At 32.9% G+C, this 72,089-nt stretch overlaps 5 protein-coding genes across 9 annotated transcripts in view; 3 read left to right on the forward strand and 2 right to left on the reverse strand.

The window, feature by feature from the left end:
* Positions 1-10,525: 10,525 nt before the first annotated feature.
* On the reverse strand, positions 10,526-13,932 carry LOC127252305 (psbP-like protein 1, chloroplastic). 5 transcript variants are annotated; one of them, XM_051276414.1, is made up of 9 exons: positions 13,809-13,932; positions 12,792-12,856; positions 12,616-12,711; positions 12,127-12,210; positions 11,642-11,724; positions 11,418-11,540; positions 11,173-11,244; positions 10,970-11,066; positions 10,526-10,859 (listed from the first exon to the last, which is right to left on the reverse strand). In XM_051276414.1, the coding sequence occupies exons 2-9, from the start codon at positions 12,814-12,816 to the stop codon at positions 10,759-10,761; spliced, it is 681 nt and encodes a 226-aa protein (XP_051132371.1). In that variant the 5' UTR covers positions 12,817-12,856; positions 13,809-13,932; the 3' UTR covers positions 10,526-10,758. The 5 variants fall into 5 exon arrangements, with proteins under 5 accessions (XP_051132371.1, XP_051132368.1, XP_051132372.1 ...); XM_051276411.1 differs by having other exon boundaries at positions 12,616-12,715; XM_051276415.1 differs by having other exon boundaries at positions 12,792-12,865.
* Positions 13,933-28,619: 14,687 nt separating this feature from the next.
* LOC127252574 (uncharacterized) lies at positions 28,620-30,991 on the forward strand. Its single transcript, XM_051276803.1, has 4 exons — positions 28,620-28,931; positions 29,067-29,127; positions 29,220-29,364; positions 30,502-30,991. Exons 1-4 carry the CDS (start codon positions 28,703-28,705, stop codon positions 30,751-30,753), a joined length of 687 nt encoding a protein of 228 aa, XP_051132760.1. The 5' UTR covers positions 28,620-28,702; the 3' UTR covers positions 30,754-30,991.
* Positions 30,992-39,886: 8,895 nt separating this feature from the next.
* On the forward strand, positions 39,887-41,349 carry LOC127252373 (probable inactive receptor kinase At2g26730). The gene is made up of 2 exons (XM_051276527.1): positions 39,887-40,559; positions 40,658-41,349. The coding sequence occupies exons 1-2, from the start codon at positions 39,887-39,889 to the stop codon at positions 41,335-41,337; spliced, it is 1,353 nt and encodes a 450-aa protein (XP_051132484.1). The 3' UTR covers positions 41,338-41,349.
* Positions 41,350-43,819: 2,470 nt separating this feature from the next.
* LOC127252374 (uncharacterized) lies at positions 43,820-45,841 on the forward strand. Its single transcript, XM_051276528.1, has one exon. The coding sequence runs from the start codon at positions 43,820-43,822 to the stop codon at positions 45,839-45,841; it is 2,022 nt and encodes a 673-aa protein (XP_051132485.1).
* A 17,900-nt stretch (positions 45,842-63,741) lies between these two features.
* LOC127252720 (protein LNK1-like) overlaps positions 63,742-72,089 on the reverse strand; it is a 13,507-nt gene continuing 5,159 nt past the window's right edge. The window contains exon 8 of the transcript XR_007839128.1: positions 63,742-64,005. The gene's annotated coding sequence lies outside the window, so the exon portion shown is untranslated. The remainder of the gene's footprint in view (positions 64,006-72,089) is intronic.

Raw genomic sequence — 72,089 nt, forward strand, 5'->3', positions numbered from 1 at the left:
CAGGAGATGGATTGATGTTGATCCGTTCACAATGTTGGCATCGAAAACCTCTAATTATTTCATCTGCCATTCCTTTATTTTTCCCTTGTCCCGACGAACTTCCTTTGGTATAGTCGGAAGCGTCTAATCCGTCATTCGGTTGCTTTCCTGACCAGACCCGACTGGACCGACTTTTTGGAGACTGAATGGCTGCTCCCTGCTCGTTGGTTGTTTGTTCTGTAAAGACCCGAATGGACTGATCTCCTGCCAAGTGGTCGGCTGCTTTTTGTTCGTCGGTTCGTTGTTTTGGTGAAGGAACTCGTTTCCCATACTTTGCAGCATACCTGCGTTTGGCATTGCGAATCTGTGTACGATTCATACCTGGGAAACGAGGATCTATATCAACGGGTAAAGGCTTTTTATTTCGAGCCCAATTGTGCCCGACCGAACCTGTTTTTCTGGTCGGGTGGTCGCGCACTAAAACCTTTTCCTTCACCTCCACATTAAAAGAACCGTCTGGACGGTCCCATTTTTCAGCGACTGGCCTTTCAACAACTTTGAGTCGTTCTTCCGGTCGGCTGCTGTTTGGCTGATTTCCTTTCTTTGTTCCGGGGCTTGCTTGAGTGCGTTCCCCTGTTTGTCCATCATTGGCCGAACTTTTCCTTGTTTCCGAACTTGGTTGAATGCCAACCATTGCCGTTGTTACTTTCGGAAACGGTTGCTGGTCTACACCTAGAGTGATGTATTTGAGCCGACCTGTCTTGATGGCTTTTTGAATTTCCTTCCTGAAATGAGTACACTGACTTGTATTGTGTGTGAAAGAATTATGCCACTTACAATATGGTCTCCCTTTGATTTCTTCTTTAGTGGCCAATCTTTGCCCCTTTGGAATACGGATCTGCCCATCAGTCAGTAGGATATCAAAGATTTCATCAGCTTTCGAACTATTAAAGGTCGGTTGCTCCTTTCCTTCAGATCCTGGTACTGGCTTCAATTTAGGGCATACATAAGGTTTTCCAGAAAGGATTTCGGCTGCCATCTCTTCTGATTGATTAAAATCAAAGTCACATGTTTCTGTTCCCATACTCGCCATATGTTGGCCTCTATTACGCCTGTTATGCTGATCTTCCTCTCTGAACAAAGACTCTAAACGTCCTGCCTTGGATGCAAGACTTGCCAAATCCTCAACATCCAGGGCAGTGAGTGCCTTTCGTAAACGAGTATGCATATTCCGGACCACTAAATTGGTCATCTCTTTCTCACTGATTACCGTAGGACATCGTCCCTTCATCAATCGCACCATTTCTATAAACTGTGAAGCAGTTTCTTCTGGATACTGTCTCAATTCTAGTAGATCAGTTAAAGAAACAACTGGTAAAGGATTGAAGAATCTAGCGTGAAATGCCATCTCCAGTCCTTCCCATGTCTGAATTTGTCCAGGAGGTAGACTTACAAACCACGAAAACGCCGTTCTGGTAAGAGATAAACCAAACAGCTGTAACTTATAAAAAGGGTTATTGCCAACTTCTCCTAATTGTGCTGTGAACCGACCAACATGTTCTATGGTGGAAGATCCGTCCTCCCCTGAGAATGCATGAAAGTCGGGTGGTCGAAAATTCCTTGGGAGAGGGTATTCATTAATGATCCTTTCTGGGAAAGGTCTCTGATATGCAGGGCGGTTAGCCATCTGAGGAGTTAATCCATACTGATCCCTTAATATATGTGCAATCTCCTCAGGATCTACATGGAAGCGTTGATGATCAGGAACATGGAACGGATCCTGCACAGGAATATGAATAGGATCATGTATATATCCTTCAGGCCTGTCCTCCCTTGTATTGTTCGGCTGCGGATTGGTAACCCTTGGTCCCAGTGGAACATTGTTGGGAAAAGTCAAAGGAGATTTTCCCCTATCCATTCGGTTGGGATTTGTGGCACTTGGGAATGTACTATCCACGAATGATGGCCCTGCAAAATTTGCCTGTGGTCTGGACGGTGACACTCCTGGTGGCGTTTGAGTGGTTTGAAGACTAACCCTTGATAGTGCTTGATCTATCATGTTCTGCATCAGACTCTGTTGCTCACGCAACATGTTCGTTTGTTGCTCACGCAACATATTCTGCATAACCAGAGTATGCTGGTTGTTCATTTGCTGAACATAAGACCACCAATCAGTTGGTGGTTGTGGGATTTCCCCGGCATTTGGCACAATAGGTGGTGGAACGGATTCTCCCACCGGTGCCGAAGATGATTGTGGTTGTGAACCTGCCATATGGACCCTTCCGATGATTCGGCCGGATCTAAGACGTATGAAATTATCGCCGGAATTGGAATGAGCAATTTTGTCTTGCTCCCACTGTGGTCGCCAATTTGTTGATGTAATTTTTTCAACAAAAATAAAGTAAAATTCAAAGATATAGAAAATATCCTTAAACTTGATTAATTAGTGCCTGAGATTAGGAATCTCTAAACACTGTATGGTACAGAAAATAAACTGGAAAATAAAAGACTGAAATTTAAAGTGGTGATCCCCAAATCTGACTTTGCTTTGCTGAAGTTGATTGAAGATCCCTTGCCAAATGATAATCCAAATCCTTAAATATTCTCTGGGAAACCGTACTGAAAACCGTCACCCGAACGGTTACAACGTCTCATTTCCAACCGTCTTCCAATCCTTCTCCTGCTGACACGTGTCCTCAGCAGACCAAAATTATCCCTATATTCCACTCTTTGAGCTGGCCACAGACCTTCCGCCTTTTAGGCCCGACTGCCAAACTACAACAGTATGGGTCCGATTGCCAATCCTCCCGACTTGCAAACCATCTGACTTGTTTGGTCTAGCTACAGACATCCCGACCAACAAACCACCCGATTTGTTGGTTCTGCCGCAGAATTCCGTCCTGATAACTTCCCGACCTGAGGGCCCCCCGACTTGCGGACTTCCCGTCCTGAAGGCCTCCCGACCTGCAGACTTCCCGTCCCGATGACTTTCCATCTTGAGGACCTCCCGACCTGAAAACCTTCCGACCTGAGGTCTTTCCGTCTTGAGGACCTCCCGACCTGAAGACCTTCCGACCTGAGGTCTTTCCGTCTCGAGGACCTACCGACCTGAGATCCTTCCGTCCTGATGGCTTTCCGTCTTGAGGACCTCCCGACTCGAAGACCTTCCGACCTGAGGTCTTTCCGTCTTGAGGACCTACCGACCTGAGGTCCTTCCGTCCTGATGGCTTTCCGTCTTGAGGACCTCCCGACTCGAAGACCTTCCGACCTGAGGTCTTTCCGTCTTGAGGACCTACCGACCTGAGGTCCTTCCGTCCTGAATTTTCCTTAGAAATAAACCTATTTTCCTTGATTTCCTCACGGTGTCCTTCAGCCAGTTCAAATCAACCCTATTGCCAGGCCCATTCTTCTTTTTACCTTGGGCTTTTAACCTAGTTCTAAATTTCGTACGTAACAATATGTTTTGATAAAGTTGAAGATTATAATTTTAATATCATTTTATATCATTCTTTAAATGCAGTTGTGGAAAAATGTTGGGCCTACTCTATTTTTGAGGAAAAAATCGGTAGGGTATGATTAAGAATAATATTACCCAATGTTGGAATAATTTGGTTAGAGAAGCACAATTCATGCCTATAGTTGGAATGGTTAAAAATATTTGTAGAAAAATCATAATAATGATGCAAAAAGTAAGAGAAGAATTACTAAGCCTGGCAGGTACCTTGTGTCCCAAAAAAAGAGAAGTGGCACAAATATCTTTGACATCTCGTAAACTTCATATTGACATATCAACTACATAGAGCTTTGAGGTTGTCGGTGATGATGAGTCGTGCGCAGTTGATTTGCAAATGAGAACTTGTACTTGCAAAGAATGACAATTATATAAAATTTATTGCAAGCATGCATGTGCTTGTATACATCATAAAGAGCTATCTTAGTATGATTTTTGTGATGAACACTGTAAAGTAGGCATGTACCAAGAAGCCTATCGAGTGACGATAAGTCTTATTCCGACATGTGAGTTTAATAGCTCTCAAGTTGAGCTTGAAGATGCGACTCATCCCTAAAATGTTCGTCCTCAACCTGGGGGTCACATAAGCAAAAAAAATATCATCATAAGTAGATATTCAACCTCAAAAGTACAAAAATTGTGGAAGGTCTGTTCATAATAAAAGAACATGCAAACATCCCCCACTACATTACTAATATGGTATTTTTATTAAGGGTATTTTCTGAAAGTTGTTTTGTGGAAGAACCAATTGAAGTTGTCGATTCTTTTTTAAACTTATATATTAGAGCAACATTATTGATTTTTTTTTATATGCTATTTGTTATATGTATAGGTGATGTTTTCTATTTAATATTTTTACTCGTATAAAAATTAATTTAAAAAGGACATAGTGTTGTTTTCAACAATACCTTATAGATAGCATGTATTGCCAACATCTTATAGAAGTATTGGTTGCACTACAATAAAGTAATAAAATAAAATAAAAATGTACAAAGCCTTGTCTTATAAAGTATATTTTCTCCCTTAAAAAGTACAAACAACACCGCAACTCTTTTCGACATGATTTCATTGTTGCGATAGTATATCTTTTCAACTCAACCCATTTAATGTTATTTGTGTTTATTGTCGATGTAAACCTACAAAGTTCAATTCCTCAATTAGGGTATGTTTAGGTCAAAATAGTAGAAGGTTACTATCTAGTGAACATGAATATATTTGAAGCAAAATATTGTGCAGTGTTCAATCATAAAATCATCGCTCGAAAATAAATCGTTTGATTCGATATACTGATAATAGTAATAATTTGAAAAAAACAAAAATAGCAACAACTCTTAAAAAAATGCAAAATATTTATAAAAGGATTAGTCTCAAGCAAATAAAGTTTTTTTTTTTTTTTTTAAAAAAAAAGTATCTCGAATACTTTGTAGAAGTACTTGTTACTTTACAATAAAGTATTAAAAATGAAATGAAAAAGTACAAACCTTTTTATCTTAAAAAAGTATATTTTCTCTGATAAAAGTACAAACAACACACCTAGTTGTAGAAATATTGGTTGCACTACAATAAATATTAAAAATACAATGAAAAAGTACAAACCTTTGTTTTAATAAATCATTACTCTGACAATAAGTTGTTTGATTCCATATAATAATAATAATAATAATAATTCATTTATAAGGGTTTAAATCACAATAGTAGAATATAACAATCTAGTGAACATGAACAAAGTATGAACAAGTACACGAGATATCCGGTAAGGGTACTAACAGCGGAGTCTAAAAGTACCAATCACATCACAAGACAAAACTTGATTGATAATAAATTTGGTTTATGCCAACATCTAACGGATTAATAGATCTCTAAAAATAATAATAATAATAATGTATATCAATATTTTCATTTAGAAACGCACAAACAAGCTTCATTCTGTCCATCAATAGAATTTTTTTTTCATTCAATTCGAGCATCATTCAGCAAAGAAGCAGCAACAATAGCTCAATAGTATTAAATATTCACTATGTTCTCATAGTCCCACCAAGTAGATGTATTCATGGACATAACATTGAGACTATAGACACACAAAGATCCCACAATCAAGCTTTTTTGGATCTTGTTTCCGACAAAACTGGATACTTGACTTTCCGTGATTCCTTGGCTTCCAATTAAAACCATGAACCTTTAGTTAAAGAAAATGGAGTAAAAACTTTTCATTCATTATATAAATAAAATAAGGTATATTAGTTATATAAGTTGTATATTTAAAGTGAAATAGTACTCATATTAAAATAAAATTCTATCAGAGTATTTGCATCGCCCCTAAATTTTGGAGAAGGCATAGAGTCGCAGTGTGTGATATGTTTTTCTTTAGAATCAATAACAAGAAGGTATCAATGGAAGCCAGTTAAGACTGAAATAAGGATACCATGACACATGTTGATGCTATTTTATTGAAACCATTTTTTACAATCCCACAAATAACCAAGAAAGTCATCAAAATTTACTTATAGGTACATAACCAGTTTTAAATCTCTTGGTGCGCAACTTATTCATAAGACTTTTTTTTAAACACCCAATAAGCATTACTAATAAATATTTTATATAATAATACTAATAGTAAATAAATAAAATAGACCTTACCGCAATATATATATATATATAAACATATCTCACACTATGATCCAAATTATGATGGCGTTTGTGTGCTTCCCTACAATAATCTTGTTAAATCCATCAATAACCTCACCATCAGTAGAACGGTTGAACAAAACATCAACAATAGATGTTCCAACTATATGTTGATCTTCAGAATGCCAAATAGTGATCCTAAGAAATTAAAAAAAAAAAAAAAACAATAATAAATGTATTTGAAAATATAATTAAAATTACACCAAAACTAAAATAATATTACTTACCTAAAATTTGCATTGCAAAGAAAGTTATTAATAATCTCATATGCATTTTCAGAAATGACTTCTCTCCCGTTGAAGTTAATATTCTTGTGATACTCATCATATTTTTAAGGAGAATAACCGCTCTCATTCTCGCTCTCGCTCTTGACTTCATTATTGATAGTTTGAAAATAGTTTAATGCATCAATTTCTTATTTACTTGCAATATAATAATAATAATAATAATAATAATAATAATAATAATAATAATTAAACAATGATTCATACTTACCAAATATGGAGGTCAACTATTATTTTATATTATTTTCTCTTGTTGATTTGGCAGAGGAGAGGCAGATGAAGTCATAAATTGACTATCTTTTTTTTTTTTCTTTTTCTATCATTTCGACCACGCACATCTTGGACAATGGACAATATCAAGTGTTCTAAGTTGCATATATTATCGAAGTCCTCTCCAATCAAGTTGTCCCCCTCTTATTTTTCTCAAGCCTTTCAATTATCTCCTCTTTATTAGGAGCTTCGATGTCATCCCCATCTCTATTGAATTTTTCTTCATCCTCATGCATTTCTTCATAGTCACCGTCCTCTATAACTTTGACATCATCAATAGTCATTTTCGTTGTATTTTCATGTCCAACAACTTTCATTTCATCACTAGGCATTTCCTTTGAATCATGATCCCAACAATTTTATTTTACCGATTAAATGTTTTCCAACTCGCTCATCTTCACTTCCCTCATTCGATTTACTGCAGCAACATATCTCTTCGAATTCATGTAGTAGCGTGCATAGCTTCTCAGTCAATGACTTATTTTCTATTACTTTGTTTCTTAGTCTCATGCATTCCTCATAAACATTCTAAAGAAATATACATATTAGACATTGCATTGAAATTAAATAAATTTAAAATTTGCAATGGTAATCAAAGACTCCTCCACTTTTCTGACTGTGAATTCAATGACATTCCATTGTTTAATTTGTTCGGGTAACTTCAAACTTCTTTCACCATCTCCAATAGATTTTGTCTCGATCACAACAGGGAATTCTTTCATAAATCTATTCCTACAATATCAATTTTTAAAGTGTTACCTAGTTGTGAAATTTAAATTATGAATTTATAAGATATTAGAACAAATAAAACATATACCATTAGCCCAACTATGCTACCATCCAAGTAGACTATTTCTCTGGATTTGAAGTTTGTCATTGACTTTACTAAAAAATCATATACAACTCTATCCCAAGCATACTCTCCAATAGAATCCAAATTGTCAATATGGTGAAATAAAAATGAAGGAATGGAGTAATTTCCAGTTGGAAATAAAATACAACAAAACACAAACAAAATAAATAAATAATTTTTTTTTTGAATGTTTCCTCCAGTACTTTCTTCTTTCAAAGCACTCCTTGTATGTTCAACAATGATTTTGTGTTTGACATTACTTACATTTCCATTGAACAAGTTTGTAAGTAATTCAGATGTTGATAGGATGTTATCAGCTTTAAAATGAAGTCTCATTGTAACAAAAAACTCTTCATATGAAAATGGTATAACAACATTTATTTGTTTGGAGGTTTGGATTTTAGATTGAGATTTGAATAGTAAAAATTTTGAATTTGAATAGTTATATGATGTGATATAAATAGGTGTTGATGCGATGTTTTAAATGTAAAATTGATTTTTAGTATAATATAAAAAAATAAAAAATAGGTGTTTGATTTGATATTTTTGGGGGGAAAATTTTGGATGAATAGTAGGATTTTGACAAAATCCTACAAACGAACACACCCTAAATGTGAACTTTCGTGTTGACCCATCAAATTGAGCCACTAGCGTCTCAACATGATCCCACGGAATAATGTCTTTTGGCATGTCGAAAAAATGCTTAAATAAGGTTGGCGCATGGCAGTAAAATGCACTTCTTTCATAATTTTTTTTTTCGAAAAATTTATTTATTTCCAAACAAAAATAGTAGAACAACGAAAAATGTATCTTTGTTATAAATCAATAACAAAATTTATAAGTAAGGATCTTAATATATTTTTTCTACAACATATAATTGTATTACATCAAAATAATAAAAGTAACACCAAAAAGTAAAAGTAAAGAGAAATAAAATGTAGTAAAATTTGTGTAAAAGCAACACTTAAAATTATAATAGAATTCCAATTTATTCAAAACTTTAATTTGAAAATCAAACATAAATATGATTATATTAAAAAAATAAATTTAAATTCAGTCAACCAACACGAGGACGAAGATACACAATTTATTGTTGACTCGGAAATGAATCACTTTATCCTCTGTGTCTCCTAATTACATATAAGTTTTCTAGAAATAACGAAAGAACATACTAACATTAAGCCTAAATGAAAGCAATTAAAAATAATTTTTTATTAAACTTGCGATGTAGTCCACTATGGAATAATGTTTTTATATGTATTTTATGAAAAATAATTATATGATTTTGCTATTATTCACTTAGAGAGTTAGTTTTGTCATCAGCTAAAACATCAAGAATAATTTTCTAATAGACTAATTATATGTGAACCTCCAAACACATCACCACTTACTTGACTAAAATTTTTCGTACTTCCTCGGTTGTTTTAACTAAGGCAGTAAATATTGAGCTCAAATACATCTATCCACAGTAGAACCATATATATTTAGGCTTAAGTTCAAAAAATATCAAGTGACTCAGCAAGTTATCGAACTTAAATAGAAGTTAGAAATAGCTTAAATTCAGTTCCAAATCAATGTTGGTTGACCTCAAATTGGGTTTTAAGTCACATGAACCACTTCCTACTCATCATTAGAAACTAAAACAACATATCGAACAAGGAATATAAAGTAAGTAATATGCATTGCAATGCCGAACAATAACACTTCCATAAAAAAATAAGAACAATAAAACTATTTTAGACAAAGTTAGTTGAACAATGAACAATGTGAACACAATGTACTTCATCCACCGCAAACAAATATGCTCTCCGTCTCAACATCTCTATTACTTTTTGAAATCTCATGCTATCCATTTCTACTCTCTTTATTTATATGTCGACTTATCGTACATTTTTAGGATATTAAGATTCATCATCCATCGTTGCTAAAAGTAAAATATAAATAAGTTGAGATGAAGTTCAAACCTCTTGGGCACTTTCAATTTCCGTTCACCGTGGTCGTCTTCGCCGTCGGAGAGAATTGAGAAATCAATTTCTTCTTGTCGCGTTGCTGGGGTGGAAGGTTTAGGGTAAATTAATTTGGGATTTTTTTTTTTTTTTTTTTTTTAATCTAGGGTAAGATAATAAAATAAATAAAAAAGGTATAAATAGGGTATAAAAGTAAATTTTTGAATTAAATTTATAAATATGGAGTAATTAAGGATTTGTAGAAAGTTATATGGAACAAATTATAATTGGAGATTGAATAGGAAAATATAATGAGAGAGAGAGATTTTAAGAAAAATCACCCATTTTTTAATGTAACTTTTATTTTTTTCAAAGATTTTTCTTTAACACGTTTTTTTCAAAAAAATTAATACATTACGGGTGTGTTTGTTTTGGATTTTGAGTTAGGATTTGAATAGTAAAAAATTTTGAATTTGAATAGTTGTACGATGTGATATAAATAGGTGTTGATGGAATATTTTGAATATAAAATTGATTTTTAGTATAATATAAAAAATAAAAAAAAGAGTTTGATTTTATATTTTTTGGGGAAAAAAATAGGATGAATAGTATAAATCCACCAAAATACTTCAAACAAACACACCCTACATATATTTATTATTTTTATATTTCATACACAATTTCCTGTACTTCACATAATTTTTTTTTTTTTTTTTTTTTTCCAAAAATCTCACAAAACAAACACACATAATTCAATAACTAAAACTAAAAATAGATCATAAAAGTTTTTCGAGGGATAAAAGCCGAAAGTATTAAAAGAAATTTTTATATTCAATTTTTTTCTACAAAAATTGAAACATTCTCTTTTCATTTTATTTCTCTGTTGATGGATGTCCGAATACAAAAAGGAATAAGAAAAAGATAAAATAAGCATGATGGGAACCGAACCCTCAACTGAGGATCAAGGTCAAGGTCGAGGTCGAGGGCTTTGCCATGATTATTACATAATAAAACTATTATATACCAAAACTGTAACTATCACAAAAGTGTAATACTCTGAGCACCACAAAAAATTACAATTATAAATTTCCAAGGAGTAAAACATTCGCATACAACACCACAGATTATTCATGAGAGAAATGCTCCAAAGTCAGATCAATCATCATGGACATATGCAAGCGTGGAGAAGAAGAGGAAGAAAAAGAACCCGGATAATCGACCAACTCGTAATCAGACATTAACTTGGAAGGATTCGACCACTGTCTTCAGTCGATCTTTCATCTTCTCCCACCTTCGCTCATTCGCGCCCGTTGTTAATGTATAGAACTTTCCTGCAACCAAATAAGTTTGTGAGTACGCTCACTTTGCGTTTTTGCCAAATTGGGAAAAAAATGAGCACAAAAATAGATCATGGTGTCGGATTCGATGCTCATTGTCTTACCGTTGCCAATGCAGACGGTGCTGAGAGCATGACGGGTGTAGTTTGGCGCTTTTGCGATGAATTCGAATGTGTAATAAGCTTTACCATCGACATCGTGCTGTGAGATCACCAGGGGAGGATAAGGGGTTAGGAATGGATCCATAATTATCAAATGAGTACGGAAAAGTAGTGTTTGTGGTAAATGAGTTTTGCATTAATTGTACCTCTGTGGCCTCGATTAGCTTTGTCTTTTGAGTGGGAGAAGCCAATACCTTATTGATTAAGGTTTCGCCAACCTTGAAACAAGAAGAAATAAACAGAGTCGGGATTGTCAGAGGCGTCTGGGAGATGATTGAGATGGACGAATGAGATCATGGAATAATCTAGCAGGCACATCCGGGATACAATCGATGATGAAATGATAGCACATTATTTCAATGCTTTTTAAAGATAACGATCATTTGGATACCTCTTGTGGTGGCCCGAAATCGCGGATGTCTTGTTTGCTTGTAGGGATCAAATTTACGCTGACGCTTTCCAGAGGTTCGATCACATCTTTGAAGACCTTGTCTTGTCCTTCCACAACTACCTCCTGGTTTGCCAAGAAAGATCAGACCTTCATAGTTAGATTGTAATAAGAGACAGAAATAAAAATAAAAGATAAAAAGAAAGAAATGCCACGAGAATGAAGACCTGCCAACCGAAAGGATACAGAAAAGTGTAGCCATCTTTCTTATCTGTGACCAGAAGAAATCCCTTCTTTGTTTCTGCAGCTACTGAAACATATAAAACGATATTCTATTAGCGAATCAGGCGTAAATTCACCACAAAACAACCGAAGGGCACATTCTTTTAACTAAAAGGAAATTATACTTATCAAAACTACTTTTTTCCATTCACCACATGATGGTAAAGTTTATTCATGAATATGGAAATGAGTATGACTATATCGGAGGGCCATGTCATTAGCTTCCATGAAAATGAGGAACTTAACTATTATGTCAGTACAGAATCGTGGTATATGGAATGTTTTTCTCATGAAATGATGATAAGAACATGAAAATCAAAAAATACATGAATGCAGAAAGTAAATGATAAAACAAAGAGAATCTAAAATTCCGTAACACAGATAAGATACTACAAGCAGATCCTAAGTTCCTAACAGGAAAATGACCTACATGCTGTTATAGCCGGCCGAGAAAGGAATAACCAAGGGGCAGTCGTTGCCCCCATAGAAAGGAGTTCACGTCTTCCCGGTCTATCTGTCGTAAACATGAAAAATTGGTCAGTAGATGGTTCAATTTGAATTAAATTATACTGAGAAGATGACACACATAAATTATTTTGGAAGTCTAATTTCTCTCTTTATGTTCCTAAGTCATTCATAGTTGGAATAGCATTTCGATATAAGGATATCTAATAAAGAAGGTTGACTATGGGCAACGATTGAAGAGTTAAACCAATTGTACCAGCTTTTTGTGCTTATAGTGATTCTAAAATGGCTACAATAAACCCGCAGATAGACAAAGACAAAAACAACACAACTAAATATTTCTAAAAAATGCCGTTTAGTGGTGGAAGGTGTACTTCCATGGTGCATTGCATATTGATCCAAGTCTTAAATAAGACCAAAAAGGAAAAACAAAAAAGACTATAGCACAAAATACCTCTGCAAGGGGAAGTTGATGTCGAAGTTGAAGGCTCATGCTCAGATTTCACAACAAAGGATATACTTCTTCGCAATTGACCATGACTATATGGACCTAACTGATGAGCTGGAAAATATAAGGCCGAAGAACTTTAAGCATATAAGTTTCCATAGGTAAATAATGAAAACTAGAACCTGTAGTGATGCATTTAGCAGACATTTGTGGTGAATAGACGCTGATGTAAGCAAAGTCACCATATCTGATTCAACTAAAGGGAAAGTATCAGATCACAAAATTTCGAATACAAATATCATGAGTTCCAATCAATTAATGAATGGAATAAAATTATTCGATTTGTATACAACCCTAACGTAATATATATAATTATTCAAAACCTTCTGAAATGTTGAAACTGAAATGCATGCATTCACGCGAGCTCCTGAGTAATCATTTATGCATCACTTGCTCATCCAGTGTGAAAAAGATAATGATGGAAATCAAATTTGATGCAGTTACCATGTTTTTTAATCTTTTGAGCTAACATCTTCAATTCGCTAGAAACTTACAACTTGTCCAGTCACTCGCGAGGATTCAAAGTATTAACCTTTTCCTTGTGATCGAAAGATCATTACAAAGAAGGCAATCAAAAACATTATTAGACATTTAAATTTATAAGATTTCAAGTTGTGTAGTTCCAATAAAATAGCACAAAATTTGGCTCCTTTCCATATTTCTGTCCTAAAACATGTTTGTTCATAATCCAATATGCCAGAGTTCTGTTATTTTTTTTCTACCTCAGGAATGCAGGTTTTGCTATTTCAAGTTTCAAATATCTTCACTTCGATTCTAACCCAACATTTCAACCAAAAAAAAAAAAAGCCTCCAAATTCTTAGAAACAATCTACGCACAAATCCAGTTACTAACTTGTTCAACTAAAAACTTGAGTGCTGTCAACTCGCATTTCCGTGAATTTCTTCAAACTTTGATAGGACAGTTCTTCAAGTTCAACGAAAGTATCAATTCGGGCATTCTATGCATCTAAAAAAATGCAATCTAACAATTCCTGATGCAAAACCTAGAAAACTTAACCCTAACCAATTACAGAGGAAGGTCACACCCCCCTAAACTAAAGTCGGAAAGGCAAAAAGAATTCGATTGTAACTGCAACAGAAGACACTTTCACACATTGTCGTTAAAATCAAAACCTTACCCCTCAGGTCAGGTGGGAGAACTTTCCGGCGAAACAGGGACGTCCGCTGAGCGCCACGCGTGTCCACAAGAAAAAGGAACTGCTTATCGCTTCCAAATCAGCCTCCTATTTACATCTCCTTCAATTTGTAAGAAGTCAGAAAGCCCCTTCTACACCATGAACCATGCAAACAAAAAGGTGCAGATAGTTGTGCCCCTTTTCGTCTTTTCAACAGGTACCCAGCCTGCACAAACTATTGGCCGAAGGCTAATTTCCTGCATGATAAAATTAAATAGTTATTCGACTTTATATTTTATTAGAAAAATTAGAAAATAATTCCTATGTCCAGATTTTTTTTTATATAGTAAATTAGAAAAAAAAAAATTTATTGATTAATAAAAATGTTGAAATTTGTTTTTATTTTATGCTTTTAAAAGTGTAAATAAAATAAATATTTTCATAAAATTTATGAGTATTTTAATATTTAAATACGAATAGTTTCACTACAACACGATACTTTTAAATAAAATAGACGAAAAAAAATTAATAAATAGATATATTGAGTTAGATAGAGAAAGTATATAAATTAATAGTAAATTTTTTTATTTAAAATGAGAAAACAAATTATATTGTTATTTTTTTAAAAGTCTTTTGAAATTACGAAGTATTCTTTAAAAAATTCTAAAAAAAAATTAAGTATTGAACAATAACTCATTGAATTTTATTAGATTCTACGTGGCTCAGGCTGCATTGAGTTCCAAGACCATGGACGCATGGATGGATATGTTTATCTATTTTGCTCAAATTTGTCGATGTATTTCAAACGGCCTTTGATAATTGTTGAGGAGTTGCAATTGGTCTATTTTTTCTCTATCGCGACGAGGCTATTAGATTTACTTTTTCTACTTCGTGCTAAGTTTTTCGATATGACAATAATAAATTGTAATGAAATTGTAGGATTATACTAAATATTACATTACAAAACAAAGTTTGAGTCATATTTATATATATATATATATCACTGAAACATGTGTGAACAATAGGAAATTTAAAAAATGTGCCTAGAATACATGCAAATAATATAAGTTGTTTGAATAGTAGAAGATTGCATTAGTGTTAGTATAATCGTTTATAATTCTACTTCTTTTACAAAAAAGACAATTAATTTTTAACCTCACAACAGAGTTATCCTTAAGAATGCATAGATAACTCTATTGTATATCAATTTCTAATCAACAAAAGCATTGCGTAGTCTTCTTTTTCTTTATCCATAAGGTATGTGAAATAATCAATCACCAAATATTTTGTTACATTCAAGTGTCTAAGTAGAACATTATGTTTAATTAGTACATCACTCTTCATGTGCGAAATGTTGTACATGTTGTGTCCTCTAATCAATAATCTCAATCATGCAACTTTTCAAGTTTAAAAAATCCTTTTTTAGTATTTATGATGTTAATTCTTCAAACAATAACAATATTGTATTCACTAGCTTATCCACATCGGTCCAATCTTTCTCAATTTAAATACTTTGTATAGCCGAAATCATCCAAGGTCATTCACATTCAATCTAGAGAATTGGGGATTGTGCACTAAATCATGTCAAATACATCACTTGCAGCAGCTTGTTTGAAATCAACACATCATTTTTTATGTGTGATCTAATGTTATCTGGTTGAATATAAATTTTTTTCATCATGTGGGCTAATAATTTCTTATTTACATCTAGGATAACCCGTCATAATATTACAACATAAGTTATTTATACATTCAACATTCCAAAGTTAGTGAATGCATAATTGCATATAGTGAAATAGAATTAGTTAGATTGTACTAGTTTAAATAAGTACTAGTACAAACTAACATTATTTATTCTAAAATTCGATGAATTCAAGCACTCAAATACTTACTTTGTTGATTAAGTAAGTCTTAATCACATCTTTTGTAATTGTTTCAATAAGTCTTGTGACTAGTTGTCCGCTGCACGATTTTTACTACTCCTTTTAGTAGTCGTCTTGTATGAAAATGGGAAGATATCAATTTTTCTATAAAAAAATTAATAAACTAATCATCTCGATACAATGATCTTGAGACTGCACACATGAATATAGTTTTCGTAGTAAATTTTTTATGTTGACATATTCTATGTGTATCTTCCTTACCATGAGTTATATAGAATCTCTGTGTTCCTGTAGTAATATAAGACCACTTCCCATTCATATGTATGTCATTATTCATATATTTAAATCAAATATCTTCTTCTATTGAAACATGAACAAATTTTCAAAAGCAAATTGAAGGTTCGGAAACTTATTTGGAGTTATCAAATCGGGTTAAGAGCACTTGTGTGGAGTCTTAAAGCTTCATTTGAAAATCAACTCCAAACATTGCTTTTAAAACAATTGATTTATGTAGCCATCATTCTAATATATTTGTTTTTAGAGGAATCATAGCTATCAACTCATAAATTGGAATTACAATTTTGAGCCTGATAGCAGTATTTTTCTTACTACTTAGGTGAATTAAATTATATATCATTATTCAATTTTTTTTATCATTCTAATATCAGCTAATAGTTCTTCTAGAGTATGAAAAAATTTTTGCGCCTCCAACATTTTACCGAGAAAAGGTTTGTCATTTTTAAGTTTAATAAACAAAAATTGTACTATAGCATTACGTTCTTTATTAGTAAAGTTTTTTCTTTCCTATTATTGTAGGCTAAAGAGGAAAGAAATGTTTGGATTGACTAATCACAAAAAAACTAAAAATATAAGAAAAGATACAAAAATAAAAATCATTAATAAAAATAGTTTACTTAGTTGAATGATTTTAAGCTAAGTTAATGTAGCAATTTTCTTTTCAAAATTCTAATTGAGTCTGTCCTCTTTATTGCATATGATATTGATTTTTTCTCATTGATTTTGTGAATAGCAGTTATAAACGGTGGTTTATGATGCCAAATACTTTTGTACATCTCCAACAACACATAAAAATTTTTTATGGGAAAATATTATAGGGGAAACCAAAATTTTGGGAGCATTATGGCTTTAATTTTCTATTTTGTTTGCTATCTAATATTGGCTATTTTATTTTTTATTTTATTGTAGATGTTGTTGGAATAGGAGTATTATAACTAAGGCGCGGATCATGTGTTAATTGGTTCAAATTAATATCGTGTTGATTTGATCGATCAAAATATATTATCAAGACATATAATATATATTTTTACATAATACAATATATGTTCTATTATAAGATATTATAGATTGTATTATAAATATGATATGATAGAATATAATTTATGTTGATTATTTTTTTATGATATACTGATCGATCAAATCAGCACTATGCTAATTTGATCGGGTCAACACCAGATCAGCAGTCTTATGATTCATTTATTATGTGATCACAAATTAATTTTATAGATATGGGAAAGAGGGAGTAGTAAATATATTAAAAAATAGTTATTTTTCTCATGTTTTAAAATTTTATTTTTACTACTTTTTAAGCTAAATATAAGAAAAATAAATATATTTGTAATTTTAGAGGTTTAAAAATTGAGATTTTAAAATTTATTCACAGTTTGGGCACATTTAAGTCAAATACCGTTAAATAAGGACCACCGAGGAGTTAGACGCAAAGTTTATAAAACCACAATGGGGTTTAACGCAGTTTTAGAAGCACGGGGAATTTTGTACAATTTCGTGAAACCACATATGGATTTTGTGCAATTTAGCCTAAATTTTTTACTATTAAAATTAATTATTAGGACTGAAATTAATATAATCAAGTGAAATTTATAATAGAACATAATTTTTTACTATTAAAATTAGCAACTGCTAAGTATTTTAAATTAGTAAATTTAGATATTCAATAAAATTATTGTCAACTATCGGTCAATCAAATCATTCATTTATTCTGTGATCACAAATTAATATAATACAAAGAAAAGATGTCTCTACATAATTGTGTGATTCGCTTTTTCATTTTCTAATGCAATAAATTAAAAATGATTTTTTTTATTTATCTAAAGAAAATAAAATGAAATAACTGAACGATTACATTAATAAAAGACTCACTATCGATGGGATGTCTCACTCAAATGATGATGCAATTATGGTATTTGTATTTTATCATCGATTTAATAAAGTTAATTCTGGTTGAACTATCAATAAATTGGTTATAATTATTAACAAGCTCTAACAATCAATTATTTCTTACGATAATTAAGTTATGCTCGTTAACTACTACTAATTAAGTTAATAAATCTATGTATGTTCATTGAAAATATTGTCTAACCGCAATCCAATATAGAAAAATCCAATTCAAAACCACTAGTATCTAAAAAAAGCAATTAAATTTGATTGTCTAACCCCGGAAGAAACTATTCAATCTAGTTGTCACATCTTCAAATACAAATACAATTGCAGATATTTTACTTGAATTGGTTGTAGATTATTATATTGAATTAAAGACCGGCATGAAAATATCTAATTAATCTAACAATCATAAATGCTATTTTCAGAATTAGACAAATACGATAATAGAAAAAAACTTTTATAAAGGTAATTAAGAAATCTTCAAAATACTAGCACCAAAACATTATTATTCCTCAAATCAAAAAGATATTTACTTCATAATCAAATAACATATTATAAAAAATAAAAATAAAAAAAGATAAAATCATAGTTAGAGGGGAAATATTTTTTAAATATTTGCTCCGGCGCGATCTATCAATCTATTAAATTTAACAAAATTTATAATAATAGTTATAAACATTATCATAATATCTTAATATTTATGATTAATATAGATCAATAATATAAATTCAAGTTAATAAGAATCCAAAATATCTGTTTTAGAAGAGATTTTCTATACTATATTTTCTTCGTGATTTTAAGTGGGAATCCAATAAAATCTATGGAGTTTTAACTTTTTAAAATTTTTTAAATACCTTTAATTCTTTTAAAAAAAAAATTTAAAATTTTGAATTGAATATTTTTAAAATATTTAAAATTTGTATTTGATACATTCGGATTTTAAGAATCCAATGATATTCTATAAATTTAGATTGAATACACCTGGATAAGATTAATAAGTATCAAATATGTATATATTGATATTATTTATATTATGTTATGTTCTAGCAAACTTATCAACAAATTTAAATAAATTGGAAACCCCAAATCCTGTTATTTAGGGTGGCAATAATTGTATGATCCCACAACTTTAATATTGTCACGTACGTAATCCATCAACTCCAACAATATTCTTCCTATCCATCTTTCATATATGTATCTCCAATTTTTATTCCTTACATAACAATTAAGGGTATGTTACTTTTGATAAGTTTAGTAAAATTTTGGTTTGAGTTTGGTATTAAAATAATATTTGATGAGATGTTTTGTGAGATATTTTTTTCGGAAAACGCAGAGTCCAAATAGTAAAATTTGGAAATGATGGAAAAAAAAAAAAAAAGCATTATAAGGATGGAGAAATAATTCTCCTTTTGTCCTAACTCAAATAATATTTTTTATCATTTTCGTGTGTCCCATTTCAAAGTATCTCTTTTCTATTTTAGTAAAAGTAATCGTACGTCAATACCAAAATACTTTTAATTTTTATCTAAATTAATTACAAACATACCATTACCGATATAATTGTTTTTTACAGACAAAAATGTCAAAATTTCTTACACTTTCACTGACTAATAAAATATTATTATTTCTTAATCTACTATAAAACCTCAAATGGCCCCTTTGGACCGGGACGAATGGAGTATTATATAATGTGTTTGCTTTGTAGGATTTTATTATAATTTCTAATGTTATTATTTCTTCCGTCTTACCTATCGTGTATGCATTGTCGTTTATGTCTATCTCATAATTTATGTCACTTTGCATTTGTAGAAAAAAAATTGCACTAATATATTTTTAATTATTTATTAATTATATTTCTTCGGAATTTCGTGTGTGTTATTTTATTTGATGATATAATCATAACACTAATTAATATCATATTTATTTTTCTTAATTAAACATAAGATAATATACACTTTAGTACATATATTACTTATGATAAATTAATTTCACCGATCGAGAAAAAATTAGTTATCCTTAAATAGTGTATTATTATGATAATTTTAATTAATCTTGAATTCCAAAATTTTTAATATAAGCATATAATATTATGATATATAAAATAATATTATATACACTAATCCTCGTAGTAAAATAATCTATTAATATTGAAATGCTAAGCTACTGCTCCTTCCGTCCCATGTAATATGGGTGTATTACAGTAGACACGAGAATTTAGGTAAAGTATAATTAGTAAGTAATTAAGAAGTATATCAGTAAAAATAATTATAGATTAATATTAAGATAAGTAAATAGTTTAATTAAAATTAAAAAAATTATAAAATTTAAAATTTAAAATGCGATTAAAGTGCATAATTATATTTCCCAAAATAGAAAGGATAAGTTACGTGGGACGGACGAAAATAAAAAATGGGAACAAATTATATAGGACGGAGAGAGTACTATTTTTCATTTAATAGGTTGAATTTATATGAAATATATATAATTAATTCTGAAATGCTGGTACATTCAAATATGAAAAAAAACAAAATCAAATTATTATGTATCTGATGAATATTTAATTGGGATGTTGTATGATTTTTAGTTTCTTTGGTATATTTAATTGGTGAGAATATTTTATTTTATTTTATAAAATATCATATCAATATACTATTTAAATAAAAATTAAAATTAACATTATATTTTAAATCACTACCAAACAAACATTTTAGTTTCATATTAAAATTTCTATTGAATTATTGTATTTTAATTTTATTACTAGTATTAAATTTAACTTAATATTAACTTTTTGGATATTAATCTTTGAATATTAAATTATTATATCAAAGTATAATACAATTTTTTTTTAAAAAAATAAAAATACTTCTATTATTATTTTATAATACAAATATAACGACTGTTGTATAATATATTATACAATATAAGAATAATTTTAATGTAAAATACAATTAAACAAAATGTAATTTAAGTGACAAAAATAGCATATTTTATTGTATGAAGTGAACCAAACAACTGTCGAGTTAATTTTGTTTGTTTGATTGTTGTTTGAAATTGATTTAAAATAAAAAAATTATTTCAATTTTTGTTTAAATGTTCCAAAGTCCAGCAAATTTATGTTTATTTATTTATTTTTTGTTTATCTAAAAAAAGACTTATACACCATCCATCATTTTTATTTTTTGAAAAACAAGTATACACTTTAATTATATTTTCAAAAGTTTAATTAGATTAATCAGTTATTTTAATCTTAAAGTTATCATTATTTATATTATAAAATAATTTTTTTTCAATGCATTCTTAATATTTAACTAATTATATTTTTCTTAAATTTTTGTATCTACGCTTAATCCAGACACAATAACTAGCTGAGCGAAAAAATAAAATATATATATAGGAGAACAATGTGATTTCTGTAAATCATACTTTTTTCTTAATTTATTGCGTTTTTGTAAGTAATTTTTGTAACTCTTTTTTATTTTTTGGATAAGCTTTTATTAATAATAGCTTCCATATATATATTAATATTATTATAGGATTAGTAGAAATATTAATTACTTTTACGGCTAACCATTATTTTATATATTGTATAATATACTATATATAATATATATATAGATAATATACGTATGAGTAGTAATTAATATATATGTGTTGTGTGTATGCTAGTATGTAAATGTAATATATTAGTTAATGTATGTATGTATATATAAATTTTATGTATGTATGATATTATTGAAGGTCGGCGAGAGAGAAATTGAGAGAATAAAGGGTGTGAATTTCATTTCATTCAATTTATATTTATATATGCGAAAACTTTGATGCGAAGGAATGAAAAGTATACATTTTCACTGGGTAGCACCTTTCGTGTGTGCTACGTGTACAACAATATATATATATATATAATCGAATAAGATATTTAAGAAAATTATTTTAGTCCATACTATACCATCAAAAATAAATAGATTTTTTTTCCTCATTTTATATTACCAATTGGATCATGTAATAGATAATTTTGAAAAAAATTATTCTAGCGATTCAAATTCAAAATATTTTTTTTATAATATTCATCTATCCCACTTCAAAGTATCTCTTTCATATTTTAAAAAAAATAATCATATATTAATATCAAAATACTACATAAATTACAAATATACCATTACATGCATAATTATATTATACATAAAGTGAAAAGACAAAAAATATCAAAAAAAATTCTCACACATTTTCACTAATTAATATAATAGTATTATTTTTAAATTTATTATAAAATTGCAAAAAACTCCATTTGAATTCAGACTAGGAAGTACCGTCGCAATAAATTTGAAGTTTACAATGTCCTATAATATAAAAATAATTTTAAATATCACTCAAATATATTTTATATTACTTTAATACAATTTCATACGTATGCTTTTATTTATTTATTTATTTATTATTATTATTATCAATTTTTATATAATAGATTTTGTATTAATAATTGACTAAAACAATAATAATATTATCAATTTTCATATATAAATTTTGTAATAATAGTGACTAAAAACAATATTAATATTATATTTTTAGATTACATAATTCTTAAACTTTCTCGGTTAAGAATTATACATTTATTTTTTGCACCAAATTTAAAAAATAATAATATTTTAATTATAGTGTGTAGTTAAAAGTAGTGTAATAAAATTTTTGTCCTTATTTTTTTGGTACAAAAGTAATGATGTGATGTAAAATAAGAGTATTTTTGAAAAAAAAAAAAAGAGATATTTAATGAAATAGTTACTTTGTAATTGGACATCCGAAAATAAAAATATCTACAATTTCTAGTTGGACGGAGGGAGTATATTTTAAAGGCAAAATAGCATGAAACCCCCATGTGGTTTTCCGAATGTGCTGAAAACCTTCTATGGTCCTAAAATTCTATAAAACTTACTTATGGTTTAAAAAATATTGCAAAAAACCCATTTTTCCATCAAGAGTTAACGTGGGTGCATCTCACACGCCCAGAATGCGATTTTTGGTAGAAAAATTGATATATTGATATGTGAAATTACAAAAGTACCATTCCTAAGGCATTCAAAATATATTAATTAAAAGAGAAGAATATTTTAGTTATTTTACTTATATTTTAAAAAATCCTAATTAAATAATAATAATAATAAATCTAATTTCCTGATACTTCTTCTCCTCCGCCGTCGTCCAGCCGCTGACGGCCAAGTTTGTCTATGCCGCGTACGCTCCTCCGCTGACGACCGTTGCACACCACCAGTCACTCATTTTTTTATTATTTTTTTTAAAAAAAAATCAGACCCATTATATATTATTTTGAAAAAATGGTTGGTTCAAACTGCAAATAATTCTTTGAACAAAATGAAATTAAATTCAAACACAATCGAATCTGAGTGAAATTGCTCAAATTACGCATATTTTTCTCAAAATTTAAATTAAACTTCAAAATCCCCAAATTCAATTTGGTAAGAGTTTTAATCAATTTGAATGAGTACAAAAAAATAATTAAATTCAAGAAACATTGGTGAAAAAAAAAAAGAATGGAAAAAAAGAAGAAGAAAAAAGAAAAAAAATGAGACAGGCGGTGGAAGAACAAATAAGAAAAAAGAGGAAGAATATATATGTATATGTGTATATATGTGTTAAAAAAAAAAAAGGAAATAACAGAGGTGAAAAAAATATACGATGAAAAATAGGGAAGAAGGAAGAAGAAAAATGACATGGGTGGTGGCTCTGTAGTTTTTAATGTATGTTTGTATGTCTGTGTTGGAGAAGAAAAAAGAAGAAAAAAAAAGAAATACGTCGGCGACCGCATTGTATCTTTTGATGTCTCTATGTATATTTGTTTATATATGTGTAAATGTGTGTATGTGTAAGCTTTTGTGTGTGTTTTATGTGCAAATGTTGATTAAAATAAACTAGTCAAAATCAGAAAGTCAGAGTGGTCAAATTTTTGCATATAAGGAGTATAAAGGTCTAGACATATAAAATATTAACACCGTTAGTTTAATTTTGAAAGGAGGGGAGAATGTGCAATATTTTGAAAACTACGCGTATGTTTTATGAAATTTTAGAACCATAAAGAATTTTCAACACATTCAGAAAACACATTAAATTTTATGCTATTTTGCATATTTTAAAAGTATTAAGTAAGCTTGTATAAGGTTTAGTTGTATGTTTTTTATGTATTTATTTTATTTATGTGATTATGCTTAAAGAACTAAAAAAATATTTTAAAATATAGAAAAAAAAATTATCAATAATTTATGTTATTAATTTATTCATATTATGCTAAATTTATATCTAATTAATCACTCATCTTGTAATTTATAATTAAAATGAATGGTTATGATTTAATTAAGTCACGCTGAATTAGTATGGAATCCATTCTGCTATAAATGGTCTAGTGAATTGTAAAGTATTCCTTAATTGACTAATAAATTATTTTAATTTGTTAAGTAATTTTAGATCATAATTCATTCTAAATATGATTGTTGTACAAATATTTTAGTAAAAATATAGTAGTTAATATATACATTAAAATCACTTTAAATATTAAATCTAACTCCGTAAACTTCATACAATATTGTATATTTTTCTTACAAAAATTAATTAAGCATGCATAATATGATTATATATTATGAAAAATAATTTTTGGTAATATTATTTTATAATTTAAATATAATTCATTTTAATTTATCTTGTCCATCAAAAGTGTACTTATTTTATTTGTAAAATACTAAAAAAAAATGAGAGCATTTTGTTGAACGAATTGAATAATAAATATTAAAATCATCTTACGTAATGTGACGAAATGAGTATATTTTATTTACTCCATAAAAGTAAAAAAATTATAAAAAAATATTGTTTTTTATATTTATCAAACACAATTTTTCATATTAAAAAACAGTTGGTTATCTAAGTTTTATGTAATAGAAAAATACAAAATAAATCTAAAGTCTTATTAACAAAATCGAGTTAAAATACAAATATTAGACTAGTTTTGGTTAGGCTCCGCCCTTAACCACTCAAAACAGTAAATCGACACACAAATCCACCTAACTAGCGACTACACACTTTAAACCGGCCCGAAACCGAACGACTCACGTAAAATAAATCCCCTCAAGAACATACAAGGCGAAACAAACAAAAAACAAATGTCACAAAGTTGAACGAGCCCTTTTCGGCTACGAACAACAAACCATGGGGTAAAACACCGCTAAAGGAGCTCTACAAGTTACAGGAGAAAGGCGCTACCAAGAACCGCCATGAAACCGCCGGAAAAAGTCACTGGAAAGGTAAACAGAGAGGTCGAGAGAAAGAGAGGAAAGCTAAAGAGGGTGAGTGGTGTAGAGAGAGGATTATGAGAGTGAAGAATGAGAGTTAAACACTCTCTCTATGCATATATACTCAAGGTAAGTAGCAACGAATGGCCAGGATGAAGATCCACAATGGACGGCCAGGATCGCGTCTAACAAAAGACACGGATCCTAATCGGGTCACGGGTCGCGGTCACGGGTCAGGTAAGTATGTACGCGGTTCAGGGTCTGGTGGGTCACGGGTCCGACGAGTGCGGATCGCGGTCAGGGCCAAGGTTTAAAGCGTACTGCATAATTAAGTGTGTGTATCTTATATTGGGGTGGATCTAATTGGATCAAAAAAATCCAACATTTTACACAAGGAACGAGAAGACAGAGAGAACGTTCGTCTTTAAATCCGTTCACAATTTGATACAATATTTTTCTAACCTACGAAAGAAAGAAAGTCATGGTGTCTTAACTTTCTTTTATTCCAACTTCTTTACTTTCCTCTTGCTCCGATCTCCCGTATACCGAAGAATTTTGTTATTTTGATCTTGATCGCACTTCTCCCATTCACGTTTATACCGGCCAAAACAAACCTATGGATCGTTCTTGTAAGATCGGCTAATTCAAAGAGTGAATTTGATCGACGTTTGCTTTATCGGAAAAAGCTAGTATGCTATTGTTTAAATATAAATTGCATTATATACTATTGTTTAAAGTTTAGTCGAGATTTATGCTACGACGATTATGGAGCAGGTAGAGAGAATCAACGCCTTATTAGACAAATGTGACTTCGACGACGATATGTGGCGGGCCACATATCTGTTAATGTCCTTATTTTGTATGTACAATATTCATATTTTGAATAATTTTCAATTGTATGGTTGTATGAAGTATGAATTGAGTGTTATATAGATATTGTGATTTGAGTATATTTGGTTTAATGGATTAATTTTATTAATTGAAGTTTACTTTATAATTTAGATATATATATAAGTAATTGTGAGATATTTTTATTGTGTTTATATATATATAATATTATTTACATACACAATATATTCGACAATTATTTTATTTAAAAATTAAAATAAATATAAAAGAATAAAATTGTATTCTTTTGTGGATTTTAGTATAAATTTTTACAATTGAGATTTTTTTTTCTCCAAAAATATAAAATCAAATAATTATCTTTTATTTTTTATATTATACTATAAATATATTTTATATTTAAAGCAATCACATCAACCTTTATTTATATCAAATTAAACAATTATTCAAATTCAACTTTTTACTATTCAAAAATTCAAACTCAAAACTTCAATCCAACAAACAAACACACCCTAAAATCTAAATCATTACAATATTTAATTTTAATTTTTATACTTTTTCATTAAAATTAAAGAATAAATAAATAAAATTATGTATTGCACAAATATAATACTAATATTCTATTCATCATCTTAATATATAAGGCATGTTTCTTCAAGTCGGGTTTGGGAGAAAATACGAGGCCAGCTCCCCCAAGCACTGACAGTTGCTGCAAATGGTAGCAAAAACTGTTCATGTTAATCTTTTTTTTTCTTTTTTTTTTTAATATAGTTTTTTTTTTCAAATATTATATTTATTTAATATTTATAATAATTATAGGATAAAAATATATACAATATATATATTATTTTGTAGAAAATAAAATTTTCTATAATACGAATAAATAAAAATTTTAATATATATGTTGGGTATAATATAAATTCATAATCAAATCATACAATATAAATGTTATCAATTAAATTTACTACACATTTATATTATTTTATTCATTATCCATCAAATCAATACATATCAAAACCCCCCAAGCCTAAACACAAAAAAAACATCAAAATTCAAACTCATCCCAAAATTCAAATAAAAATCAAATCCAAACTCAAATTCCCCCTAACCTCCCTAAAGAAACATGCCTATATAAATATATATTATTATTATACTACATATATTATTATTAATCAAAACACGCTCACAACGATAAAAAAGTTTTATTAATAATTTCCATCGACTAACAATATAATATTAATATATTTTAAATCTCGTGTCTAAAAAAATAAACCAATTCTTTTGAGACGAAAATTATATACTCCTTTCATCCCACCTTTTGTGTCCGATTTATCGCAGATACAAAAATTTAGCTAAAAATATAATTACTAAATAATTAATAAATATATAAATAAAAATAATTATTATATAATAAAACTAATAATAAATTAAAATTAAGATAACTTAATATAACTAATATTAAAAAATTTAAAATATGTAATTATAGTTTAGAAAAAATGACAAATGAAAAAATTTAAAATATATAATTATAGTTTAGAAAAAATGAGATGAGATAGACAAAAATAAAAATAATAATAAAAAATAAAACGAAAAGAATATTACTTTTTATTTTAAAATACTAATAACACCTGATACATAATAATAATAATAATAATAAAATATCTCATTCAATATTATAATTATCAATTTTGATCCCACTCAAATGAAAATATATCAATTTTAGTCTCAAAATGGTTTACTGAGATTGAACACGGCCGTGTTGATGACTCAGAATGTGACTCTCAGGCACCAACACGGCCACGTTGATTACCCTGCACTTCTGAACACGGCTGCGTTTTTGCTCTTATTTTGAACACAACCATGTTCATACCTATATTTTCAACACAACCATGTTATAAACTATGTTTACGACTATGTTCTCAACACAATCATGTCCTAGGCCATATTTTCAATATAATCATATTGTAGGTTATTTTTATTATTATTTTCACTTCTTGGTTAAAATTATTTAATATATATTTATAATTCAAAATTTTTTTTTTTACAATTATATATATTAATATATTATTATTTTTATATTTTTTTTGCAATTATTTTTTAAAAATATTTAAACTTGATTATTTTGAGAACAATGTCGTGAACATAGCTAGAATATGACAATATGAGCATAAATATGGATATGAATATGACTGTGTTCAAAACATGAGCAGGAACTACCGTATTCAGAAGTGCAGAAGTGCAGGGTAAACAATGCTGCCGTGTTGACCCACTGCTTGGAATGTTCAGTAACCTTCGAAGTCATCCAACTCAGTCATGTTCAGTCTCACTCAACCATCTTGCGACTAAAATTGATTAATTTTTATTTGAGTGAGACCAAAATTGATAAAATATTTTAAATAAGACTAAAATTGATAATTACGACATTGAGTGATACCAAAAATAATTTTTGGTCTTATTATTGTTATGTTAGTATCACTTAATCAAACTGATTGGGAAGGAAGAGAGTAATGATTGTGTAACTTCATTCCTAATTAAAAAAAAGGCGCAAAAGGAGTGCAGCCTGCAGCTTTGTCAGTCAGTTAGTTATTAACAAATGAACATTTCCGCTCTTCTGTTTTCAATACTATTTCTGTATTTCTTTTCTCCCTCGCCTTCCCAAAATCCTCACTCATAATTTCCGATGGCGTCCGCCGTATTCTCGCATTCCCTGTTCTCCGCTCACCACCCTTCGTCTCCGGGAACGAACGCCTCCAAGGCGCTGCCAATCTCCGTTTCTGTTAAGCAGTTGCCTTTTAGCATCGCAAAATCCGACGCCGTTTCGACCAATGCGCCGAGAAGCTTTGCCGTTTACTCGACCTCCGCCGGCGAAGGAAATAGCAACTTCTCTTCCGAAACGCCGATTGAATTGAGTATGAAATTTCACACTGCTATTTCTTCATTAGTAAATAATCTCTAATTCTCCTTCCCCCTCTCTCTCCCCTGTTTCAAATTCAAATTCAAATTCGAATTGTACTCATTTTTTTGTGCGTTTATCTCCTCCTCAGAGTATTCTGCATTTCCCACCGTCATGGATATCAATCAGATTCGAGAAATTTTACCTCACCGGTGTGTGGAATTTTGCTTTAGTGACGTCTCTTCAAATTCATCTATGCGGCTTGGTTGTTATGCATATTAGGGTTTTGTGTTCCCCTTGGCAGGTTTCCTTTCCTGCTGGTGGACAGAGTGATTGAATATAATCCAGGGGTGTCAGTCGTGGGCATCAAGAATGTGACCATCAACGATAATTTCTTTCCCGGCCACTTTCCGGAGAGGCCAATAATGCCTGGTGTACTCATGGTTGAGGTAATTCGTTAATCTTTCCTGTTGTTTTATGTTATGTTGTAAATTAGTGTGTGCATTGATTGTTAGAAGATGTTCTTCATTATCTGTTTGAGTTCTAAAGAGTTTCTATAAATGTGGTGGTACTTCTTGGTTTGCTGGTGCGTTTCTTTTATATATATATGAACTTAGTATATCCATGTCCTTTACATGTGTTGTGCTTTATGGAAAAGTGAGTTTTGAGGTAAAATTGATGTTAGGATTGATTTGTGCTGTCCTTAGAGGTGAGGTGTATTTGAAACTTGCCATTTCTAACAAAATAGCTAGAGGAAGAATTTAACTAAATGCCAAATGGAGTAACTGTACAGGTTCTGGGGCAGCGGTCAATAAATAAAACTTTACAGCATAAATTTACAGTACACGTTCATTTACAACCTACTTTATTCTTTTGAAAATGAGAAGCTAATAAATTTTATTGTAACATGTTCTTATGACATGGATTTTTTGTCTAGTGCCTGAATAAAGTTACGAAAACCACTGTTTACTTGTGTTTTTGAATTTATTTCGAGTTATTCGTTAACACTTATCTTTTCAAAAAGATCGCATCCAATGCATAGTATTCATTTAAAATATTACATCAAGAACCCAAATTTTCTTTTCAAGAAGTTCATCCAACACATATTTAGTTCAAACAAAAACATATCCAAACGCAACTTTGAATTTATACCGATTTTATCCTCGACTTTTTTTGTTAGAAATCTATTCCATTTTGCATTTGCAAATGGAGTGATTAACTGATCAATCTATACAACCCTATGTAGCTCATGACTGTTAATGGAAGAAATGTCCCCTTTTGATCAGTAGGTACTGAATAACACCTTCGCTTTTCTATTTTGAGATGTTTGTTAGAAAACTAAAGAAGGTAATCTACATCTGAGTAATTTACAAAATGCTTGAAATAAGGAAATCAACCACTGGTTTGAGGAATCGTTTCTTAAAATTCAAATTCAAATGCCAAATTCTAATATAACAGTGTTAGATGACCAGATTAGACCAAAAAAATCTTTTCACTTTTAACTAACATCAATGGTTGTTCCTCTGTGCTATTCTCATTCTTTCTTCCTCAAACATCAACTGCATTTTAATGTTGCCGAAATAAAGGCCATGGCCCAAGTCGGCGGTTTGATTATGCTACAACCCGAAGTTGGAGGCTCGCGCGAGAATTTCTTCTTTGCTGGAGTTGACAAAGTAAGATTCAGGAAGCCTGTAATCGCGGGAGACACCTTAGTGATGAGAATGAACCTCGTCAAGCTGCAAAAGCGCTTCGGAATAGCCAAGATGGAAGGCAAAGCATATGTTGGCAGCGATCTTGTATGCGAAGGTGAATTCTTAATGGCCATGGGAAGTGAATGATCCATGACCATGCCTAAATTTTTAACAGTAATGCTTCTCTGATTAATAATCATAATTTACCATTGGTTCAAGTTTTCTCTGACTTGTATATTCTGTTCTTCGAGCTAATCTTTTTCGAGTCCCTTGTTGTGTTTCTTTAGGAAATACTAATGTTTATTGCATTGTTCGATTTATTTCTCACTTATTTTTTCCAGATGTTCTTCAAAGCTACATTTTTGTCATCTATATATAGACATTATTGGGCTGATTTTGCAATTATTTATGTTATGGTTCTGCAGTATTGAGGCATGTTTATTTTAAAGGATTAGATTAAATGGTGATCCAGTTTGCTTTGCTAACTATTTATGAACCAAAATTGTGTTATGTATAGATTATGATTGTGTATTCCTTTCATATCTATCTATTGACGACTCTAAATTTGTGCAATAAAAATTTCTCTCATTTATTTAGCAATTATTAGTACAGTGAACATGTAGGGTGTGTTCTTTTTTAAAAAATATTCATTTTTTTTTAGAAAAAAAAATTAATATATTACATATATTTATTATTTTTATATTACCTATTCAATTTTTTATACTTCAGAGCAACCGAATTAGTTATTACCTTTACATCATTATCTCTTTTATCTCTCTCATCAATATTATATTTATCTCAACATTCAAATTATTTTATTTTTCATCCATTATAATAAATTACCTCTGACACACTACTTTTAGTATTTTATAAATCAAAAATAATTTATTTATTTCTATATATTTTTATTATGTAATAATATATATATAAATAACTTATTTATTTATACATATTTCTATATATTTTTATTATCTAATAATATTTTTATATAATAGTATTATATTTTAACTTTTAAAATATTAATCTATATAAAATTTAATAATTAAAATTATTTGAAATAAATCAATATATATTAATTAAAAATAATCGTAATATAATATAAACGTATAAAATAAATATAGTAACCATATAACTTAAAAATTAATATTTTTATTGTCAAATCGTGTCTAACAATTTAATTTAAGCATAATTAAAAAACATGAGTATTTTCACTGGTAATTTCGTTTAATCGAATATGAAAATGTAGAGAATTGATTAATGAAATTTAAATATATTTATAGATAATTTATGTTAAATTTAAACTTTAAAATTTTTAAATTTTAAAAAATTTTGGATGGTTTTTAAGTTTTTTTTTTTTTTTTATTTTTTTTGAAGATAATGAGTTCTTAATAGAGGTAATAAATTTTTATAATTGTATTTCTTATTAGAAGTAACGAGTTTTGTTACAATAAAACTGTGACGGATGCTCTCATATATAAGTTCCCCTCCAAATTTAAACACAAAACAAACATACCCATCATTTTTTAATTGATGGATTGAATTATTTTTTTAATTCAATAAAATAATAAAATGGAAGGGGATTTTAATTTTTAATATGAAGCAAAAACTAAAAATAAAAATAATGCAAACTATGAAAAAATGAATTGGATAATTTTGATTAAAAACTATTAAAATATTTAACTTAGTAATTGATTTTAGAAGTGAATTTACGTAATTGATTATCTATTGAATATTGTTAAAGGAAAATAATCTCTTATTTTCTATTTTGGCATATTAGACAAAACTAGTTTGTTGTGCACGTTGGAAGTGTTGCACAAAAACACAAAGGGTGTATTCTTCTATAAAACTTCATCTAATTTATACTATTTATAAAAAAAAAAAAAAAAAAAAAATCTTAAAAATATTAAATCAAATATTTATTATTTTTTTTAATATTATATTAAAAATTAATTTTATATTCAAAATATCATATCAATATCAATATATATCACATTATACAACTATTCAAATTTAAAATTTTTACTATTCAAATTTCAAACTAAAATCTAAAACCCCAAACAAAAATACCAAAAGATCTTTTGATTGGTGCATACTTGTGCAAGTTGCTAGACAGTCATCTTTGTTTTATTTCTTCTCGTATCAAGTAGAGACAAAATATGTCCAGTGAGGGATAGGGATGATCTAATGGTGTGGGAGTTGGACTTGTGACCGTAAGGTCATGGGTTCAAACCATGTGACTTGCATGTCGGACCTAGTTTCCTACTCCTTTTAGTACTTCGATTGGAGTTGTTCGAACCCTATTATTTGGAATCGGAGCAAGGAGATAATGTTTACAAAGCTATTTAGTATAGATGGTCACACTCAAGATTTCACACTAATTTTCCAGGAGTGAGTTTCCATATTTTGATCTTTCCTCAAATATGTCTTTTGTCTTTTGGAAAGTCTTTGCAGCAGAAATTAAGACACCATTAGTTCATATGCCAAAATAACTTAGGGGAATTTCCATTCACATTCTCACTCTTTTTGGCATATGAAACCACGAATAAAAGTGCAGGAATTAACCTACTCACGCACTCAATCATCGAAGAGTGAGTTCAACTATTACATGCCAACAAACATAAAAGGCTACAGACAGCCTTCACAATGATATAGGTGTTATCACTTCGTACTTCCAACGAAAATAGTAACAACAGATAAAATCAACAATTAGCAAAGCAGACAGCATCAGAACTTGGCAAACTTCCCCTTAAAATATGATCTCCCATTTTTCCTGCATTACTCCCCCTTCGTGGGAGCAGATGACAAAAAGAACAAGTACTTTCAATTTGCTGAGAAATGGTTGCAGCAGCAACTTTATCACCGTCACCAGCAACTGTTCCAACAATATCATCAAGACACCATTAGTTCTTTCCTCAAATGTCTTTTGTCTTTTGGAAAGTCTTTGCTGCAGAAATTAAGACACCATTAGTTCATTATGCCAAAATAACTTTGGGGAATTTCCATTCACATTCTCACTCTTTTTGGCATATGAAACCACGAATAAAAGTGCAGGAATTAACCTACTCACGCACTCAATCATCGAAGAGTGAGTTCAACTATTACATGCCAACAAACATAAAAAGGCTACAGACAGCCTTCACAATGATATGGGTGTTATCACTTCGGACTTCCAACGAAAATAGTAACAACAGATAAAATCAACAATTAGCAAAGCAGACAGCATCAGAACTTGGCAAACTCCCCCTTAAAATATGATCTCCCATTTTCCTGCATTACTCCCCCTTCGTGGGAGCAGATGACAAAAAGAACAAATACCTTCAATTTGCTGAGAAATGGTTGCAGCAGCAACTTTATCACCGTCACCAGCAATTGTTCCAACAATATCATCAAGAATTTCAGTTGCTTCACAAACAATTTCACTTGTTCCATTTTCACGAATTCCTTCTCATTTGATCAACTGAAAAATACTTGCAGCAGCAACATCAACATCAACTGCAGCACCAACATAAACAACAACAGCAAATTCGGTTGTTCGACATCAAATTTGTTGTAGCAGCAACTTCGTAGCATCAACAATGATTTATGCAACATCACAAGGCCTGGAAATTCTTCAAAATCCAGTGTAGGATTGAAATGTCCTCCACGTCGAATTAATCCATAACCAAAACATCAACCATGGCATCAAATCTGACTCTTGCCATTGCTCAATAAAAGTCTTTTCGTAACACTTTTTCTTTTTGGATTTTTCAACAAAATGTTTTCAAATTATTTTCATTCTCCAAAATTCACCACAAATATTCCAAACACCATAAATATATTGGAGAATTTATTAAGCACTAATGCATGAAAAATCAAGTAGGGTACGAATGCATACCCAATTGATGTCCAAACTTTTCAAACCAATTTGCATCCAACGCCTTTGTAAGAATGTTTGCCTTTTGATTTTTCTTGGGCATCCACACAAATCTGACTTTAACATTTTGTCTGAGTTCTTCAGTAGGCCACTGAATATTTCTGCCGTTCATAATGTCCTTCGCCAATCTGAAACATTTTTCAGCTGTATGTCCAAGACATCTGCAGTATCTGCAGTCATTACGTCGTGATGACATTTGTCTAACACCCTGTGTTCTGCAATTTTCATTCCACTCTCTTTTTTTGTTCTTCTTCAAATTCCGCTTCACCATCGGAACTGATTTGTTTTTTGGAATTTTAACATCAGCAAGAAGTCCACCCTGGACAAATATAGTAGGTTTTCTATGTGAGGACTCACAAAAACCTATTCACTTGTGATCACCAAAAGGTTTTCTAATCGAAAGTACTTCATCCAATTTCTCTTTTCCTTTTCGAAGTCTATAATTCTCTTGTTTCAGCTGCACATTTTCAGCCTTTAATCTATCAGCTTCAGTTGATTTCTCATGAACATCATTCTTGAAAATTTCAATTTCATCATCCAACTTTTCTTTTCCTTTTCGAAGGCGATCATTCTCATCTTTTAGCCTCAGATTTTCATTCCTCAAAGCATCTGATTTAGTTGATTTAACAGCAACATCCTTCTTCAGAACTTCGATCTCATCTTCTAATTTATCATTCTGAGCTTCCAATCGATAGATGGTATCAAGTAGTTCTTTGTTCTTCACCACAAATTTCTTTTGCTCTAACACCATCTCCTCATAGGCTTCAATCAACTCATCAGCATCAAGTTCTATGTATTCCTCTGAAGCTTTATCAATAGAAGCACCATCATTTTTAATAGATTCAGATTCATCGACCATGAAAGCAACAACTTCATCATCTTCAACTTGTTCCTCGTCACAGACAATTTCCTCTTCATCATTGTCACTCCATGTTGCTTGATATGCTCTTTTCTCTTTTTTCTTCACTGTTGGACATTCAGACTTGATGTGACCGATTCCTCCATATCCATAGCATGTTGGCTCTTTGAAAGATTCAGGTTTAGGGGACACAGTGAACTTCTTCTTGAATCCACCATCAAACTTCTCTTTTGGCTTGCTGTAATTTGATGGTTTTTGTTCAGAGTATTTCCGTTGTGAGCTAGACGTACTCACACCCTGATAACCACCACGATTCTGAAACTTCCCATATTTCATTTTTGCTGCACGTTTCTCAATAATCATCCTTGAAAGTTTTCGACTCAGAAATGCCATTTCCTCATCAGATTCAATCAGCTCTATGTCCTCCACACTTAAGGCCATGCTTTTTGGAGTTTCATCTTTGAGATAATTCATTTCATAGCTCACCAAAGTACCATATAATTCATCCAACATCATATTTTTCAGCTTTGGTGATTCATCGAGCATAATCACCTTTGGCCTGATATTTTTTGTGAGACTTTTAAGCATCTTCCTCACCAGTCTCTTTTTTTCAAAGTGCATTCCAAGAGCTTCTGCTTGATTGACAACATCCATAAAGCGATTCTAGTAAACAACGATTGTTTCGTCCTCATTCATCTTCATTCATTCGAACAATGTCTCAACATGATCTAGTTTAGATTCTCGGACTTGCGCTGAACCTTCGAATGCATTTTCCAGAATGTCCCAAGCTTCCTTGGCAATTTTGCAGTTTGATATAAGCTTCGCCTGAGTTTCATCCACAACATTAAAAATCAAAAATAGGGCCTTCGAGTTTGCTATTCCAGCAGCTTTTTCATTCAACGTCCATTCTCTCTTCGGTTTCTTCACAAGAGTAGTAACACCATCTTCATCTTGAATGGTTTTCATAGGATGAGACCATGCACACTCAACAACATCAGAAACGTCTTCACCTTGAAGCATCAGAAAGGCTTCCATTTTATTCTTCCAACTTTGGTAATTTGTCCCATCGAACAATGGAGGTCTTGATGTTGAACGTCCTTCCTTACTCATGTCTGCAATTGTGACCAGATCTACTCAACAAATTAGAGAACACTGCTCTGATACCAGATGTTGGGGAAGTGATTTATCGAACAAAACACATTCGAACACTTTAAAGGGCCAACTCCCGAAGCGTGGGCGGTTCACAGTTATAACTACGTTTCAACAACGAAAAACAATGCAGAACATAAAACTACAATAAGACAAGGTGTTTGTTGACCCGGTTCGATTATCAACCAATCTACATCCGGGGGATACCAATCCAGGAGGAATTTCACTAACCAGTGCTGATTAAGGACACAAACAGCCACAACTCATTTAATTCTAATGCTAGTTATGGCTAACCCAGGAAAATACCTCCTAAGGTTCTCATTGCTACAACCTCGTACTAACAACGACCACACAGCAGAGAATTCCAAAGCTTGATCATTTCCTCCGGTTGGAACTCCATTAATTCCGAACACCTTCGACCTCTCCGGCGAATTTTTCTGTCAAAAACTCATTCAAAACTAAAGGGAATCGATATGTATAGATGGATGAGAGCTTCACTCAATATTCTTCTCTCTAAAGTATGATCTCCAAATCACACATTACCAATCTTCAACCCTATCCGGTTGAGTAAATCACTCACATTCCTGGAATAAAAGATTCCACACTAATTTTCCTTTGCACCGTAATGGAAGGAGTGAGTTTCCATATTTTGATCTTTCCTCAAATATGTCTTTTGTCTTTTGGAAAAAAATTAAGACACCATTAGTTCATATGCCAAAATAACTTAGGGGAATTTCCGTTCACAAACTTCATCTAATTTATACTATTCATAAAAAAAAAATCTTAAAAATACTAAATCAAATATTTATTATTTTTTTAATATTATATTAAAAATTAATTTTATATTCAAAATATCATATTAATATCAATCTATATCACATTATACAACTATTCAAATTTCAAACTAAACTCTAAAACCCCAAACAAAAATACCCAAAGATCTTTTGATTGGTGCATACTTGTGCAAGTTGTTGCACAGTCATCTTTGTTTTATTTCTTTTGTAGAGACAAAATATGTCCAGCGAGGGATAGGAATGATCTAATGGTGTGGGAGTTGGACTTGTGACCGTAAGATTATGGGTTCAAACCAAGGAGATATGTTTATAAAGCTATTTAGTATAGATGGTCACATCCTACAAAGATCATTCAAGGTAAAGAAAATATTTCTCCAATTGTGCAAAAAATAAAAAGAAAGAAAAATACATACATACAATAAAACATGTCATGTGTCATGATCAAACAAGTATTTCAAAGACATCTATGCATAAATGACTTGGAGCTAAAATATATTTTTTTCGTTTTTTCTTTCTTCTTCTCTTTCATTTATATATTTCAACCTATTATAGTTAAATTGTTAGACAATTTTTTCATTTAAAATCTTTTTTCAAAATTTATTAAATGTTAGGACACATGTGTATTTAAATGTATTTGGAAGCTTTTTGCACAACGAGCCACTACAATTGCTCTAAGTAAGTCTTCTTATTTTCGTATTACAATTAATCAATAAATGTTTATAATTTTGGAGTCAGTTGTGTTTGTTTGGGGGATTAGATTAGATTTCTACTATTTATTCCAATTTTTTTTCCTCAAAAAAATATCAAATCAAACACATTTTTTATTTTTTATATTATACTAAAAATTAATTTTACATTCAAAACATCACATCAACACCTATTTATATCACATTATAAAACTATTCAAATTCAAAATTTTACTATTCAAATCCCAACTCAAAATCCAAACCCCTGAACAAATACACTTTACTCATTGTATGACTAAACAATATTTCTTCTTTTATTATTCACTTATTTTCTTTCTTTGTGTGCTCATATTGAATTTCATCTAAAATATTACTCCCTCCATTTTGTATATTTTACAATATTTTTTATTTTGATTTGTCTTTTATATTCTGTAATATTTTTAAAATAAAAATAATTTTACTATATTTTATTTCATTACATCACTTAAATAAAAAATAAAAATACATTTATCTCTCTCATTACATAACTTAATTATCAATTTATTCTACTAAATACTATTCATCTAAATTTTCATTCCAAAAACCAAGGGTATGTGTTTGTTCGTGGGTTTGGATTTTTAAATAGTAAAAAGTTAGAATTTGAATAATTGTTTATGTGATATAAAATGATGTTGATGTAATATTTTTTATGTAAAATAAATTTGTGATATAATATATATATATATAAAAAGAAGTAATTGTTCGATTTGATATTTTTTTAAAAAAAAAAAAAATTTTAATAGTAAAAATATGTCGTAAAATTCACAAAAGAACACAACTCAAATATTTCACCATATGTCGGAAAAAAAAGGAGTATAAATCAGTAGAAATGTATGTAAATTATTAATATATCTACGAGAGAGGTTACGGTGCTGACCCCACCTATAAAATATACAGATAGTATATGTCTTTGTCTAAAACAACATATATTGTATGTAATGAGTGAAATAAAAGTATATGTTGCTGTTTATACTAATAACATTGGCTGCAGAGAAGTATATTATTTGTTAAATCAATTTTTGTATGTGTTGTTAGTTTATATGTTCTATTTGTATTATATTATTTCATCCGTCCCAGCTAAATTGTCCACTTTAGCTGTCATGGAGTTTTAATATTACGTAATTAGTAAGTAAATTAAAAAGTGTATTAAAAAAAATAATTACGATATAAGAAAAATAATTATAGATTAAGATCAAGATGACTAAATACTTTAATTAAAATAAAAAATCATAAATTATGAATTTTAAAATGTGATTAAATATAATTATATTTCCAAAAAAAAATCAACTTATTCGATCACTAATTATACTCTTCATAAATTCACATATATACCTACTACATAACTGCAGAGGCCTCTTTAAAAAAGGACGGAGGAATATTTTTTAACAAAAAACTTGTATTAAAAAAATCATAAGATTAAAAAATAAAATGTAAATAAATATAAGTAAAAACCTTCAGCAAAATCTTACTGTTCAATAGTCTTTAATTATTAACATGCCGATAAAAACATCCCAAAATATATTTATATATATTGCAATGATAGAATGTGGATAATTTTAGGAACAGAAAGAGCATATCCAACAATGAACAACGTAAGTGACCTTCTCCATTTCCACTATGTGAGCGGCGGACAGATCAGAGCTACGTAACGTGGAGGAGGAGAATTGAAGGAGATAACGAAAACACAGAAACACATCTCAGCAAGAAAATGGTTGAACAACATACCTCGGATTCTCAGCTCCTCGTAAATTCTTCCAAACTTTCTTGTTTTCCATAGCTGTCCACACCAACCATCTACAAAGCTATCTCACCAATCACTGTTTCACATCACACTCCTACAATGGCCTCCTTTCCCTCATCCTCACCCCTCTTCATCTTCCTCGTTCTTGTCACAAACCTCTGCAGTCCTCCAACACTGACCGCGTACGAAACTGTCCTGGATGACACATCGGAAGAACACAAGAAGAAGGGCAGTTCGAGCTTCACGGCCATTCTAGTGGTGGCGGATGTGATCGTGCTGGTAGTGATCCTGTTCCTGTTCATCATATACTACAAGAAGTATAACAAGCTCAAGAAGGAGATGAAGATGAAGAACCTTATACCCAAGGACGAAGAACATGACAGCACGATTGTGGAGAGGGAGAGGGGGAGGGAGAAGATGGGAACTCCTAGCCATGTAGGAGATAAGGGGAAGCTGGTTTTTGTGGAGAAAGAGGCGGAGGTGAAGTTCGAGCTTGATGATCTGTTGAAGGCGTCGGCTGAGGGGTTGGGGAAGGGTAATTTCGGTAATTGCTATAAGGCGACGGTGGAGAACGGCGCCGCTGTGGTGGTGGTGAAGAGGCTGAGGGATTTGAAGCCTTTGAACAGTGAGGAATTTATGAGGCAAGTGAGAGCCATTGCAGAGCAGAAACACCCCAATCTGCTGCCTCTGTTGGCGTTTTATTATTCCAAGGAGGAGAAGCTGTTCATGTACAGATTTGCTGCCCATGGAAACCTGCAAAATCGTATCCATGGTGAAATTAATGAATCCTATATATATATATATATATAGAGAGAGAGAGAGAGATATGTATATAATAAGGTTGTGATCTGACCTGAGTGAATTTTGCAGGGGGAAGAGGAACGACGGAGCGTGTGCCGTTCCGGTGGACTTCGCGGCTGGCGGCGGCGCGCGGCGTCGCTCGGGCGGTGAAGCATCTGCATCTGAACACGCGGTCGCAAACGACGGCGCCGCACGGGAATTTGAAATCGTCGAACGTGCTGTACGACGAGAAGGAGGAGATCCTCGTGACGGACTACGGACTGACGTCGCTGATCGCGCTGCCGATAGTGGCGCAGCGGATGGTGGCGTACAAGTGTCCGGAGTACGTCTCGCAGAAGAAGATTTCGAAGAAATCGGACGTCTGGAGCTACGGCGCGCTGCTGCTGGAGCTCCTGACGGGGAGGATGCCGGGGGCGAACGGACTGGATCTCTGCAGCTGGGTGCACCGCGCGGTGAGGGAGGAATGGACGGCGGAGATCTTCGATCCGGAGATTGCAGTGCAGAGAGGAACCAACCGGGGAATGGTGCAGCTGTTGCAGATCGCACTCAAGTGCTGCGACAAGGCGCCGGAGAGGAGGCCGGAGATCGGAGAGGTGCTGGCGGAGGTGGAGGATATCAAGGTGAGCGCGGAATCGGAGGACGATGAGAACTCGAACTCGAACTCGAATTCGTACTCGTACTCGTCTCTGACGGATGATTCGGTATCCGGCGGCGGCGCGTCGATCGGAAATGCGGAAGAGCAGAGGTAACAACCAGTTGGGGTTAGGGTTAGAGAAATGCCGCGAACCACAAGTTTGGGTTTTTTTAATTTCATTTCATTTATATTTTCAGCTATCTAAATAATCTTATTAGTTATCAACTGAAATAGGGATTAGTGACTCAATTATTATTATTATTATTATTATTATTATTATTATTGCAGCTTCAAGTAAAATAAAGAAAACTTGTGTCAGTTTCATTTCAATTTGCATTTTCTGTAGGTACGCTACAATATATTTCTCATTTCTTTTTGTTTTTGTTATTATTATTATTATTATTATTATTATTATTATGAGAGAGGATAGTGTATTAAATAAAAAAATTTAATATTGTGCTGAACACTTAAAATTTGATGATATATAATGATGTTAATTATTTTAATTAATTATATAAATTAAAGTAATTAATTTTATGTGTTCAGTATTTTGTCCTTTTTATAATTTTAAAATAAAATTAATTATTTGATTAAATATTTAATGTAAAAATATATAATAATTTATCTGTTCTATCATAGTTGATGCATTTTCATTTTAGTTTTATTTTATAACCGTCTATTGTTTATATTTTTAAGAAAATTATTAATAGTAAGAATATTTAAAAAATATAAATTAAATTAAATTAAATTAAATTTCTAACATTTAATGTGTATAATTTACTCAAAAAAAAACTTTATTTATATTTTTTTTAATAAAAAAATATTTTTATTTATATTTATAACTTTTTATTTTTTTAAAAAAAATAAAATAGTTTATGTTAATAATAGATAAATATAAATGTTTTTATTAAATTGTATTATATAAAATTTTATTTTTTACAAAATATATCAATATTGTTTACTATTTTATTGAGATACATATATTTAAAACATTTAAATATATATTTTTAAAAAATTAATCATATATATTAATCTTTATTTAAATATAAAAAAATCACCACTCACATTTTTTTTATATAAAATATTAAAGTTTTTTGGTTTAATGTTTTAATTTGAGATGGTTTTTTTTTTAAAAAAAATGATAATTGTGTAGGTAATAAAATAAATAATTTTTTTTATTAAATTATTGATTTTTTAACCACAATAGAATATAAATATTATATATGGAGAATTATGTTAAAAAAAAAATTAATGTCTAAAGATTCTGCTTCATATGCCGTGGGGGTAGGATGACAACAACAACCAAATGAAGTACTTAAAATTAAACCTTTCTTCCGATAAAAAATAAATTTAAGGATGTATTTTTTTTTTGTTGAGTTTTAGAAAATTTAATTTGAGTTTGGTATTAAAATAATGTTTAATGAGATATTTTATGAAAAAAAAAATATTTTTTTTTGAAAAACACAGAGCCAAAATCCAAATGCAGCTCAATGAAGGATAGAGGACCCGAATTCAAGTCGAAGACCAAAAGAATACTAATAGAAAAAAAATGTAGAAATTTACAGATTAATCCAAATGTGCAAAATGTGCCGAGACGAAAGAAAAATTTTGCAGCATGCCATAAAATGCACAAAATTGTACATAATGGAAAGAATAAATGAATTGGGGCTGGACGACAACGGGAACTGGGATGGGGAGCTGGCTAAAATTGAATTTGTTTATGTTAAGATAATCTCAATTCCTCTACATCTATTTTTGGCATAGTGACAAAAACACTTTTTGCTTCTGTGGTCGTTGGCTTTCAAAAACAGCAACTCTGGCCCTGCTGGTTAAGTCCAATCATGCAGCCCTTGTGTCCCCTCAATGTTGGTGGCTGCTCAAAGACAAATTGGATATCTCGAATTTGTCCTCTTGTGATCAGAACTGATTTGATACAACATCATTCCTTGGTTAGATCAAAGGGAATTTAATGCATGTCATTTCATGACTGCTGTGGTGGTGTGTTACACTGTATTTGAGTTTTGGGAAGTAGAGAGTGTGTTTGAGAGAGATTGGGTAGTAAGATAATTAGTGTGCTTATCCTCTCTACAACTTCCCGTCCACCTCCATGCATTAAGTAAGTGATTTACATTGTATTTCTGTTGGAGAAGCTTGGAGATCAAAGGAAGACTGGAGTTCTGATCAGGGGAGCATTCGAACTCTGTGCAGCCCAGCTATGACGGTTGTTAGTACGCGTTTGTAACAACTGAAACCTTGGAGGGTAATTAATTTGTAGCGTGGGTTGGTGGTAGTTTGAGTGTTTTGTTATTAATCAGCACTGATTAATGAACACCTCCTGGATTGGTATCCCCCGGATGTAGGATGGTTTATATCCAAACCGGGTAAACAAATAGCATGTCATTTATTGCTTTGAAATACTTTCATTTATTTCATCGACAAGTGGGTGTCATAACTGTGATATAACTACGCTTCGGGAGTTGGCCCATTTGGATATGTGTACGAGGATTTATTGGAATTGCACTCATTTCCAACCCAACATTTGGTATCAGAGCAGTGTTCTCTAAGTTGCTGAGTAGATTCTCTCACAGTTTGCAAAGATGAGTAAAGAAGGTAGATCTACATCGAGACCTCCACTGTTTGATGGAACAAGTTATCGAAGTTGGAAGAACAAAATGGAAGCCTTTCTGATGTTACAAGGTGAAGATGTTTCTGAAGCTGTCGAGTCTGCATGGTCTCATCCTATGAAGACCATTCAAAATGAAGATAATATTGTCTCTCTTGTGAAGAAACCAAAAAGAGAATGGACTCTCAATGAAAAGGCTGCTGCAATCGCCAACTCGAAAGCCTTGTTTTCGATCTTCAATGCTGTTGATGAAACTCAAGCAAAGCTGATATCAAACTGCAAAGTTGCTAAGGAAGCATGGGATATTCTTGAAAATGCATTTGAAGGGTCTGTGCAGGTTCGAGAATCAAAGTTGGATCATGTAGAAACTCTGTTTGAAGCACTGAAGATGAATGAAGATGAAACAATTGCTGTTTATCACAACCGATTCATGGATGTTGTGAATCAAGCTGAAGCTCTTGGTATGCACTTTGAAGAAAAGAGACTGGTGATAAAAATGCTTAAAAGTCTCACAAAAAATTTTAGGCCAAAGGTGATTATGCTCGATGAACCACCTAAGCTGAGACACATGACATTGGATGAACTATATGGTACATTGGTAAGCTATGAAATGAACTATCTTGAAGATGAAGCACCCAAAAGTGTGGCTCTGAGTGCTGAAGACTTGGAGATGATTGAGTCTGATGAAGAAATGGCTCTGCTGAGTCGTAAGCTCTCTCGAATGATCAGTGAGAAACGAGCTGCCAAGCTAAAGTTTGGGAAGTTTCAAAACAGGAATAGCTATCAGGGAGGGGGTACTTCCAGCTCTCAGCAAAAGTATCCTGAGCAGAAACCAACTGCATACTGCAAACCGAAAGAAAGGTTCGATGGTGGATTTAAGAAGAAGTTTGTAGTGTCTGCAAAACCTGAGACGGTTCAAGAACCTATCTGTTATGGATGTGGTGGTGTTGGACATATTAAATCTGAGTGCCCAACAGTTAAGAAAAGGGAGAAGAGGGCATATCAAGCTACCTGGAGTGACAATGAAGATGGTGAATCTGCTGGTGGTGATGAACAGACTGAAAATCATGAAGTTGTTGCATTCATGGCAGATGATAATGATTCCAGTGATGAAAAGACAGAATCCAGTTCTAAAACTACTGATGAGTCAAGAGAACTTGATACTGATGAACTGATTGAGGCTTATGAGGAAATGGTTGCCGAGCAAAAGAAAGCTGTTGTAAAAAATAAAGAACTTCTGGATACCATTTATCGTTTGGAAGATCAAAAGGAGAAACTTGAAGATGAGCTTGAGAAGTTGACGAAGATCATTGAAGAAAAATCTACTGAATCAAAGGAATTGAAATATGATAATCTGAAGTTGAAGAATGAAAATGATAGACTTCAGAAAGGGAATGATAAATTAGATGAAGTCCTCTCAATTGGTAAACCGTTTGGTGATCACAAAGGATTAGGCTTCTGTGAATCCTCTCAAAGTAGACCAACTACGTTTGTGCGAGGTGGTCTGCTTACTGATGTCAAACTTCCAGAAAAGAAATCAACTCAAGTCTGGAAACAGAATTCAAGAAAGAGAAGAAGCAGAATCAGAAACAAAAACCACAGAGAAATTCTGAGTGAGAAAACAAAGCTGTCACAACCCACTGACTATAAGTACTGCATGTATCCAGGCCATTCGGCTGTGAAGTGCTTGAAGCTGGCAAAAGATGTTATCAATGGAAGACGGATTCAATGGCCTACTGAAGAGCTGAAACATAACATTAAGGTCAAATTTGTATGGATACCTAAGGAGACTCAGAAACAGCTCGAGTGTAATGTGATCTTGTCAAGTCAAGAGTCTACCAGAGCTGATCGATGGTACTTTGATAGTGGTTGCTCAAGGCACATGACTAATCAAAAGGGAATTCTGAAGAATTTTGTCGAAGACCGAAGTGGAGAAGTCATTTTCGGGGATGGAGCAAAAGGAAAGATCAGTGGCTATGGTATTCTTGAAAAATAAGGAATTCCAAGGTTATCAAAAGTCTATTTTGTAGAAGGGCTGAGTACAAATCTGATCAGTATAAGTCAACTATGCGATGATGATCTACATGTGAAGTTCACCAAGGATTCATGTGAAGTTTATGACACTGCACAAAAATGTGTGATGACTGGTATTCGTTCGAAGAACAATTGTTACTTACTGGAATATCCTCAAATGGAAGCACTGATATTAAAGGATGATGAATCGATGCTGTGGCACACCAGATTAGGTCATGTGAATCCTCAGAATCTGTTGAGGATTAGCAAAATTGGGGCTGTCAGAGGACTACCAAAATTTTCAAAGATTCCAAATACTACTTGTGGTGACTGTGCAAGAGGAAAGCAGAAAAGGACTGTGCATTCCTCATTGGAACAACGGTTCAGCAGCAACTGTCTGGAGCTGTTACATATGGATCTCATGGGTCCAGTTGATGTTTGCAGTCTTGGAGGAAAGAAGTATATCTTGGTCTGTGTAGATGATTTTTCGAGATATACTTGGGTCGATTTCTTACGTGAGAAAAGTGATGCGTTTGATGCCTTTGAGAAACTAGGTACGAGACTCATGAATGAGAAGAAGTCAAAGATTGACAGATTGAGAACAGATCATGGAAAGGAATTTGAAAATCAAAGATTTGCTGGTTTTTGCAATGGGTTGGGAATCAGGCATGAATTCTCTGCTCCAAAGACTCTACAACAAAACGGAGTAGTGGAAAGGAAGAATCGAACGTTACAAGAAATGGCTAGGTCAATTATGCATGCAAAAGGAGTTGCCAAATATCTGTGGGCAGAAGCTGTCAACACAGCTTGCTATGTGATTAATCGAGTGTATCTCAGACCTCATACAGAGAAGACAGCCTATGAAATCTGGACAGGGAAGAAACCAAATGTTTCTTACTTTCATACCTTTGGATGTAAGTGCTATATAATGAATGACAGAGATCAACTTCATAAGTTTGATACTCGATCAGATGAAGGCATATTTTTGGGATACTCTCTGAACTCGAGAGCTTACAGAGTTTTCAACAACCGTACCAAGAAAGTGATGGAATCCATGAATGTGATGTTCGATGATACCATCTCAGAGAAGAAATCTATTCACTCAATTGATGATGATGATGAAACTGCACCAGATGTTAAGGTGACTCAGAATCCTTCAGAGGTTCAAGTCATTCCTCAGTCTCAAGATGTTCTGCCACAGACTGGTGACAATATTCCTGCAGAAAGTTCTGTAAGATTCGATTAGTCAGAACCTGAGTGTTCAACGGATGTAACAACTACCAATCAACAACCTACTGAAACTGAATCTGATGCTGAAGTGAGAAGACATGGTTCCAGAGTTTCACATAACCATCCAATTGACGCAGTTATTGGTGATCCAAAGGGTGGTCGACTGACTCGAGGGAAACAGATTGATTTCAAGAATTTGTCTGGGATGAATTGTTTTATTTCTACAGTTGAGCCAAAGACAGTAGACGATGCCCTCAAGGACGAATACTGGATCAATGCAATGCAGGATGAGTTGAACCAGTTCACAAGAAACCGAGTATGGTATCTGGTTGAAAGACCAACTGATGTGAATGTCATTGGAACTAAGTGGATCTTCAAGAACAAATCTGATGAAAAAGGGAATGTTACCAGAAATAAGGCGAGATTAGTTGCACAAGGGTACACACAAATTGAAGGGGTTGATTACGATGAAACATTCGCTCCTGTTGCTCGTATTGAAGCAGTGAGATTGCTGGTGTCTGTTGCATGTTCCTTGGGTTTTACTCTCTACCAGATGGACGTCAAGACAGCATTTTTGAATGGATGGATTAAAGAAGAGATCTATGTAGAACAACCAAAAGGATTTGTGGATCCTTTCCATCCAGATCATGTCTACAGGTTACGAAAAGCCTTGTATGGATTAAAGCAAGCACCTAGAGCATGGTATGAAAGATTGTCAAATTATCTGCTGGAGAAAGAATACGTTCGAGGATCAACTGATAAGACAATGTTTATCAAGTTGAAGGGAAAAGATTTGATGATTGCACAGGTGTATGTTGATGATATTGTGTTTGGGTCGACTGCAGAATCCTTGAAGAATGAATTTGTGAAATTCATGGAAGCCGAATTCGAAATGAGCATGATAGGTCAGCTTAATTACTTTCTCGGATTGCAGGTTAAACAACTTGCAGATGGTATCTTTCTGAGTCAAACCAAGTATGCTCAGAACATGGTGGAGAAGTTTGGACTTCGAGATTCAAAAGGAGTCAGAACTCCTTTGGGACAACAAGAAAAGTTGTCGAAAGATGATGATGGAAAAACAGTTGATCAGAAACTCTATAGAAGCATAATTGGAAGTCTTCTCTACCTGACTGCAAGTCGTCCAGACATCTCCTTCAGTGTTGGTGTATGTGCAAGATTTCAATCTACTCCTAAGGAATCACATATTAAGGCAGAAAAAAGAATTCTCAGATATGTCAAAAGAACGACAGAACTAGGACTGTGGTATTCCAACAGGTCTGGTCTTGATCTCATCGGATTCACATATTCAGATTGGGCTGGCTGTTGTGATGACAGGAAGAGCACAACAGGTGGATGCTTTTATATTGGAGATAACATTGTTAGCTGGAGTTCGAAGAAGCAAAATTCCATTGCCTTATCCACTGCCGAAGCTGAATATATAGCTGCTGGAAGTTGCTGTGCTCAGTTGTTGTGGATTCGACAAATGCTGCATGATTATGGTATTGCTCAAGACTCATTCACCCTGTTTTGTGACAATACTAGCGCCATCAATATTTCCAAGAATCCCGTTCAACATGGAAGAACCAAGCACATCGACATACGGTACCATTTCATTCGAGACTTGGTGGAAAATGGAGTATGTGATTTAAAGCACATTGGAACAAATGATCAAAAGGCTTATATTCTCACAAAGGCTCTAGATGCTGATCGATTCGAAAAGCTACGAAGGGATTTGGGTATGTGCTCAAGTCCTCCTTGATGATGCTTGCTTAAATAAATAAATAAACATCTCCATTTTCTTATAATTTGGGAGAAAATTGGAGATTAAAAATTAGTCTTCTGAAAATATCAAAAAGAAGAAGGATCACTTCGTAAAAAGAGAATATCTGAACCAAGGATATTATCGGTATTTTGAGAAGGGTTTTAATTTAAAACCCAAAAAGGGATGATTTGACGGCTCTGCGTCGCTGTTCTGGCTGTCATCACAGCCTTCTGGGAAGTGGTGTTTCAGAGGAAATTGAATACATAACTCGAACAGATCACTCGTCTTCCTCATTTCGCGTGAACTCATATTTCGCTGAGTGCAGTGGTGAGAGTTATCTTTACTCTTCTTCCTACAATTTTCTCTTGGAGAGAACAATGGTGCGAACTCGCTTTGGAAAGGAAACAGGGTCTGGAAGTACAGTTGCTCGAGGACGAGGTCGTGGAAGAAATAGAGGTCGTGGGCGCCGTGGTGGACAAACCAGTTCTTCTCTACCTCCAGGCGAACCAGTTAGTGAGATTCCAAATCAACCTGAAGCAAGCGAGGAAGTTCAGGCTGTGGTCACTGACAGTGTGACTCCGCCCTCTCCTAGGGATCACATTGCTGATGCTGAGGAACTTGTGCAGAAAACCCTTGATGAAACTCAAAATGATATTCCTGAGGATGATATTCCTGGAGATCAAGCGACTAATCATGCTGAAAAAGAGGACGATGGGAAGGAACAAGAGGTTGGTGAAGCTGATCCCAGAAATGTTGAGGAAGACACCATGATACATTCTGAGAGAGCCCCTGAATCTGAACAACAGAGGATTGAAAATGGTACTTCTCCCCTTCATCCTGAGGAACCAGCGGTTACTCATGAAGGTGCAACTGCTGAACTTTCTTTGTCTCTTTCTGATGAAAGTCTCAACACAATCATTGATAGAACTGTTGACAAACTTTTTTCTGAACGAATGGAGCGTGAAAATGCTGTGGGGATGCCTGCACCATTTGAACCAGAAACCAAGTCTGACGACTCGGACAATGCCCCTCTTGCCACTCTGAGAAAACGCCATTCTGGAAAACAAAAGAAGAAAAGGAAGATTTCTGATGACTTCTCTGGTCCTTCAAAGAAAAGAAAGAAGGAAGTGATTGCCAAGAATGAAACTGAAGCCAAAGAAGACAAAATCTCGAAAAAGGAAAGCTACACTGTCCCCCAGTCTCGGCTGAACAAGCAATGGACGTTACACATTTCGACGATGGAGCAGAGTTGTTCGAATACGATATCTTAGCCAATCGGAAATTTGTTCCTGAGGCCCGTTTTACCGACCCCCTTCACAAAGACGTTGGCTTCCTTGCTTTCTTGAGGATGAAAGGATTGCGACGTTGGGCAGTTTCTCTCAAATCCTATTGCCCGAAGCTTGTCCGAGAGTTCTATGCCAATGTCACACGAGACGTACTGGAAGAGGAAAGTCCTTGGTTCCACAGGGCATATGTATGGGGAAAGATGATTGAACTCAGTCCTCAAGTGATAAACAATTTACTACATCGTCCGTCTGATAATCCTGAAGTGTTTCCTTCTGCCCTGATCAAAGAATCCAGAAGAGAAGTGGCACTTCGACTATCTGCATGGAAATCAGATGACTTTGGACGTTCTGGCCTGGCTGCAACTGAACTGACCATGAAATATCAGTGTCTGTTTCGATTCTGCGCAATGAATGTTTTTCCCACAAGCAATGGGACCAACATTGGATATGAGATGGGTAAACTACTTCTCTGCATTGACAAATTTTGTGCTGACATCAATTTTAGCTTTGTTGTCATCTCCAGAATGATGAAGTATGCCCGTGGCAAGTCTTTTGACAAAACGAACCTTCCATATCCGGCCCTTATTACATTGTTACTGAAGCAGAATGGGATCCTTCCTGATCCCACTGAAGATTCAATTCAAACAACATTTTTCAAGCCAAGGTCGAACCTGCAAAAGCTTTTCAACGACTTTAAGGAACCTCTCCCAGCCGATCCGTCCGGCCAGCTCTTGGAAGCCCGAAGGTTACTTCTTGAAGTTCTGCAGGAACAAGCTTCTATTCACTCCACCTTAGCTGAACATCGGAAGAAAATAATTCGCGCTCTGCATCTTCATCCTCGATTTGCCTCCGGCCCGGATGAGGAGGAGGAGATCCCTGACTTCCTATAAGCATCCCAGCCTTTTTTGGCATCTGTCCACGCAAGGGGGAGAGATGCAGGAGAGAGGGGGGACTGCTGCTGCATTACTTGGAAGGAATGGGATCATCGGATCATCAAGAAAGGGGGAGCTCTGTTTGAACTCTGTTTGTTGCATCTCTGTGTCATGATTTCTTCACTGCCTGTTGCTGTTTTAGACTCATGTTTGCTGTTCTTGGACTTTAATTTCTGTAAAGGCTGCATGTAGCCTTCTTTGGATTGATGGCATGTAACCTAACCTTAACTTGCTCTTATTTTGGGTTAATCTACATGTGTGGGAGATTATCTCCTGCATTGTGTGTGTGGTCACATATGCCAAAAAGGGGGAGATTGTTAAGATAATCTCAATTCCTCTACATCTATTTTTGGCATAGTGACAAAAACACTTTTTGCTTCTGTGGTCGTTGGCTTTCAAAAACAGCAACTCTGGCCCTGCTGGTTAAGTCCAATCATGCAGCCCTTGTGTCCCCTCAACGTTGGTGGCTGCTCAAAGACAAATTGGATATCTCGAATTTGTCCTCTTGTGATCAGAACTGATTTGATACAACATCATTCCTTGGTTAGATCAAAGGGAATTTAATGCATGTCATTTCATGACTGCTGTGGTGGTGTGTTACACTGTATTTGAGTTTTGGGAAGTAGAGAGTGTGTTTGAGAGAGATTGGGTAGTAAGATAATTAGTGTGCTTATCCTCTCTACAACTTCCCGTCCACCTCCATGCATTAAGTAAGTGATTTACATTGTATTTCTGTTGGAGAAGCTTGGAGATCAAAGGAAGACTGGAGTTCTGATCAGGGGAGCATTCGAACTCTGTGCAGCCCAGCTATGACGGTTGTTAGTACGCGTTTGTAACAACTGAAACCTTTGAGGGTAATTAATTTGTAGCGTGGGTTGGTGGTAGTTTGAGTGTTTTGTTATTAATCAGCACTGATTAATGAACACCTCCTGGATTGGTATCCCCCGGATGTAGGATGGTTTATATCCGAACCGGGTAAACAAATAGCATGTCATTTATTGCTTTGAAATACTTTCATTTATTTCATCGACAAGTGGGTGTCATAACTGTGATATAACTACGCTTCGGGAGTTGGCCCATTTGGATATGTGTACGAGGATTTATTGGAGTTGCACTCATTTCCAACCCAACAGTTTACTTTAGGGTGTATTTGTTTGGAGATTTTTTTCAAATTTTATTATTTATTCAAATTTTTTTTTTTATCAAATCAAATATTTATTTTTTATTATAATTAAAAATTACTTTTACATTCAAAATATAATATCAACACCTATTTGTATCACATCATACAATTATTCACATTCAAAATTTTTACTATTCAAATCTCAATCCAAAATCTAAATTCTCAGACAAACATTCCCTTAAGTATTTTTAAATAGAATAATTTTCATAAACTTTATTAAAAATTATAGTATACATTCACATTCACATAATATATATATATATAATATCTATATTTTATTCAAAATTTGAATCATGACCTCGTAATCGCATATTCAACCTCATAGTTGAATCTTATTTTTATTATTTTTTTTATCGGATTATTCTGTTCTTATTTTTTATACTACAAACTTTGTCATTTTTTTAAGGATCTACATTCGATTTGTTTTATAATTATTGTTCATGATTATCATTGTTGGTTTTTTTGGTACTCATACCCTGAAACTCAAACCCAAACATGTGTAACCCGACCCGCAACTCATTTATCTAAAATAGATCCAGTCCGTCCATTTAATTAGCGTTAATCTGGGTCATTGATTTTTTTGATATATACATGTGTTGTGGGTTGAGAAGATTATTATCATTCATTCACGCAATACAGCAGCCCTAATCTCTCTTCTCCTTCGTCGCGATTTCTCACGAGCTCACCTGTGAATCGATTCTTGAGGTTTTTCGGCGTGCCTCCGTCGACCGGTGCCTTCCTAGTCTGACGAGCTTTCTTCGAAGCAGTGTAAGTTGTCTGCGGTAAGATTTAGTCATGAATAAGCATTCCCGTGTTCTTTCTTTTGCCCCGTCGGTCAATATTTTGGGTTTGTGGTGAATGTGAGTTGTTGGCTGCCTAGTTTGGGTTTGGTTCCTTGTTTTTTTGGCTTGGTCACTGTTTTTTGTTGGGTTTGTTTGTAAAGGGCCTGAGCTTTATTTGTAATAAACTTGTTTTATTTTAAGTATACGATGTGCAATTTATAGAATCGTATTGTTTATTGTCAATTCGGGTTAGAATTATTAATTTCTTGGGCGAATCTTTGATTTTGATTCTTAGATTGTTTTCTTACGATCATTCTTTTTTGTTTTCTTTTTTTGAATTATCTTTTATTATATTTCTCTTCTTTTATTTTTTTTTCTCTTATTTTTGTTTTATTTTTTTTTATTTTATACTCATTTGTCTCATTTTAATTATCTCTATTTTTATTTTATTTGTCTAACTTCAATCACCATATTTCTATTGTTAGTAAAATTTACTAAATATAAATATAGTTAACAAATATAAAAAAATTTAATTAACTTTATAATATTTTATCCGCATCAAAACAAGACGGACATTTGAATTGACAGGTGGGTGTAAAAGTATTTTTAAAAGACTAAAATGCTCTTACTTTATGTAATTATTGTAAAAATGTAATGATAGTTTTGTAAAAAGTTGGGAGTTAGTTACTAAAAATAAAAATGAGACTATTGTTTTGGGGCGAACGAAAAATGACAAAATGAGATATTGTTTTGAGACCGAGGGAACATATAACATCACACATCATCTTAGACTTGTTCAAAAGAAATTTTTATTTCTATATTTTTCCTCAATAAATAAATGTTTCTATTTATATTTAAAATTCTCCTTTTTTTATAAAATTAATTTATCTTAATTATAAATAAATGAATATATTTTTTATTTATTTGCATTATTTAAAATTTTATTTTCTACAAAATGATACCTATATTGCATATATTTTATTGAGATATAATATTTAAAATATTTAAACACATATTTTAAATTTATTTAAATTATATATATTAATTCTTATTTTAAAATTAGTAACAATATTACTCATATAAAAATATAATAAATTAATATTATAATTTACTATTATTAACTAATTAAACCACTTTACTTTAAATAATGTGTTTCAAGTGAAATGAGTCATTTCAAATGGGACATGTGAAGTATGATATTTATACACATATTTTTCAATAATGATTAAAATATACTTATTTCGTTCGACTCTAATGATCTCATTTATTTTTTATGTCATTATATTTAACATTAAAAATCTCTTTATATTTGTATAATTTTTTGCACAAATATTATTATAATAGTATTATAAGACACTGATGTATTTTTGTTATTTTCTCTTAATTTGTACTATATTTTTATATAATAATTAATATTAAAAATTCAATACGTAAAAAGTAAATTAGAACTTTAGAGGCGGACGAAAATAATATATTTTAAAAAGCTATATAATATATAACCTGAATATTAAATTAAATAAACTTGTATTATATCATTAATATATTAGTATTTTATTATAATTTAAAAATTATTAATATAAAATGATACTGTTTAATGTATTCATATCATATCATATATATATATATATATTATAGCTACTAATAGGTAAATTTGAATGCTGAGTTTTTTAGCTTTTTTTTTTTTTTTTTTGGATAAAACTGTTTTTATATTAGATATAAAAAATTGTATTGATAATATAAAAATTTATATTTTGTATTAAATATTGATTTTTGAATGAAAATAGTATATATATTATATACTACATGTTGTATTAATATATGTATATATTGTATTTTTTTGCAATAATTATAAAGAGTTATTATTGATCAGGACGGAAAATCAGTACACGACAGCATTAATGCAAAATACTTGAAAATGTATTATCTTGCCTTTTCGTGGCATGGGACTGACTGAACGGTCACTTTATTTCTGAACCCAGCAGGGGTTCAAGTCTGTGCGGGACCAACTAAATGGTCACTTTATTTTTGTTGGGTTCAGGTCTGTGCGGGATCGACTAAATAGTCACTTTATTTATGAACCCAATAGGGGTTCAGGTCTGTACAGGATCTAACTAGTCTTCATCGGAAATGATGATGCATGAGGTATCTTCGTCATCATCGGAGTCTGGGGCCAAGGGTCCAACAACTATTGATGACTCTTCATCTAGAAGGTCATCTAATTCGGGTAGGTACCGTTCTCATTGCTCTTGAATTTCCTCAAGGGTCCTTTCAGTCATTTTCTTTATATCATCCAAGGTTTGACGTTCTCTGTCAAGGAGCACTTGCAGACGGGTAAAGGTTGGCCTTCGCTGAGAGAATTCGCTTACCCAATTGAGATCTGACAGGATGTACATGACATGATGTTCAATCAAATCCATATGGTGTTCCAGATTGAGGAATTGACTGAGCATGTCTTTTGGAGGTCTCGTAGCTCTTAACTACCCGTTGCATCAAACAGGTAGTTCGATGCAAGGTACGACATCCTTTTTGAGAGAATTTAAATTTGAAATCGAGTTGTTTCAGTACCTGCACAAAATCTTCTGCATGAACATAAATAGGGTGCTACCCAACCAAAAAAGGTTGGAGAACACCTTCTCAGCTCTTGATTGGGACACGAATACGAGGTTATTGGGAAGACATGTTGGTCCCTTGGTCGAGGATTAATGTCTGGAAGGTGTTGTTGTGAAGATTGCAGGTTGATTGTCTATTTATTTGATCGGTTACCGATGTTTTGGCCTGATTTGTGAGATCGAAATTTTGAATTGACCAAGTGTTGTTTGAAAAAAAGGAAGGGCATAAAAGACAAGGTCTTTAATAAGTTATAGATTTACGGGGTCTTTACAGAAGAGATTTGATTGCGGCCAGGATGTCTAACCACTTTTGGTTTAGCTTGGCCGCCCTCCATTGGGCAACGGCGGAGGTTCTTTCCTCTATTTGTTTAGCTCGGCTGGCAACCTAAGTTCATGTGCGAGTGCTGTCCGGCGATCTGATTGGCTTTCCACTATTTGGTGTTTTTCAGACAGGCACTTGTCCAGTTCGGTCACTTCTTTCTCTTGCCTCGACTGTTCTTGCTGCAGACACTCGATTTCTCATTTGTTTCTGTCTATGTTTGCAAAGAGTTGTTCCTTGGCTAATTTGAGGGTTGCCTCTCGTTATCGCAATCTGCTCAGGGCCGAATCCATATTTGCTAAGGTGCGATTAATGGAGTCGGTCATGGAGGGTTGGATGTCCTGAGTTTCCATCGGCTGAAGAAGTGGTAAGTCTATGACAACTTCCTAAAGTCACTCAAGAACCTGGTCGAACACTTGGTTGGCATGGGATTTGGCAGGTTGGTTACTCACCATACTGAGGAGGTTATCCATTAGCTCATGTAATTCACACTCAGTCAGGCTGGGAAGAGGTCTTCCAGCTATCTTGGAGATTGCCCGCCAGTTGTCGGCAGAGAGAGCGACGACGGAGAGACGAGTCAAAAAGCATGGATCCTGCAAAATAAATTACGGGTAAGTGTGCGCGGACATACTCATAACAAGAGAAAGTGCAAAATTCGGTAACCTGATCCTGGGCGGCCGTTTAAGCTGATGGGGCCAAGACCATGGACGGGTTGGATGGAATTTGAGGTCTTCGTGGAGCTGTCAGCGTCCGCGCTGAATCTTTAGAAGAAAGGGGTCACCATTTCTTCCCTTACTCGGGATTGGGCGATCCCGTCTTTTGGTCGGCCCAACGAGGTGATCTTCGGGCGCAAACGGGACCGTTTCCTGAGGTAAGAAAATAAGTTAAGTTTTGAGGATTGAGTTGTAATGAATGAGCGAGCTTACCGCATATGATTCCTCATCTGGAATCTCGCGTTGAGGGATTAGGGGTGCTCAGGAGCTTCTTCAGATATAATTTGCAATTCGGCTGCTCCTAGCGGTCATTGCCTCTCAATTGGTGCTTCCGTAACTTGCTCGTTCATTGGTTGGTTGACCGTCCCCGACCCTTCCTATGAAATTTCGACTATCTGGAAATTCAACATTTAAGTGCAACTCGAAGAAGATGTCAATAATTATTAAGAACTAAAAGTTACTTGGAATGGGATTTGGCCTCCAACCTCAGCAGGCATTAAGGGTTCCAGCCTGGGAACGTCGGCGGGTGAGGCTTGCCTTTCAACCAGCGTCTCTATGTTCTGGTCGGTCATTGGCAAATCCGTTGGTGGGTTGCCTTCCCTCCGAACGTCTGGCCCCTGCGTTCAGTCGGATGTTATCACGTTAAAATTCCATTTATGATTAAAATCTAAGGAATACCTCAAGGCCAGGAATTCGTGTGGCTAGATGACTTGAAGTCGGCAAGGGAATTGAGGCAGGAGTTGGTTCTTCTGGTGTAGGAATGGCCAAGCCAGAAGTTGGGTCCATCAGCGCGATGGTTGAATTGACAGTTGGACCGGAGGCAGCTGACGCAAAGGCAATGTGAGATCAAGATAAATATTTAAGATCAAGGGTTTACTGGAGTAAGGTTACCTGTTAGGGCTCGCTGTGCAGCAGGCGTTTGGAAATCGGGGAAAAGGGTCATGTATACTGGTAGAGAGGCCAAGTAATGTTCCCTTGCTTTGCGGTGCTCTTTCGAACTCACCGGTTGGGCCCTTGCGGGAGTCTTGGCTTTTTTCTGAGAAGAGCTGGCCCCACCGGCCTGCGTCCCTTGTTGCAGTTTCGGTAGTGGGGGATCCTAGGGCAACTTGCCTTGTTAAGGGTTGCTGCAGTAGAATCAGCTGAGACCCCAATTGGACGGTCAGAGGAAAAAAGATCTTTATACAATCATCAATGGGTCTCCCGACCACGGGCCAAGTGATTTCCGACCATCATTCTCGAAAGGCTGAGATTGTATCGGGGCATTTATGGAGTGGAGTATAGATTTGGTTTATAAGGTAGTTGGTGAGTTGATCGGTGTATGCCTTGATGGCGTATTCGGCCATGACGTTTTGGGCATGGGTTCGAATGAGCTGAAGAGTAAAGGCTAAATTTGGGATACTTTGCAGCAGCCGAATTGACTTGCCAAGTAATGTGGATAGTAGGGGAATGCAACATATGTTTTTTTTTTTTCATTTTTTCGATCTTTTTCCCAACGAAAAGAGATCGATGCTTTAAAGCCGCCTCCCAGGAATATTTGAAGGTTGGATATGGCAATTCGGAGGGTGACGGATATGAAAAGGGAATTGAAGGGGAGCGTAAAAATGTGGTGTGGCGAAGGCAGTAAGGTGAAAATAGAGATAATAGTTTGAGTCGGTAAGGTCGGTTTCCAAAATAGCTTTGAGGGTGGTCTTAAGGTCTTTATGGTGTTTTCGGTCGGAGCACAGAAAGATGAGATATTGACTAAATGATATATCCGAATCGAGAAGAAAGGATGACCACCCAAAAAAGAGAGGATGAAAGTATAGATAGAACTAGAGTTCCATAAACCAAACCGGACTGGAAAAGACGGTGTCAAGTTTGGTGGAACTGGAAAGTGTCTGGTAGGTTTTGGAAAGACCCTCCAAAAGGATGGCAAGGAACAAGGTACCGACTGAGAGAAATCAACATTGAGCTAGGTGGATGGCGATGTCAGTATGAGTATAGGTGATAGATTTGGAAGAGGGGCAGACTACGTATCTTTCATGGCCAAAATATAGAAGCATATAAGAAAATTGTACCGCAAGAAAAAAAATTCTGACTTCGGAGAGGGCCACGTATCTACAGAGCCAGTATAGCAGAAAGGCAACGTGCTCCTCGTCGGTTACTGGGGTGTCTTTCGCACCACAATGCATTTTTACATAAGGCCCACATGCCATGACTTTGTTGTGCGGGGATGTCTTTATCTTCTACCATGGGTGGTCGGCTGCTGGTTCCTGGCATGTAAGGGTTCTGATTACTGGGTCCCCCCTACAATCGGGAGGTGGGCGACCATGGGGACATCCATCAAGGTCAGGCCAATTGGCCCTGAGGGTAGCAAGAATGCACTTACCTCCGGGTCCCAGAAGACAGTCATGGCTAGGATGATTGTGTCTTGAATGTTGAAGCTTTGGTAGGACAACAAAATAGCTTTGTCAAGCCCTTGTTGTTTCTATTGTTTTCCGAAACTCTTCTCCATCCTTTCGTACCAGATGCGAAATTCATCCTTGGGATCCAGAAGATTGATTTTGATTCCTTCCAGAGACGGGATGCATTGAAGGCTCCGTCGTGAATGGCGAGGCGACAGTTGTGTTGCAGAAAATTTAGCGTGGGGGCTCCCTCAGCGACGGTGGAGACGAAGGGGTGCACCACCAGAATGGCGGTGGACGATGGGTTCATAGCAAGCTGAGGAGCGGATCCATCGAACGAAATGAGGGTTGTGGTCTCAATGGCAGTATGAGTACCTAATGCACAAAAAGCTAAAATGAGTGGTGAGAAAGGTGCACTGAATGTTCAACAGGAGTTTTGGAAGAGGTAGGAGGAAGAATGCTGATGATGAAAGGTTTTAATATATCTCTCCCTTTTTCGACCGTCGTAATGATCATTCTGTAGACCTGGGATAGAGGAAAGAAGCTGTCATGTCAACAGTCACCGCCCTTGAGATGTGACTCTTGACATTCTCTGGGGGACGGCAAGTTGTTGAGTTACAAAAAAGTGGAGTTTAGGGTTCATCCAATGGGTTCACAAGGACAAGTTGGTCCCGTAGGGTCAAATTGAGTACAAGGAGATTTGGCAGTACAATTCGGCAAAACTGGAATACAGGTGCGATGGGCCAATGGATCGTTCGTTTTCGGGCCAATTGGTTGCAAAGTCAGGAAGCACCGCTTGGATGGTTGGGGTATCTGAAGACTGAAGAAGCGTACCCTGTGACCGATTCGGGTGGTTGGAGGTTCATAGGGTAACCGTCAAGCGGTTATCTCGTAATCAGGTAACCGAATCCAACCGCTCGAAAACGATGCAGACAAATGTATATAAGTAAGGAGCATGGGCAAAAAGAAAACATTCGACAATACAAGAAAATTCTGGACAATTCTACATTTTAGTTTTTTCTTAACTCTAATTTTCGTTTCTTGTTTGTATTTTGGATTTTTGTATCAACAACTACATCGCTTAGGGATTCATACCTCAAGTACAAGTCATCAAATTCGAAACTTACTTTCGAATTTATTTTGTTTTGTTGGATTTCTCAAGCCAACAGATATATTTGTAATTTAAGTAAAAGTTAAGGGTATTTTTGTATTAAAATATAGTTACTTTTACTAAAAATATGAAATAATACTTTTATGTGAGAAAGATTACAATAGTAAAAAATAATTTAAATTGAGACGGAGGAAACACAATATATAAATATAGTAAAGAATATCAAATCACAAATATTTATGTTACATCTAAAATATAATTATATTGCATCCAAACGATATTAATTATTCCACGAGTTTATAAGAAGCACGTAATTATTAAATATTCAGTCGGCAAACGCAGGTAATTACTTTAAGGCAAAATAGCAAAAAAAATCCCTGTGGTTTTCCGAATTCGCTGAAAACCCCTCGTGGTTTTAAATTTTCAAAAAAGCTACTTGTGGTTTCCAAAATGTTTCATACTCTTCCCCCTCTCTAAATTTGACTAACGGAGGTTAAATTTTATGAGATTTGACCGTTATATTCTTATTTATATATATTTTAATTTATTTTTCTCTCTTCTCTTCTTTCTTCTTCTCTTCTCCCCAAAAACACCGATTCTTCCATCTTTTTTTTTCTTCCCCAAATTCTCTTCACATACGCACTAGGTTTTTCTCCAATTTTTTTTCTTCTTCCTCAATTCTTTTTCAGGCCGCTGCAGCAGTCCCATCCAGTTCTTTCTTTTCTTTTTTTCCCCTAATTTTTTTTTCCATATTCTTGATCTTCAATTCTTCTTTGAAGAACGAAGAATTGGAAAATAATAAGAAGAGAAAGAAGATGACGGGCATAAGCGAGCTGGAGTAGGGAAGAAGGAAGACGAGAAAAAGAAGAAAAAAGAGAAAATGAAAGAAGAAAAGAAAGAGGGAGAAGAAGCAGGTTGGACTAGATTTTTTTTTTCTCCAATTCTTTTTCTTCTTTCTCTCTCTTTTTTTCCCCAATTTTCTTTCTTCTTCATTTTTTACTCTCCAATTCTTCTTGATTTTTTTATTTATTTTTTTCTTTCTCTCTCTTTTTCCTCAATTTTTTTTCTTTATTTTTCCTCCTCAATTCTTCTTTCTTTCTCAATTTTTCTTCTGCAACGAGTAGCAACAAGTTATTTTCCTTCTTCTTAGATTGATTTTAAATTTGGATGTCAAATTAATTTATTAAATTTTTAGATTTCGTAAAACATAAGAAGATAGTATGGAAGAAAATAAAGAATAAGAAAGAAGCTACTGTAAAATAAAGTTACTAGGGTATCTTTATAAACAAAAAGAAAAAAATGCATAGCAAACGTGAAATACATCGTTAATTCCTAATGGAGGAAAATTTTTTTGTAATATTTTAGAAATTACAAAGTAGATATTTTGGAGCTTTAGAACTATAAAGAGTTTTCAACAAATTTGGTAATCCACATAGACAATTTCTTTTTTGGTATTTTGCCTTAATTTAATTACATTTTTATTAAGCACAGGCACAACAGATGATAGCAAGACACAGTACAGACATTTATTTTTCGCCGGCGAGGCCGAGGTAACGGACGGCTATATTAACGGCGGCGTCCTTCAGCATGCGGAAAAGCGCTGCAAAACTACGACGCTTGATGGCGTTTCCGCGGACAGTAACGGTGAAGCTCGGAGGAGCAACCCGCCGCTGTGGCTGTATGTATGCAGTAGAAGAAGCAAATACCTTTCCACCTCTTCTGCCCATCGATCCTCTCTCTCTATCTCTCTTTCTCTCTTTCTGTCTGTATATATAGGTCATAACATCTAACATCAACCCCGGGTGACGTCATCTTGTTGCCGCTGAGAAACACTCGCATCTCCATTACAATTAAAGTGGAAAGTAATTGGTGCAAAAGTCGTGCTGGACAGAACATCCCAGTGAATTTTTTTTTTCAAATATTATTTATTAAATTATTTGTTTTTATTTTTAATTTATATTTTTGTATTATATAAAATTTTATTATTTATAAAATGATATATATTGATATAATTTTACTTAAATTTAATAATATTATTAATTATTTTGATATAAATTAAAAAATATATATATTTTGTAATGAAGTGAAAGAAATTGACGGTGAAATAGAAAAAAAAAATATATATATATATATATGAGGTGGAATTTGAGAGAAATTTTTGTACAATTTATTTGATACGAATGGCCTGAGCATGTTTACTGGGTCGGCGATAAATTTGCTTTTGGTAGGTGACGTTGGAGGCGACGTTGGACTTGAGGTTGTCTTGTTTAAAGTTGACACAAATATTAAGACATAAAAATTGTACAATAGTTTACACATCACTAAATAATTTTTAAAGCTTGAGAAATGCTACTATGACACTAGGTCAAACCCAAGCAAGCATTCTTATTTTGGTTCTATTTGAAGACTATTGTGTAATTATTTTTGCTGATTGGATAATTGCACAATTATACGTGTAACAATATAATCGTGTATAATTATACATTAAAATATATATAATCATATAATAATATGACCGTGTATAATTGTACATGGCCGTGTAGTTTCCAGGTCAACTGCTACGTTATTTCTATTATGTCAACGTAAGTAATTTTCGTTAATTTTTTAACGATGAAATCAAAATTGATTGAAATTGTTTATAATGAGATCAAAATTGATTAAATTTTTTTTATAATATGTAAAGTTAATGCGAAAGTATTGATGCTAGTAAATATAAATATATAAATATTTATAATATGTAAAGTTAACGCGAGAATATTGATGTTAATAAATATAAATATATAAATATTTATAATGTGTAAAGTTAATATGAAAGTATTGATGTTAATAAATATAAATATAATAATATTTATAATGTGTAGTAACATTCATATATACTAAAACAAATATATATATATATATATTGTGTTTGATCAATAAAAATGATAGAACATATATTACCAAGTGGACAGAGATAATAATATTTATATTTCGTATATTTTATTGAAGTATAATTTTAAAATATTCAAATTGTATTTTAAGTTTATTTAAATTAAATATGTACTTATCATAATTCAATTAACATTCAAACACCATTTCATTACTTGCATCCAAACCTCATTTACATATACTAATTGATTGTTTTTTTTCCGTATCTTTACATGGAGACTAATATTTGGTTTTTATGGTTTTAGTTTCAAATTAAAATTACTATTTTCTCTATCACCTAATAATATATTTAAAATTTTGGATGCATATGTTAAAGATGGTGTATATATATATATATATATATTTTGTTTATTTTTTTATATAGTAAAACATATATAAAAAGTGATATAATTTTTTCTAGAAAGATATAACAAAAATATTATTAGATGATTAAAAAAAGTGAGCATATTTTATGTGACAGAGAAAGTACTACTATTTTTCAACAAAAATTTACTATTTTTTATTTTTTATAAAATATTAGATCGAGATACTATTTAAATGAAAGTTTGAATTAAAAATTTAAATTTAAAACAAAATCAAATAAATTCTTATATAATGTGAATGACAACGGTTAATATGTTGATTAAAGTTAATCAACATCTATCATACTAGTTTCTCAGCAAGAACATACGCCGACCATTAGTGTCAAATTCGAATGCAATACTTTTTAGAAACTTTTCATATAGACCCACTACTTTACTTAGACCACATTAACATTAATATTTAGTAGTAGAATAATGGAGACTTTTCACATAAACACATTACTTCACATAGACCACATTAACATTAATATATTGTCATCGGATGCTTTATCGGATTGGAATTGATTTATCGTCGAGGTATACATTGTTCTCATCCTCCTCTTGGACCTGTAATTGGAGAAAAATATTTTATATACTTTCTGGCTGTTAATATAGTATAGAAAGAGCTTTGCGATTGTACAGACCCTTATTGTACTATAATGAATTAGAGTCTATACTCTCGCTAAAATAAAATTAATTATGTTGATTTTTTTATAAAGAATATTGTAATTGTATAATCAAAGTATGAAATATATACTCAAAAAGCATCACCTTATTATTTGTACAGACTCTTCTTATGCTCTAACGAATCAGAGTTTATACTTTTGCCCAAAAACAAAATTTAATTATGTTGATTTATATATGTAAAGAACACTGTGTTTGCATATTTAGAGCATAAAATATACTTCATCCGTCATTCAAATTTATACTCACTTTCCTTTTTAAGTTGTCATCGAAAACTATTCCCGTTTCCCTTTTAAGTAAAAAATTATTATATTTTTGTATTTTTTTTTTACTATAAAAGAAAAAAGTAACAATTATTATTCATTTTTATTAATTGTCGTGACCTGTCAAATAAGCACAGATTTACATGACAGTAGGAGTATTCTTTTAAAAAATACCACATTATTGTTTGCATAGGCTCTTATTATACTTTTCGTTTTAGAACTTATGCTTCATAAAAGAATTAATTATGTTAATTTTTACAGAATACTATAATTGAATAATTAAAGTATAAAATATATCCTAAAAATCACAATATTTATTATACACGTAGCATAAATGTGTAGCTACGTAGTCATGTTGTATGCTTTTATATTTTCTTCGGTATAAGATTTTCATGCCTATAAATATGTGTTTGCAACAATCAATTTGGATTACTTTTGATTACAATCAATATATATATATATATATCCACGTACATACAACTCCATACATACATACATATATACTATACATATATATTATAATATACATGCAAGTTATTACATTCCTATATATTATTATATAATATATTATATACAATATATAAAATAGTGGTCAGCGGTATAAATAATTAATATTTCTATTGGCTATTCCTATAATAATATTACAACACGTTATCAGCACGATTATATATTTTATTTCTCGCAAGGTAATATTTTATATTTTATCTGTTTATTATGACTAACCTTGCCAAATAATAATTTCTCTCTCTCCTCGTTTCTGGCCAAAATTATATGGCATGGACTCGCGATGTTAAAATGCATCTGGCATCAATGGGCTTAGAAAATACCATTGCCTGGGATAAAAACTCCCCGAGCCAAGATCGTGCAAATGCCATGGTCTTTTTGCGTCATCACATCGATGATGCACTAAAAATGCAGTATGTCACGCTGGAATCCCCACTTGAATTGTGGGAGAGATTGAAAGAAAGATATGATCATTTAAGGCTGACATTGTTGCCGAGGGCACGAAGCGAATGGCAAAGCCTACGGCTTCAGGACTTTAAAATAGTCCAATAATATAATTCTGCCCATGTTTAAAATAAGATCACAGCTGCGCCACTGTGGCGAAATATATCTGAATCTGATATGATGGAGAAAACTTTCTCCACTTTTTATGCCTCTAACATGGTTTTGCAGCAACAGTATCGCGAAAGAGGCTTCCAGAAATATTTTGAGCTGATCACCTGTCTTTTGCTTGCCGAATAAAATAATGAGTTGTTGTAGAAAAATCACAAATCTGGACCGACAGGTGCAAATCCATTTCCATAGCCAAATGCAATACAACCGAAAAATCCGGTGCGTGGTCGTGGGCAAGTAAGAAATCAGCGAATTGATCGCGATCAAAATCATAATCGCGGACGGGGCCGGGCAAACGCATACAGTCGCAATAATTATCAAAACAAGCCCCAATATGTGCCAAATCAGCGTTATAATAACAGAAGGCCATACAGACCTCAACAGAGGTTTAACACCGGGAGAAACAGAAACAATGACGAGGAATGCACCCGGTGCGGAATCAAAGGCCATTGGGCCCATGTTTGTCGCACAACCAGTCACTTGGCTGAACTTATCGGGCCTCAAAAGAAAGGCAGGGAAGAGTTGCTGCCGAAACAAACCACGCTGCCCACGATGACACATTTGACGATGTGATGAATGAAAATATCACGCACCTGGATGCCGATGACCTGCTTGATATAGCTGATGATGTTAAATGATAAAATATTGTTGTATCTCTTTTGTTATTTTGATGCTTTATGTCCCCCTTTTTGTATTGCCCCTTATAATATAAGTCTATTTTGATTATGTTACTAATACACGTCTTTTATTATTTTTACCTTCTTGCAAAGATATAGATGCCAAATATTTTGGAGCCGATGACAATATATGCCTTATCGACAGTGCTACGACTCACAGCACTTTGAAAAACAAATGTTATCAGTGGTGTATCGAAAATGATTGAAGGCTCAGGAAAAGCTACTGTATTTCTCCCAAAATGGACAAAAATGACAATTGAAAATGTCTTGTTCTCGAGCAAAGCTCGAAGGAATTTACTAAGCTTCAGTGATATTCGGAAAAATGGTTATCACATTGAAACATTGAATGAGGCAGAAAATGAGTATCTCATGATAACTCAGATTGTTAATGACAAAAGAATTGTGAAAGAAAAATTGCCATCATTTTCTTCCGGCTTATATTATTAAAAAATCAGTGCCATTGAAATATATCACCTAGTAGACCAAATGGCTACTAGCGAATTTAAAACTTGGCACGATCGACTTGGGCATCTTGGCAATGTAATGCTGAGGTGAATTGTTGAAAATTCAAATGGCCACTCATTAAAAAAGAAAAATATTTTGAGTCCGAATGAATTTGCTTGTGCTTCCTGTTCCCAAGGGAAGTTAATAATCAGGTCATCTCTAACAAAGGTTGGATTTGAATCCCCAACTTTTTTGGAAAGAATTCAAGGTGATATTTGTGGACCAATAGATCCACCGTGTGGACCCTTCAAGTACTTTATGGTACTAATTGACGCGTCAACGCCATAGTCACACGTATGTATGTTATCTACTCGCAATCTAGCTTTCGCTAGACTACTTGCACAAATAATTAAATTGCGAGCACAATTTCCAGATTACCCGATAAAGAAAATACGTCTAGATAATGCTGGAGAGTATTCATCACATATATTTGATGATTACTGCATGTCAATTGAGATTACTGTGGAACATCTTGTTCCCCATGTACATACGCAAAATGGCCTCGCTGAATCCCTTATCAAAACATTGCAATTAATTACTAGACCATTATTGATGAGGTCTAAACTTCCTGTATCATGTTGGGGACATGCTATATTACATGCAACAGCCCTCGTGAAAATAAGACCGACAAGTTATCACTGTTATTCCCCTACTCAATTGGTATCTGGAAAAATACCAAATATATCACCTGCGAATATTTGAGTGTGTTGTTTATGTGTCAATTGCACCACCTCAACGCACGAAAATGGGACCTTAAAGAAGGTTGGGTATATCTGTCGGATATGAATCACTCTCGATCGTAAAATATCTTGAACCAACAACGGGTGATTTATTTACTGCGAGGTTTGCAAACTGTCATTTCGACAAATCACATTTCCCGACATTAAGGGGAGACAATAATCAATTGAAAAAAGAAATTTCGTGGAAAATACCACTTGAATTTGATCATCGTACGAAACATAGTGAACTTGAAGTTCATAGAATTGTGCATCTGCAGAAAATTGCAAATCAATTACCTGATACTTTTAATGATGCTGCCAGAGTTACAAAATCATATATTGCAGCAACAAATGCACCAGCCAAAATAAATATCCCAGAAGGGAAAGTGCCGAGTGCTAATGAGCATACTGCCCGCGTAAAACGTGGCAGACCGTTGGGTTCCAAGGATAAGAGTCCACAAAAAAAGAAAATTGTAAATACTGGTGAATGAATCAACAATGATCAGATACCTGAAAAAGCCAGTACAACCCCTGAAGAGGTTGATACTAAAAATTCTGATGAAAGTGATGATGAAGTTATTGAAACTTCTGTTAACTATACCATCAGTGGAAAATATTGGAATAGAAAGAAAACAAATATTGATAATGCATTTGCATATTCTGTAGCACTCGATATAATGAAAGATGACGAGGATTATGAATTAAAATCAGTTGATGAATGTCGGCAAAGACATGATTGGGCAGAATAGAAAGACGCAATTAAGTCTGAATTGGACTCATTGAAAAAACGGCAAGTATTCGGCTCTATAGTCCAAACACCGGAAAATGTGAAACCTGTTGATTACAGATGAGTGTTTGTGAGAAAAAAAATAAAAATAATGATATCACAAGATATAAAGCAAGGCTTGTAGCCCAGGGTTTTTCCCAGAGACCGGGCATTGATTTTGAAGAAATATATTCGCCGGTCATGGATGGAATAACATTCAGGTTTCTGGTGAGTCTGGCAGTACACAATAATTTTGATATGCGATTAATGGATGTGGTTACTGCCTATCTTTACGGCTCCTTAGACAATAATGTCTATATGAAAATCCCAAAAGGGATAAACATACCTGAATCATTCAAATCAAAGTCAAAAGAATCATATTCCATCAAATTGCAAAAATCTCTGTACGGGCTCAAGCAATCAGGCCGAATGTGGTACAATTGTCTCAGCGAAAGCCTAACAAACGAAGGTTATATAAATGACCCTATATGTCCATGTGTTTTTATAAAAAAAAATGGGTCTGAATTTGTAATCATCGCTGTATATGTCGATGATCTCAATTTAATTGGAACTCTTGATGAAATCCAGTAAGTTGTTGAATATCTGAAAAAGGAGTTTGAGATCAAAGATTTTGGAAAAACCAAATTTTGTCTTGGTTTGCAAATTGAGCACTTGGAAAGTGGAATCTTTATCCACCAATCAAATTATACCAAAAGGGTACTAAAACAGTTCATGATGGATAAATCACACCCGCTAAGTACCCCAATGATCGTCAGAGCACTCGATCCCGCAAAGGATCCTTTTAGACCAAAAAAGGAAAACGAAGAAACACTTGCCCCTGAAGTGCCATATATGAGTGCTATAGGCGCATTAATGTATCTTGCTAACAGCACCCGACCTGATATATCATTTGCTGTAAACTTGTTAGCAAGATTCAGCTTATCGCCTACTCGACGACATTGGAATGGGATTAAGCACATTTTTTGCTATCTCCAAGGAACAATTGATCTCGGGTTATTTTACTCGAAAAATTCTCGACATAAATTAATTGGATTTGTTGATGCAGGATATTTATCGGATCCTCATAAAACTAAGTCTCAAACTGGCTACATATTCACTTGTGGTGAAACAGTGATCTCTTGGATCGATGAAACAAACATTAACTGTCACTTCTTCAAATCATGCTGAAATATTGGCAATACATGAAGCTAGTCGAGAATGTGTTTGGTTGAGGTCAATGACTCAACATATTCTGAAAAATTGCGGGTTAATACTTGACGATAAAATTCTCTTAACTACATTGTATGAAAATAATACGGCTTGTATAGCCCAATTGAAATGAGGTTACATTAAAGGAGATAGAACAAAACATATTTCACCAAAATTCTCTTTTACTCATGATCTTCATCAGAATGGTGAAATTGATGTGCAGCAAATTCGATCAGATAATAATTTGGCGGATATATTAACCAAGGCATTACTGACTGCAATATTTGAAAAACTAGTGAAGAAAATTGAAATGCGTCGGTTTAGGGATCTTCAATAATCCTCAGACCAAGGGGAGAATCAATACAAGAATGATGTACTCTTTTTCCTTCACTAAGATTTTTTTTCCCACAGAATTTTTTCCTAGTAAGATTTTAACGAGACACATTTTTCGTATAAAAACATCCAAGAGGGAGTATTATACACGTAGCATAAACGTGTAGCTACGTAGCCATGTTGTATGCTTTTATATTTCCTTCGGTATAGGATTTTCATGCCTATAAATATGTGTGTGCAACAATCAATTTGGATTACTTTTGATTACAATCAATTCACTTCCATCTCTCCTGCCTTTATATATATATATATCCACATACATACATATATACTACGCATATATATTATAATATACATGCAAGTTATTACATTCATATATATTATTATATAATATATTATATACAATATATAAAATAGTGATTAACGGTAAAAATAATAATTAATATTTCTATTGGCTATTCCTATAATAATATTAAAATAATATTATTATTTTCATAAACTCTTGTGTTTTTTGTAGGACTGTTTTTAAGACGGCGTCACCATCGTAATCGATGCCTAGTTTAGCGGGAATATATATATATATATATATTAACTTTTCATCGTTGCTATTTAATAAAATATGATGATCCGATTTATATTTTAATGGATTCTCTCATTCCAAAGGATAATAATTATTTTAATCTTACTTCCAACTTGAGTTTACACAGTTGAAATCTTCCAAAAAGGTTTGCCCTTATCAAATTCTAACGTCATATTTACAGCGGAGGTTCTTAACATTTTAATAAACCTGACACAGTTCCACACACATGCCACACATAAGAAATAAGAAAAAATAAACAACAAAAATACTTAAGAATAGTTTTAACCAAGAACTTGGTAAGGATTAGAGCAGGTAAAAATAGACACAGTCCAAAATCTTATATGAATTTGACATAAAAAAACAAAAATCGTACTTGAACCTAAAAAATAAGTTCAAAAAAATTCGGACCGTTCCTGACCTGATATGAGTATGAACCGGGTGTGCCCGGCTCCATCAAGATTAGGCACGGCCCGATTTTAAAATTAAATACTCTGTCCGTCCCACATAATTTTTCATTTCAGTTTTTTGGAAATATAATTATACAATTTAATCACATTTTAAAATTCATAATTTATATTTTTTTATTTTAATTAAACTATTTAGTCATCTTAATCTATAATTATTTTTATTAAATTATAATTATTTTCAGTAATACACTTCTAAGTTGCTTAGTAATTACACAATACATAAAACTACTCTGTGTCTAAGCTAAATAAAACAATTTAGCTGTGATTGAGAGAATATAATTTTTAAAAATAATTTTATAAATATATTAACAAATAAATTAAAGTTAAAAATAAAAGTGTAGTATAATAGTTTAGCTTGTGTGCTATAGATACGAGGTAATTACTTCAATTCTCACATATATTTAAAACCGACTAAACATTGTCGGGTCCACCCCATATGTCATCCCAATAAGAATGATTCTTGTCCGTCCATGATGGTACGGTGGTGTGGGGGTTGGACGCGTGATCATTTTAAGGATGCCAACGGGGTGGGTTTGGGACGAGTTTTGCAGGCCTTGGGACCCAACCCGACAAACCCGCTTTATTTTTTAAGAAAATAATAAATAATTTTTTTTAAAAAAATAATTTAATACTAAAAAAAATATGCGTTAAAATATCAAAAAATTATATTTGTAAAAATAAGAACAATCAAATACTGACGATAGTTCATAGTGATGACGGTCAACAGTAGTCCCAGATTATAAAGAGAATTGTAGGAGAAAGAAATGTAAAGATAAATTTGATTTAGAATTAATATTCTATTTTATATTTAAATTTTTTTAAATAAATAAAAAATATAATTTATATTGCATAAAAATATAAATAAATTATAATAATTATTAATATATCCGAGTTCGGACCTGGATCCGGGGTGGGGCGGATTTATAATAAAACCCGTAACCCGCCCCGAACCAAATATTTTAGACCCGAACCCGCCCCATGAAAACCGGGTCCAGGGCGGATCCGGGGCTAATCCGCCCCATTTGACATCTCTAATTAAGTTCGGCCGGGATTTTAAGGTAATAAAATTTAATTAGTTAATAATATTAAATTAAAATATTACTTTATTATTATTTTTTATATAAGTAGTATTATTGCAGTTTTAATTTTGAGAATTAATATATGATTTAAATAATTTAGTATATATATTTTTAATATTTTAAATATTACATCTTAATAAAATATATACAAATGAATATTATTTTATAGTTAATACAATTTTAAATAATATGACTAAAAAAATATATGCTTTATTTATAATTAAAATAAACTAATTGATAAAAAAAAGAGAAAG

This window comes from Andrographis paniculata, unplaced genomic scaffold, assembly GCF_009805555.1.
Source record: "Andrographis paniculata isolate CXL003 unplaced genomic scaffold, ASM980555v1 Contig46END, whole genome shotgun sequence".
In the NCBI taxonomy this organism is placed as follows: Eukaryota; Viridiplantae; Streptophyta; class Magnoliopsida; order Lamiales; family Acanthaceae; genus Andrographis; species Andrographis paniculata.

Bases quoted from the DNA above. Each gene is read 5' to 3' on its own strand.
- LOC127252305 (XM_051276410.1), bottom strand. From the start codon at position 13,020: ATGCATTTCAGTTTCAACATTTCAGAAG. The intron at 12,716-12,791 runs GTTCTAGTTTTC...CCAGCTCATCAG, and splicing joins TGCTAAATGCATCACTACAG to TTAGGTCCATATAGTCATGG. The intron at 11,541-11,641 runs GTCTTCATTCTC...TTGGCAAACCAG, and splicing joins TGTATCCTTTCGGTTGGCAG to GAGGTAGTTGTGGAAGGACA.
- LOC127252373 (XM_051276527.1), top strand. From the start codon at position 39,887: ATGGCCTCCTTTCCCTCATCCTCACCCCTCTTCATCTTCCTCGTTCTT. The intron at 40,560-40,657 runs GTGAAATTAATG...TGAATTTTGCAG, and splicing joins CCTGCAAAATCGTATCCATG to GGGGAAGAGGAACGACGGAG.
- LOC127252574 (XM_051276803.1), top strand. From the start codon at position 28,703: ATGGCGTCCGCCGTATTCTCGCATTCCCTGTTCTCCGCTCACCACCCT. The intron at 28,932-29,066 runs GTATGAAATTTC...TCTCCTCCTCAG, and splicing joins CGAAACGCCGATTGAATTGA to AGTATTCTGCATTTCCCACC. The intron at 29,128-29,219 runs GTGTGTGGAATT...TCCCCTTGGCAG, and splicing joins CGAGAAATTTTACCTCACCG to GTTTCCTTTCCTGCTGGTGG.
- LOC127252374 (XM_051276528.1), top strand. From the start codon at position 43,820: ATGAGTAAAGAAGGTAGATCTACATCGAGACCTCCACTGTTTGATGGA.